The 57,557-nt window shown below is 37.2% G+C and overlaps 5 protein-coding genes across 9 annotated transcripts in view; 3 read left to right on the forward strand and 2 right to left on the reverse strand.

Moving 5' to 3' along the window:
• Positions 1–6,478, forward strand: part of LOC113052638 (leucine-rich repeat-containing protein 2-like) — an 8,821-nt gene extending 2,343 nt beyond the window's left edge. Inside the window, exons 4-10 of the mRNA XM_026217007.1 lie at positions 545–600; positions 685–841; positions 3,403–3,539; positions 3,624–3,769; positions 3,835–3,987; positions 4,324–4,448; positions 5,984–6,478. Of these exons, the coding sequence (XP_026072792.1) occupies positions 545–600; positions 685–841; positions 3,403–3,539; positions 3,624–3,769; positions 3,835–3,987; positions 4,324–4,448; positions 5,984–6,033 (824 nt within the window). The 3' untranslated portion in view covers positions 6,034–6,478. The remainder of the gene's footprint in view (positions 1–544; positions 601–684; positions 842–3,402; positions 3,540–3,623; positions 3,770–3,834; positions 3,988–4,323; positions 4,449–5,983) is intronic.
• A 1,397-nt stretch (positions 6,479–7,875) lies between these two features.
• LOC113052637 (hippocampus abundant transcript 1 protein-like) lies at positions 7,876–17,600 on the reverse strand. 2 transcript variants are annotated; one of them, XM_026217006.1, is made up of 12 exons: positions 17,371–17,600; positions 16,103–16,195; positions 15,364–15,426; positions 15,118–15,245; positions 14,325–14,439; positions 13,477–13,695; positions 11,778–11,891; positions 11,342–11,413; positions 11,145–11,257; positions 10,955–11,052; positions 8,765–8,913; positions 7,876–8,687 (listed from the first exon to the last, which is right to left on the reverse strand). In XM_026217006.1, the coding sequence occupies exons 1-12, from the start codon at positions 17,389–17,391 to the stop codon at positions 8,472–8,474; spliced, it is 1,401 nt and encodes a 466-aa protein (XP_026072791.1). In that variant the 5' UTR covers positions 17,392–17,600; the 3' UTR covers positions 7,876–8,471. The 2 variants fall into 2 exon arrangements, with proteins under 2 accessions (XP_026072791.1, XP_026072790.1); XM_026217005.1 differs by having other exon boundaries at positions 16,103–16,198; positions 17,371–17,594.
• A 7,845-nt stretch (positions 17,601–25,445) lies between these two features.
• On the forward strand, positions 25,446–29,531 carry LOC113052639 (phospholipid phosphatase 1-like). Its single transcript, XM_026217009.1, has 6 exons — positions 25,446–25,797; positions 27,094–27,245; positions 27,348–27,619; positions 27,773–27,830; positions 28,508–28,684; positions 28,765–29,531. Exons 1-6 carry the CDS (start codon positions 25,686–25,688, stop codon positions 28,882–28,884), a joined length of 891 nt encoding a protein of 296 aa, XP_026072794.1. The 5' UTR covers positions 25,446–25,685; the 3' UTR covers positions 28,885–29,531.
• A 386-nt stretch (positions 29,532–29,917) lies between these two features.
• LOC113052640 (E3 ubiquitin-protein ligase RNF165-like) lies at positions 29,918–40,271 on the forward strand. Of its 3 annotated transcripts, none has more exons than XM_026217012.1 (8): positions 29,918–31,666; positions 32,406–36,042; positions 37,262–37,396; positions 37,479–37,602; positions 37,723–37,827; positions 37,913–38,008; positions 38,416–38,519; positions 38,607–40,271. In XM_026217012.1, exons 2-8 carry the CDS (start codon positions 35,825–35,827, stop codon positions 38,722–38,724), a joined length of 900 nt encoding a protein of 299 aa, XP_026072797.1. In that variant the 5' UTR covers positions 29,918–31,666; positions 32,406–35,824; the 3' UTR covers positions 38,725–40,271. The 3 variants fall into 3 exon arrangements, with proteins under 3 accessions (XP_026072797.1, XP_026072795.1, XP_026072796.1); XM_026217010.1 differs by having other exon boundaries at positions 35,733–36,042; XM_026217011.1 differs by having other exon boundaries at positions 35,733–36,042; positions 37,265–37,396.
• A 6,130-nt stretch (positions 40,272–46,401) lies between these two features.
• On the reverse strand, positions 46,402–49,776 carry LOC113052641 (prostaglandin E2 receptor EP4 subtype-like). Of its 2 annotated transcripts, XM_026217014.1 has the most exons (3): positions 48,747–49,776; positions 47,393–47,903; positions 46,402–46,548 (listed from the first exon to the last, which is right to left on the reverse strand). In XM_026217014.1, exons 1-2 carry the CDS (start codon positions 49,521–49,523, stop codon positions 47,415–47,417), a joined length of 1,266 nt encoding a protein of 421 aa, XP_026072799.1. In that variant the 5' UTR covers positions 49,524–49,776; the 3' UTR covers positions 46,402–46,548; positions 47,393–47,414. The 2 variants fall into 2 exon arrangements, with proteins under 2 accessions (XP_026072799.1, XP_026072798.1); XM_026217013.1 differs by lacking the exon at positions 46,402–46,548 and having other exon boundaries at positions 47,215–47,903.
• Positions 49,777–57,557: the final 7,781 nt, after the last annotated feature.

The following is a 57,557-nucleotide window of genomic DNA, read 5'->3' on the forward strand; positions in this document are numbered from 1 at the left end:
TTTGATTTTAATAAAATATTTTCAGTTATTTTAATATCACATATTAAGTGTTGTTGTTGTTGTTGTTGTAAATATCGCGTTACAGGTAGGTAAACAAGTTATTTTAAGTAAATGTTTACATTTTTTATTCGTTTACTATTTTTGTTTTAATATTAAATACATTTTTAGTTCTTTAATCTTGGATAATGGTCACATAAATATACTTGTATACATACGTAGTTTCATTGATACAGATTTTGTATTATTTTATAATTATTATTGTTTTGAGTTAAAATTTTACTTTTTGTTTTATTTTAGAATTTTTAGTTCTGTGATGTCAGTTAAAGAATATTGTGATAATATTGTGGCATAAAATGTTTAAAATTTTTCTGCACATTTTGTTTTCTAGTGCACATTTTACTTGATGTTCTAGCACATGCCATACATTTCCTATTTCCTTGTTTTTAATGATTATTGTACAAATATGCATGTTGAATTTTAATTCGTCAAAATCTCCTGAAACAATATTCCTGTTGAATCTGACCTCTGTCTGTCTCTCATCCAGACAATGACGCAGACAACAAGAAGTTCATTTTTGAGTTGAACGGGAAAAAATGGATGGTAACCACCTGAAAAAGCTTCATCAAAGATGTTTTTCAAATGCATTTGTGCTGTCCGTAATCCAGCTGTGATTGTGATCTGCAGAAATTACCTGAAGATCTTCAGTACATGACTTATCTCAAGGAATGGCACATCCATGGGACCAGGATTCCCGAGATTCCCACTTACATCGAGGCATTTGTGGATCTGCAAGTGCTGGACGTCCCGAAAAACGGACTGACGAAGCTTCCTCGTGAAATAGGTCAGAGTCACCAAGCCTGAAATACCAAAATCATACCCGAGCGGCAACCTCGCGCTCTCTCTCGTGAAGCCAATAAGGGAGTGACTAAAACTGCAATTCATCGACTGGCCGTTTGAGGCTGGCTGCAGAAGAGAGTCAGTCCCATAGACTCCCCATGTTAAAGTTCCCAACTTTACAGCAGAAAAAAACGTTTACAGCCTGGTTCAAAAAATGATTTTGGTCTATATAGCTTTTTAAACTCATCCGGTTAAAGGGGGGGGGGGGGGGGGGGGGGAATGCTATTTCATGCATGCTGAGTTTTTTACACTGTTAACGAGTTGGATTCCCATGCTTAACATGGACAAAGTTTCAAAAATTAAGTTGTACGTTTGAAGGAGTATTTTTGTTCCCAAAATACTCCTTCCGGTTTGTCACAAGTTTCGGAAAGTTTTTTTCGAGTATGGCTCTGTGTGACGCTCCAGTATAGCAGAGTAGTGATGGGAAGTTCGATTCTTTTCCGCAAACCGGTTCTTTCGGACGGTTCGATTCAATAAACCGGTTGAAAAAACCGGTTCATCGGTTCTTTCACGCTCGACGTAATGACGTCATTGGCGATGACGTAATGGCGTCACGTCTATCAAACATTCAAATATATAAAGTCAGTAATCATAACTTTAGTCAGTTAAAACCTCATAATCATGAAAAGTTTACATTTGAGTTTTGCAACAACACCTAAATACAGTAACAGCAATAATGTGCATATGAGGATTTAAGTCTTCAAGATATAAAGTAAATAAATTAGGTGTCATCAGCGCAGAAGCCACGATCCACTTACTAAACATAATCCATTGCGATGTATTTGTTTTTAAATGAACTTACGTTTCGCCAGATTGCCCTTCATCCAAGCCCTCGAAATACCCGCGCTTATAACGTTACTAGTACAGAATCAGAATCAATCACCAAAAGAATCCCTTCGGTTCAGACATGCTGTGAGTCAGTTGGCTTCACGCTGAATCGCGCATGCGCAGTATCATCAGTTCATCGGTTCTCAATTCGGACGCGTCCGACAGAAACGATTCTCGGTTGAGTGTACTGATGATCCGAAAACCGAAGCAACCGGTTCTTGACACGAGAACTGCTCCAGCAGTGGGCGTGTTTGTTCATTATCTGGCTCGGCTGGGTGTTCATCTTCAGTTCGGTCTTCACAGCAGTTCATTCAGTGTACTGTTTGAGTAAATGGATTACCCCGGGATATTGGTTTATTCTGACTCAGAGAGAGTGTCAATCACGTTAAAAAAGTTAACAGCTTAAGTAATTTGTGGATTTATGCTTATTGGAGACGTGAACCGTTTCAAACGATTCAGTTCGATTTGGTGAACTGGTTCAACCGGTTCACTAAGAAGAACCAGTTAAATTGAACGATTCGTTCACGAATCGGCCATCACTATAGCAGAGCACTGAGAGCACAACAGACTTCACTGATCAGAGCGAGAGCGTCGTGAAAAGTCACAAAAGAAGTGTGTTTTTGGTTGCCAGGGCAAGACAACCCTGCACACACCCCCCCCCCCCCCCCAAAAAAAAAAAAACAGTATTAAGGGACCAGTGAATGGAGTTTATTTTTTACAGAGCATCAACGTAGTTGTGCAAGTGTTTGTGTTTGTTCCCTGCATTTCGAAGATGCTTGTTTTACAAACAAGGCCCAGTTTGACGCCGGATTTGCATATCGTTTATTTCTTAAGGATGATGCAATCCCAACGAAAAAGGGTCACGATCGTGTGTTGGATCCGCAGGCGATGAGTAAAACTGCTTCAAATATCTCTGCCTCCTTGTTAGTGCGTCCCCTCCCATGCCGGAGACCAGGGTTCGAGCCCCGCTCGGAGCGAGTCGTTGCTGCTGCTGCTCTCGTTCAGTTTCAGCCTCTGGATCTGATTCTGGATCATAAATAAACGGCTGAATCTGACTGTAAGCCATGGTTTGTTTTGGATGATGTTTTTTTCCTCACGGTAATATCACAGCTTCCACATCCTCTCAACGCAAAAGCCTACTGGCACTAGTGATTATTTAGCTCCGCCCACACATCACGCCTCCAGCCGGTCATGTTTTTCCGGGAATAATCGGTACAGACTATCTTTCTCTTATGAATATAATAAAACTAAAGACTTTTTGGAGTTATGAAGGATGCAGTACTACTCTAAAGGTACACAAGATTAACAGGATATTGAGTGAAAATGAGCATTTCACCCCCCCTTTAAATTATATTAAGCCTTAAAGTTCTGCATAATTAAGGGCGTGGCCACTTGAGTGACAGGTGGATTGCCGCTGCTGACAATGCCGTCGCGCTAGGTGGGCGTGGCTTCAGCAATCAGCTCCCGCCTTTTTGCCCATTTTCGATTATCCGGGAGAGTCGCGCGGTGACGCGCTGCCAAGATGGCGACGGCCCGCTCAGCACACTTTAGGCTTCAAAACCGCTATTGAGGAGTCTATGGGTGACGTCACGGACACTACTTCCATATTTTTTTACAGTCTCTGATCATAACCCCAATCTCAGAAATACAATGCAAACATAATATTGTCTTTCACAGGGAAACTGATCAACCTCAGGGAATTACGTGTGAATTATAATAAACTGTTAACCATTCCACCTGAACTCGGAGGATGTGAGAATCTGGAACGATTAGAGATGACCGCAAACAGAAACCTGGCCGAGCTTCCCTTCGAGGTGCGACGCCAGATATAAAATGTGTTCTCCTGCACGAATTCCTTTAGTTAACTCACCTTTTTGTGTGCATTATTCCTTTTCCAGCTGAGCAATCTCAAAAAACTGAAGCACTTGGACATAGCAGAAAATCAGTTTGCCAGTATTCCAGTCTGCGTGCTGCGCATGGAAAGCCTGAAGTGTTTGGATATCAGCAACAACAGACTCAAAGACCTGCCCGAGGACATTGACAGGTGTGTGTTTGCAGTATTGCTGTTCATAATCATCTGTTCGTACACTATGAACTGCTCCTCATCAGGCTCGAAGCGTTGGAGACGCTGTTCCTTCACAAAAACAAAGTGCGACACGTGCCGATGACTGTGACGAATCTGATGCATCTGAAGATGCTGGTCATCAGCGCAGACGAGCTGTACAGCATCCCGTCGCAGTTAATCGACAGCCCTAATATCAAGTAAGTGCCAACCCTACAAAAATGTTATTTGGATGCTTTTGCATTCTCTTGTAAAAGTAAAGCATTCCTCCAAAAAAAGTGTTTGCTCACGACTCTCTTCCAAATCTCCTGCGTTCTCTTTAGAAACCTTTGTGTCATCTTTAAAAACTATTGCATTCCCCCGTGAAACTCTTTTCATCAAACTTGACACACCAGACCGCGCACAGGGTCTTTTTAGGGGCTTGTTTTGAATAAATATTTACATTTTTTATATTCTAAGTGTAAAGCTCGAGCCTCTCTCCAAAATCCTGAGAGGACTTTTTAAAGCAGCACTGATCTCCTTTGTTTCTGTTCCAGATTAATCCGATTATACGACAATCCAATCAACCCTGAGAATGAAGACATGAGCATGGACTCAGAAGCTCAGGAGGGACGAGACAAAGAGTTCATGAAGACGTACATCCAAACCCTTCAAGACAGAGGTGTATATATAAATAATAATTTATATATTTTTTCTTAAATCTATAAATGCATGTGTATTAATATATATATACATCGTAAATATACACCGTACACGTGTTATGTAAACAAAACTTGTATTTTTATTAATCAAAATCAACCATCTGACAGCACTTATACACACACAGAAATAATAAATAGAGTTTTATATTTTATAAATTAAATTATACTTTATATGTTTATATATATATATACAGACCAAAAGTTTGGAAACATTACTATTTTTTATGTTTTTGAAACAAGTTTCTTCTGCTCATCAAGCCTGCATTTATTTGATCAAAATACAGAAAAAAACATTAATATTGTGATATATTATTACAATTTAAAATAATTGTTTTTAAATGTATTATACTTTAAATTATCTTTTATTTCTGTGATGCAAAGCTGAATTAAAAGAAAGCTGAAAGCTGCATTATCACATGATCCTTTAGAAATCATTCTAATATGATGATTCATTATCAAAGTTGGAAACAGTTCTGCTGCTTCATATTTTTCAGAACATGTAATACTTTTTTTGGGATACTTTGATGAATAAAAAGAAAAAAAAGAAAGAAAAAGGAAGAAGCTATGTTTTTAAAATATAAATATTTTGTAATAACAATATACACAACTGGTCAGGAATTTTTTTTCTTTCTTTTTAAAAAAAAATCAATTATTTTATTCAGCAAGGATGTGTTTAATTGATAAAAAGTGATAGTAAAGAAAATATATTATTAGAATTTTTTATTTAATTTTGAATAAATTAAGTTCTTTTTAACCTTTTATTGATCAAATATATCAGACAGCAGAACTGTTTCCAACACTCATAATAAATCAGAATATTAGAATGATTTCTAAATGATCATGTGATCGACTGATGTTACATGTGACACTGAAGGCTTGAGGAATGATGCTGAAAATAATTCAGCTTTGCATCACAGGAATAAATTATTTTTTAAAAGTATATTCAAATAGAAAACTATTATTTTAAGTTGTAATAATATTTCACAATATTACTGTTTTTTTCTGTATTTTTGATCAAATAAATGCAGGCTTGATGAGCAGAAGAAACTTCTTTCAAAAACATTAAAAATAGTAATGTTTCCAAACTTTTGGTCTGTACTGTATATATAATGAATTATAAAAAAAAAATGATTTTTTTTAATAGTATTTTTATTTTTATATAAAATCAGTTCAGTAAATTCCTCTACCTGTAATCATAATTAAAATTTCAGTTCAGCTTCTTGTTTGATGAAGCCAATTTTTTTTAAGTAGTCGTGTACTTGAAGTACTTTTTACAAGAACGTGGTCTTTCTTCTTGAAAACTGCATGTTTATTTTAATGTTACTAGTGAAATTTACTAGCAGTTTCAAAGTGAATGCAAACCAATTTTTTTCAGTGCATCAAATACACACTGATAGCATCATACAAAGCTGCTCAGTTCATTTGGAAGACGGTTTATGCATCATTTCCAGATATGAATCTGAAGCTAATTGTTCCTCAAATGACTGTTTTTCAGATGCTCAGCCGTTGTACACCACTAAAGTCTCTCTGAGCTGCCTGCTGTAGAACCAGATCAACGTCTGCTTCACGACTCGAAAGATGCCACAGATTGAAATCAGTGTGTTTGAAACACTTCCACGGGAGTCTGTTTATTCGTTTGTTCATTCCGAGTTCAGTTAGAACTAAGATGCAGGTTACACTGGAAGCTGTCAGTATCTGAAGGTTTCTTTTGTTGCAGCGTTTACTATTATTAAAGTTTTTTTTTTTTGACTGCATCCCGAACACATTTTGATTTGGTTTTCTGTGAAGATTTCCGTTGTTTAGTTTGTTTGACGTGACCAAAATGTTTCACAGCATGACGTTGAACCTTTTTCTGTCTGGAAGTCAATGTTTTATAAGAGTGCCGTTTTAATTTATTGCAGTTAATTTTCCTATTTTGCCTTCAGCCATAAATCAACATGCAAACGTGCATTTCTCTGTCAGAGTGTGAAACAATAAAAATGCAATCCTGGAATATGAAGTGGTTTATTGAAACATTAAATCAATGAATATCTCAACGAACACTTGTAGCAATGTGCATTAAATGCATCGATAAAATCTCGTCAGAAGGCATCTACAAACCAGTCTTCAAAGGAATGGCTGCATAGACATGAAGAATGGCACCGAGAGCTGAAATATCAGTAAAAAAACAAAGTGCAGTTCATCGGGAAACACGTAAAATAACTTTAGAAGGGTTAAGATCTTCTGGAGTCAGTGTGCATTGATCTACAGCACCGATTGCATAAAGAGAATCACAACACATCATTTTCAAGTATGCATCATATTCACGTCTCCAGAATTGGCAAATGAAACGTTTCCTTTGCTCAAAAACATCAAATGTGCATGATAAAGCAGAAATCCTCATTGATTTAGGCTGATATTGCTGCTGTTTGTTACATGATAAAATGCAGTCAATTATATAATCTGCTGCATACTGCGTAATGAACTTTGAGAATTGTTTTACTCCGATTTTAACATGCAAAAATAAAAAAATAAAATAAAACAAAATAAGGAAAGTCAGTGAGAGAAAGCAATGATAAATCAATAAAGCTAGTTTAAAAACATTTGATTCGGTCCTCTGGGAATTATTTCAGGACATCAGCAACACAGAAACATTAAATGTTACAGGAAGAGTTCAGGCCAAAAATGGAAATGTACTCACTCTCAGTTCATCAGAGATCAGGATGAGATGGTTTCTTCATCAGGTTTGGAGAAATGTAGCATTGCATCAGTGTCTCATCAATGGATGCTCTGCAGTGAATGGGTGCCGTCAGAATGAGAGTCTGATAAAAACATCACAATAATCCACAGCAGTCCAGTCCATCAGTTAACATCTGGAGAAGACAAAAGATGAAAAAAAAAAAAAAAACTATCTAGTGCACTTGACTACCTAGTGCACTATATTTTTTTTCACTTTCACTTTTTTATATAGTGCACATGACTACCTAGTGCACTATATATTTTTTTCACTTTCACTTTTTTATATAGTGCACTTGACTACCTTATGCACTTGACTATCTAGGATTATTGTGATGTTTTTACAATCTGTTTGGACTCTCATTCTGACGGCACCCATTCACTGCAGAGCATCCATTGATGAGACTCTGATGCAATGCAACATTTCTCCAAACCTGATGAAGAAACAAACTCATCCTGATCTCTGATGAACTGAGAGTGAGGATATTTTTCCAATTTCGTCCGAACTCTTCCTTTAAATCAAGTCTGTGTGTGATTGTGAGGTAGCAGCTCTTGTGTTGAGTAGCTGGTGCTCAGATATGAGTTACAGATTAAATACGATTTCGTCGTAATAATTAACCTATGACCTAAAGACAACGCTTATGTCTGTTTTGTGCCGTTTCTCTTTAAAAGAAAGACTGCGCTCTGGTTGTATGTGCACTGCGTGTTTAAATGCTCTTAACTAACTAACCACGAGGACATTATTATTATTGCAGTCTGTATAAGATAAAGTTCATCAGTAATATAGTAAAGAACTACAGTTTACATTCAGATACACGGCAGCACATCATTTTAGACGATTTCCAACAAATGTCTAAAGATTTTTAAATTAAGACACATGAGAAATAAAGTGAGTTTATGCTTGAAACAAGAACAGATAGCTGGCAAAAAATAAACTTAATCCAAAGGAAGAAACTAGATTGTTTTTTCGACCCATTAGCAGACATTTATTCTTGTTTGAAGCATAAATTGTTCAGAAAACAAGATCTTGTATAAACGGAAACATATATTGTAACGTTTCATTTGCATCATTAAAAGTGCTACAAATAAACCTGAACTGAACAATATTAATCTCAATTAAAAGGGTTTTGTTCTGCGGGAGAACTTGATGTTTTGCACTGTAAGCCGAAATATGGAGAAGGCACATTCGCTTTCAAAGACCGAAGGATAAAAACAAAAAAAAAGCTTTGTCAGACAACACCGCTGGAATAAAAGCCATCCTGTTGGGCTTATAAACTACTGTCCTGTAAAAGAGGCTCGTTGTCTTCGTCGCTCACAGGAACAGATCCGTTCTCCGTGACGCTGATCGCAGACTCCATCATCACACGCGTGTTACACGTCTGCACGGCCGGAGCGTGTTGAGAGGGAATGAACACCGCCACCAGCAGAGCCAGAAGAACCGTACACGCTCCGAACAGGAACGGAGGACCAGGAATCACACGCTTCTGGAAGACAGAAGACAAGCACTGTACAGAGAGACAGAAACAAAGACTTGATCCAGAGTGATTTCTGCCCGTCTGACCTCCTCAGTGTCCGGCGTAACGGGGTTCTGCTCCACGGGGCTCAGCTCCTTCAGCTCCACGTTGAAGAGGAAGAAGATGAATCCGAACAGAGCCGGACCGAGTCCATTACACAGACCTCGGATTCCTGTGATCATGCCCTGAACCGCTCCTGAACACACACACACACACACACACACACACAGAAACACACACACGCACAAACACACACACAAACAAACACACACACACACACAGACATAGACAGACACACATACACACACAGACAGACAGACAGACAACACACACACACAGAAACACACACACGCACAAACACACAGACAGACACACACAGACAGACAGACACACACACACACACACACACACAGACACACACAGACAGACAGACAGACAGACACACAGACAGACAGAGACACACACACACACACACAGACAGACAGAGACACACACACACACACAGACAGACATAGACAGACACACATACACACACACACACAGACAGACACACACACACACACACAGAAACACACAGACAGACACACACAGACAGACAGACAGACACACACAGACAGACAGACAGACAGACAGACACACACACAGACACACACACACACACACACAGACAGACAGAGACACACACACACACAGACAGACACACACAGACAGACAGACAGACACACACACACACACAGACAGACAGACAGACACACAGACACACACAGACAGACAGACAGACAGACAGACAGACAGACACACAGACACACACAAACACACACACAGACAGACAGAGACACACACACACACAGACAGACAGAGACACACACACACACACACAGACAGACACACACACAGACATAGACAGACAGACACACAGACAGACACACACACACACACACACACACACACAGACAGACAGACACACACACACACACACACACACACACACACAGACACTTATAATTATTGGTGTGCATGATTTATACATATATACCGGTAAACAGATATGGATAGATTAATTTGACATTAAAAAAAAAAAAACACTTCAAATTAAAAAATAATAAATCATGCATGCAAAATCCTTTTGTTACAGTACAAATATCTCAACATTTTTAAATCAAGATATAATTACTTGAGAAACAAGATGACTGAACACATTAAGAAATGCATCTAATTTAAGTGAGGTATCCTTTAAATGAGAAGATAAAAATAAAATAAATGAAAAATCTTGTTTTCTTGTTGGAATTACGATTAGATTTTTCCCCATTGGCAGATCTTTTCATATGCATTTTTCAATAAAACAGATTTAATATCTTACATATTTAAAAAGTAATTTTTTCAGTGCATGTTTTCCAAATCGAAAATCATCTTTAAAGTTGTTCAGAAGAAGTTCTTAGCCATGCGTATTACTAGTCACAAATTAAGTTTTGATATATTTACGGTAGGAAATGTACAAAATATCTTCATTGAATCTTTACTAATATCCTAATGAAATCTATAATTGACTCATACAATGTATTTTTGGCTAATGCTATAAATATACCCCAGAGACTTAAGTGCTCCAGGGTCACACATTTATCATATAAACGAACACACTCTTCACATTACAAGAAGCAGCTTCTCTCAAAAGCTGAACCTGTGAAATGACAAACAATAAATTGCATTTATTCAGCATCTTTGATTGCAATGTCTTTTTCTGACCCCACAGACAGATTTTTTACTTCCTTTAAACATACATTTTCATGCATTTTTCAAAAATGCTAAAGTTAATATCTTAAGTCACATTGCTTCTCGTGTAAATGCATCTTGATTTAAAAATCTTTCAACATTTGCATTGCAAAACAAGAGAAAAACCCCGGAGGAAGGTGATGATTTAGTGCAGTATGATGAGTTTGGTGTCTTGATTACCTAGTGCACTATCTAGATTTCACTACCTAGTGCACTATCTAGATTTCACTACCTAGTGCACTATCTAGATTTCACTACCTAGTGCACTATCTAGATTTCACTACCTAGTGCACTTGACTACCTAGTGCACTTGACTACCTAGTGCACTTGACTACCTAGTCAACAAAAACAGAAGTTAATATATTAAGTAAATGCATCTCGATTTAAGACATTTGCATCTCAAAACAAGACAAAACCCCGGAGGAAGGTGCTGATTTAGTGCAGTATGGATGAGTTTGGCGTCTCACCCTGCTGGTCGGGATCCGTGCATCGAGACACCAGCGCGCTCACAGAAGGAAAGGTGATGCTGGACAAGGCAGCGACGGCACCGGCCGCCCACATCATCCTGCGCTCAACAAACACAGAGTTATGTTAAAGCCCACGCCTCACAACAGAGCTCCCGTTCCTCTCCATCCTCCTCCTCCTCCTCCTCCTCACCATGGTTCAGAGCCGAAGCCGTACCAGGCCAGCTGGAGCAACTGAAACCCCAGTCCCAGCAGAACGGTGCTTTTATTCCCAATCTTCTTCATCAGAACGCTTAACAGTAACGTCTGCAAATGATAATCAAGCTCAATGATTCTTAAAGAAGCTGTATATCATCTCAGAAGCGAGTGTGTGTAGCTGAAGGTCTGTACCTGTGCTCCGATGGACAGGATTCCCACCATCGCAATAAACCCTGCAATCGCTTCGGACGAGAAGTTAATGACCTGAAACATGACGCAAAGTCAATGCAAGTTCTTTAGGACTTCATGCTTTAAAGAATGGGTCAGCTTCAGTGTTCAGAACAGCTGCGGAATGCATTAAATAAATGTTTTTGTGGCTCTTTAATGCATCTGATGCACTTGACGTCTCAATTGACTACTCACTTGACCTAGTGCACTTGACTACCGAGTGCACTACCTAGTGCACTTGACTACCAAGTGCACTACCTAGTGCACTTGACTATTGACTAAAATACATTAAATATGAAAGGAATTAAACTGTCAGTTTACACTGACTTCCTGTTAGATTCTCGGTTCTACTCTGACACACAGCGCACTGCAGAAGTGAAATGGGTTTCGTAACACGTACCTGTCCCAAATAGAGGAAGAAGCTGGAGTACTGCCCGGCCTCGGGGAGATACGACAGGAAGACGGTGACACAGATCAGCAGCACTGTGGAGTCTTTCCCCACCTTCCTCAGAGACTAACACACACACACACCACTTTCACAGCAACTGACAGCATCTGTACATCTTTGCATGTTGGATTACTGTGACAATATCTATATGTGGCTAATCACTGGCTATAAGGAATTATTTTATCATGAAATTTAAACAATAAATGTGTTTTTGTGGCTCTTTAATGTATCTAGTGTACCTGACTATTTAGTGCCAGTTTAGTGCACTTCACTACCTAGTGCACTACCTAGTGCACTTGACTATTACAAAAACACATTGTTGACATTTCATGATAACATTAACAGAATTTGAAAGTTGAGACTTCGTTTCATAGTAAAAGAAAACTATTTGCACTATATTACACATTCATCATATTTTTAACTAACCTGTCTTTCGATTTATTGTTTCTAAAACATCATTATTTCATGTAAACAATAAAAAACTGTTTTGTGCGCAATTTAAGTGTTTGTATACAGCTGAGTGTTGATAATTAAATGCATCTGATTAATTGATTGATTATCATCAAGTTAGGTGCACTAGATAGTCAAGTGCACTACTAAGGTATGTATATATAGTGCACCAGACTGTCAGCTGTATGTGTAGTGCACTAGACAGTCATGTGTTGATAATTAAATGCATTTGAATAATTAATTATTAAATAAATGTGAAGTTTTCAGGATAAAAGAAAATGTTAATTTCAGTGTAAAGCACTAATGTTGGTGCAGTTAGCATTCAAGAGAGTATATAAAACCCTAAAATATGTAACCCACAGCGAAAGGAACGGTCTTCTTCCAGGAAATGGGCAAAGCCCAATCTAGTTCCCCTAGTGCACTATCTAGTCTAGTGCTCTACACATACAGCTGACTATATAAACAGCAGAAACAACACTAGCTGGGCAAATGACAGATGATAAAGAACGATCCAGGTGTGTTTCAATCACTATCAAACTATCCTTAGAAGAGAAAGGTAAAGGGTTAAATACAAGCCATCACTTATATGAACCACCTGATAGTCTAGTGCACTACACATACAGCTGACAGTCTAGTGCACTATATATACATACCTTACTAGTGCACCTGACAGTCTAGTGCACTACACATACAGCTGACAGTCTAGTGCACTATATATACATACCTTACTAGTGCACCTGACAGTCTAGTGCACTACACATACAGCTGACAGTCTAGTGCACTATATATACATACCTTACTAGTGCACCTGACAGTCTACTGGACTACACATACAGCTGACAGTCTAGTGCACTATATATACATACATACCTTACTAGTGCACCTGACAGTCTAGTGGACTATACATACAGCTGACAGTCTTGTGCACTATAAATTAAATTTATTTATGATACTAACTGAATTTGAAAGCTGACAGTCTATTTAATGCACTAGATAGTCAAGTGCACTAGATTGTCAAGCGCACTCGTTAGTGCACTTGACTATCTAGCTAACTTCAAATACAGTTAGCTAGTGCAAATTCAGTTAGCTAGTGCACTAACAAGTGCACTTGACTAACTAGTGCACTTGACTATCTAGTGCACTTGACTTGACTATCTAGTGCTAGCTAGCGCTCAAGATAAAGCGTATATATAAAACTCACAGCGAAAGGATCGGCCTGCTCCCAGGAAATGGGTGAACCCCACGAGGGCAGTCTCATCTTGTCCGGCAGGGACTCGGGGACCACCAGCAGGACGAACAGAATATCAGCCAGAGCGATGACGGTGGCCAGAAGAACCACCACACTGTCTCCGTAGCGCAGGGACAGGAACGCTCCTATCGCCGGACTCGTCACTAAACTCGCCGCAAACGTCGCAGACACCTGAAACCCAAGACAATACTGTGAGCAGGACGAGATCCAGAGACAAAACCTCACCGACCTGCATCGTATCGCCTGAATGAAATCCAACCCAAAATAGTGTCAACTCACACTTTCTCACTAAATATGACGCATTTCAGAGTAGTCTTGTTTTTACAATAATTTGTGTGGTGAATTAGTCTTGTATTCTCAGCAGAAAAACACCACAAACACATGATTTCTGTCTGAATCTGAGCCAGATTATCACTATTGGACCAATCATCAGCCCATTTTCACATTTCATGCCTGATTCTGATTTCTTTGAGAGAATAAAATGCAAACGTGTTCCTAACGATCAAAGAATGGCAGAAAATAAATTCTGTGTAAAAAAAAAAGGCATAAAGTTTTTGCAAAAAAAAAAAATAATAAAAAAAAAAAAAAAAAAAAAAAAAAATTATATATATATATATATATATATATATATATATATAGCTTCTGCTAAATGCATATATATATATATATATTTTTTTTTTTTAGGCAAAAACTTTATCCTATCAATCACCAATGAACAATCATTTCTATTTTGGGTACAAAATCACGAGGAAATGTAACTCTATAAAACTGATAAATGTGTATTAATCAGGTGTTCTTACCAGTCCATACGCTGTGCTTCTTTCATGCTCTTCTGTAATATCAGCCACATACGCAAATATCACAGAGAATGTAACAGCGAAAAGCCCCGAGACAGACATCAGAGCAAAGAAACACCTGATGAAGAGAGACAGGAACACACAAACACATCACTTCTATGCTTTAGGTGCGGTGAATCAACCGAGATCAAACATGAACAAAGAGTCGCATCTTTAAACCAATGCATTGCACTTTAAAGGTACAGTTCACACAAATATTAAAGTGTGCTGAAAACTGCTACTGCTACTGAGTCTATCATCCATAATTAATAAAAAAGTCCATCTCCTGTTGTCTCTCACAGATTTGTTTAGATCTGTTTAAACGCTGCTTGATCTGTGCAGATTTCTCTCCTGATTCAGACCAGAACAGAGTTATTACGGATTATAGACTGAGTTAAAATAATCTTAATGCTGGATGTGTTTCATCTTTTCTCTTCTCCAGATGTTCACTGATGGACTGCTGTGGATTATTGTGATGTTTTTATCAGACTCTCATTCTGACGGCACCCATTCACTACAGAGCATCCACTGATGAGACACTGATGCAATGCTACATTTCTACAAACCTGATGAAGACACAAACTCATCCTGATCTCAGATGAACTAAAAGTGAAGATATTTTAAGAATTTTTTTGTCTCTCTTTTTTGTAGAATGAGCTGCAGACTTTTAAACATGGCCAAAGAGCTTTAGTCACTTGAGAGTCATGTGATAGCACACACACACACACACACACACACACAAAAGTGCGGGGCGTACCATGGGCTGAGCCTCATTAGTGGGATGGGGGCGCAGGTGAAAAACACTGTGAGCAGCAGGAAGCTCTTTCTGCCCCAAACATCAGACAAGGCACCGATCAGAGGAGCGCTCATGAACGACAGAAACCCCTGCAAACACACCACAGTTACCACACACACACACACACACTGCAACCCAGTAAGAATTACAGCAAACACTGAATTACAACACATCAAATGCATGCAGCATCAGATGACGTGGCTTCACCTTGATGCCCTGAATGAGTCCGTTCACGAGGAACGTGTGCTGCGGAAAAGTTATCTGCAGAACCTGGAACGAGGAAAACACAGCGCTAGAGATTCAGATCACATTCACTGTTTGCATTTAGCCATGAATGATCTCCTGAACACATCTGCAATGCATTATGGGAAGGCGCATTATCAAACCAGAAGACGTTTTTCTTTTCTCTGTTATGATAAAATCTAATGCAATAATGATGTTCAGATCGGGGTTGCTTTAGTCGACTAAAACTGAAACTTTACTTTGAAAAAACGTTAAAAAAATTAAACCAAATTAAAATAGTTTTTTATCTAAGTCCCAATGCAACATTTCTGATTTAGACACAAAAAAAAAATGCAAAAAAATGTCTAAACTACCTAAAATGAAAATATTAATAAAAACGATATTAGTATCGCAATAATACTTTGTATTAAAATAACACTTCTTCAACTGATGAGTAATTTTAGCTATGTAACAATGTATTATAGTGCAACTTACTTGTAATTGCATTATTATTTTTATTATAATTTCCAATGCATTTTAAACCATTAAGTTTAATGTGATGTTTTATGTATATTATTACGGTATATGCATATGCAATATGTTTTTTTTTCTTCCCACTGCTGATGAAGTTCATTTCTGTATTGTATTCTGAGGGCAGATAATACTCCCTGGAGATGAAACTATTAAAAACCATTCTGTGTTCAGAGGGGTGTTTAAAGCTCACGGTCAGCATTGGGGTGGTCAGGAGACCCCAGGCGAAAAACTCCAAGAAGATCACCACCACGGCATGAGCCACCTTCGGCCGGCCGACACTGCGCTGCTGCACAACAACACAATAAAAACAGCTGACAGTAGTGTTTCGACTTACTGTTTCTGAAACATCATATCATTTAAAAAATATACAGAATACAGTTGAGTGCAGATAATTAAATGCATTTGATTAATTCATTGACAGTCTAGTGCACTACATATACAGCTACCAGTCTAGTGCACTAGATACAGACACCTGACTAACTAGTGCAAGTGACTTACTAGTCAAGTGACTATCTAGTGCACTTGACTAACTAGTTGACTACCAACTAGTGCACTTGACCAACTGGTGCACCAACTAGTGCGCTTGACCAACTTGTGCGCTTGACTAACTAGTGCACCAACTAGTGCACTTGACTAATGATACTATTATATAAAAAAAAAACAATGTCCAATATTAGTGTTTGTGTACAGCTGAGTGTTGACACTGAAATGCATTTGATTATATTTAATTTAATAGACTAGACTAAACTAAACTAAAGTAGTTAGCTTTCAAGACAGCGTTGCTCCCAGGAAATTGGCAAACCCCTATCCAGTGCCCCTAACTATCTAGCACCTGACTATCTAGTATAGTCGAATGTACTATATATACACACACCTGAGTAGTGCACCTGTCTATCTAGCGCACCTGACTAGATAGATAGTCAGTATTTAGCACAGTAAAAACTATCTAGGTCACCTGACTAGTGCACGATCTATCACAAAAACGCATTTGTTTCAATTTCTTGATGACACTAACAGAATTTGAAGCTGGGAATTTGTTAGTTAATACTAACAGTGTTTGTGAGTTACATTTGTTATGGTTTTATATACTCTCATTTACTATGATTAAATACACGAACCCTCACTTATATGAACCGCCTGACAGTCTAGAGCACTACACATACAGCTGTCTAGTGCACTAACTAGTGCACTTGAATATCTAGTGAACTATCTAGGGCACTAGCTAGTGCACTTGAGTATCTATTACCATACTACACATACAGCTGACTTTATATAGACCATATACTACAAATAACTTATATGAACCACATGACAAACAAACGCACACAAAAAACCAAACACATCATAATAATCTTACAGATCATAAGAAACACTAAAACAAACACAAAAACCCTCGCATTATCACCCGCAGATTATAATCCGAAACAATAAAACCATTGATGAGATGACATCACTCACTCTGATGTGTTTGAACAGCATGATGTGTCCCACGCGACTCTCACATTCTGTTCGAGGTCTCAATCATCTTTATCGGATTTAATTAACAGGCTGTTTTTAATTCGAACAGCTCTTCTGTTTCACTTTCTAACACCCACATTCCTGAACACCTACTTCCTGCTTCCGTCTGCGGGAGTCCAGTCCACTTCAAAATAAAAGTCTTTTATAGCAGCGTTGCAATTTAACACTGCGGGTTAAAGTTACACCAATAACGTGATATTTAGACCATGGAATGCAAATTTAAAGGGAATAAATATCAATTGTGTATTTAGCTGTGCAGGTTTAACCCCGGGCTGCGATTTGACAAGTTTTGAGTAGCAAGTGGGAGGGTCTTGTTGTTAACACTTGGCAACCCTGAAACTTATCTGAAACACAGATGATGTATGCGTTTAAAAAACACAAATTAATTAATTCTCACTTGATTTCTGGATTATTTACAGTTATTTAAGGTGTAGAACACATGAAACGAGACAGCTATTCAGATTTCAGTTGCTCTGTATGTGTTGGATTTACGTTTGCATTTCGATATAAACGAACTGATCAGTCTAATCGAAGATCTATTCGAGCACATGGAATACAACCGGTCTAAATAATGTATTTGTTGAGAAAATGTTCCATTACAAACTCGAGTTTTGTTAAACCAGGTGTGTTTGTTTGTATTGAATGAGGCGCGCTCGCGTCAGTCTGCTCGTGCCCACGCTCTCGACGCACACTTTTGCCGAAATAGTTTGAATGTTTATATGTAGAAATCGTGCAGTGTTGATTAAAGTCAAAACAGCGTGAAAGCAACGAGACACAAGTTTGCAGTACGTTTGCATGTGCGTGCGCTCGTGTGTGTTTACATTGTGTTTTGCTGTAGTTCATTTCCGGTTTTCATGTTGATGTAATTCCTTATCCGCACTGATTCATCCAATTGCCGATTCTTATGATTCTAAAGATTCTGCACATGATTTAATGCAGCATTTTTAAGTTTTAATGTCGTACAGTTAAATGACAAAACAGCCTGGTTTTACCCCAAAGTACTTTTAAAAAATACTATTGTTCAATCAGGGTTTTCGGACATTTTAGTCCTTTTTTTTGTTAGTGCATGCTCAAAATGCTGTCTAGCTAGGGCACTCGGTTGTGTTTGTTCACCAGGAGGATCATCAGAGATTGATGTGGTTGGAGCAGATGGAGTGTGTGTACAGAAGCCGTGTGAATTAGCATCTCCTCAGAGACACCTGTGTGCTGTTTCAGTTACACCTGAACTAAAAGCATTGTCCGTGGTGTGTCTTCTGGCCGGTCCGACATGAAGAAAAAGAGCTCTCAGAAGTGAGATAGTGTTATTTTTTAGTACTGTTTATTTATTTATTTTTAATCAGATTTTATTTTTGTATTATTTTCCAATGTTTGGTATTTTTTTCCATTTATATATCCATTTTATATCATATATTTCACATTTTTGGTAGTTTTTATATTTAAAAACAAATATTTTTATAAAAATATATCTAGTAATAAACAATAATATTTATTAATTTATATTTTAGTTTTTATTTTGTATATTCTATAATTTTTATATATTTTATAAATATATATTTTATATATAGTTTATTTTGGTAGTTTGTATTACTTTTTATATTTAATAACAATTTCTCTTAATTACGTCTTATAAAAACCAATACTATTTATTTACATTTTCTTTTATATTTTGTATATTTTTTTTACATTTTTGGTAGTTTTTATATTTAATAGCAATTGTTTTAAATAAAAAAATATATTGAAAAAAAACAATACTATTCATTTATTTATATTTTAGTTTTTATTTTATATATTATATATATATATTTTATATTAAATAAATATATATATTATATATTGTTTATTATTGTCACATTTTTGGTTACTTTTTATATTTAATAAAAAATATAAAAACATTATCTTATTAAAAAAAAAGTTTATTTATTTACATTTTAGTGATTAACTTCTAAGAGCAACAGCTGGCTTACTGAACATCTAATGAAGTTCTGGCGGTATGCATTAAATTATTTCCTGACATAATGTAGAGCAAATTATTTGAACGCTCTGTTGTGTGTTTATCAGGCACAGACACGTGTATCACAGTTCTCTCAGTCAAAGCATTGTAATTTATTTGTTTTTAAATGACTCTCTAACTGATTCACTGTAATGAATCAGTCAAAAAGATTCACAAACGGTCTCAAACTCACTATTTAAATCACTGTTTTGTTGGTTCTCATGAGCTTCTGTCCTCAGACACAAAGATATATTTTTTACTTGTTCAGTTCAAGTGTCTTTTTGGTCGTTTGCTGTTTGAGAGTTTCATCTGTTATCTTGTAGTGCCTTTCTGACTTACTGTATGAAGCATTTATCTAGACTTTACCATAAGTGCTGCTTAATAAAGATTCCCTCTGCTTATCAATGTGTCCATCTTTTCTATGTTTGTCATCATTAAAGTGAACTAATTTATTTGTTTTACACTGAAAAAAAAAAACAGTGTATTAACAGTTTTAATTCAGAAATTCCTAGTAGATTTTACAAAGGAAGATGAAGATGAATTCGAATCTCGTATTGCGAATCATTTGATTCAAATCGTGATTTCATTGTGCTGTCGGAAGTTTTTTTATTTTTTATTTTTTATAACTACTTGTATTCACTATATGAACACGGTGCAAATAACTACAACTCAGTATAAATACTATTTGTAGTAAATGTAAGTGGTATTTGTAGCTGGTGGTAATATTGGGAATTCTATGACAATATTTACAAGCGCTCAGTGCTGATTGATAGTGACTTTTAAATAAAAGTGTTGTGTTAATTGTCACATGTAGCTTGGAGCTGATGTCTCTGTTACCAAATATGATTATATTTCATCATGTTTTATCAGACATTTCAGCTGCTGATCTTATATAAAATCAAACAGTTTTTTAGAGCCTTCAAATTTATTTTGCATTGACCTTGTTGAGGTCATATTGATTTCCATTATAGTTGTTTTATAACATCACAAAGACATTGGTGAATCGAATTCTGAGAATGTGATATTAACTACATAAAATTATATAGACAAATTTTCTAACCCCCATATCTTGAATTTTGTGATCATTCACATGTATTCATAAATGCATTTGAATACACCGAATAATGCAGTGAAAGAACACAATCAAAATGCACACACGCAAACTAGTATGACTTTATCATGTAACTTTACATTAGCCTAGATGCACGCACTTTTTAGGCACGATTTGTTTAGTTTTTGACTGGATACTGTTAAAAAGCACATCATTAAAAAAAAAAAAATACGAGTTCACATATCACACCTAAACACGCTTGGAAAACGTAATTAGAAATTGCTACTAAATTGCTGTTAAAAATGCCTATCCATATACAGCTATGATTCTGACTGACTCAAATGATTCGCGAACCCGCTACGCACTCCCGAACTGATTAATATTATCCGCGATCCCCAAAATGAATCAAATGATTCGCGATCCCGCTCCGAACTCCCGAACTGGTTCAAATGATTCGCGCTCCGAACTCTCGAACTGATGATCCGCGATCCCCAAAATGACTCAAATGATTCGCGATCCCGCTTCGAACTCCTGAACTGATTCAAATGATTCGCGACTCCGCTCCGAACTCACGAACTGGCTCAAATGATTCGCGCTCCGAACTCTCGAACTGGTTAAAATGATCCGCGATCCCCAAACTGACTCGAATGATTCGCGAACCCCCTACGAACTCTCGAACTGACTCAAATGATTCGCGAAACCGCTCCGAACTCTCGAACTGATTCAAATGATCCGCGATCACCAAACTGACTCAAATGATTCGCGAACCGGTTCTGAAATCCCGAACTGACTCGATTCGCTATCCCGCTGCGAACTCCCGAACTGACTCAAATGATCCGCGATCCCTGACTCAAATGATTCGCGATCCCACTCCGAACTCCCAAATTACTCAAATGCGCTCCGAACTCTCGAACTGATTAAAATGTTCCAAGATCCCCAAACTGACTCAAATGATTCGCAAACCCTACAAACTCCCGAACTGATTCAAATGATTCGCGAACCCTTCCGAACTTTTGAACTGATTAAAATGATCCGCAATCCCCGAATTGATTCAAATAATTCGCGAACCTGTCCGAACTCCCGAACAAAGGTTATTTAGGCTATTATTCATTCATATATTACATTATTCTGCTTTACTACATTTTTAGAAAATTATCTGAACTTGAGTTCCAAACTGTATGACATATGAGATGCCATCATTTTAAAGAATTGACAGCCATGATCACTTGATTGCATGTAGCTCTGTGAATGTGATAACAAAATTAAATAAAAATGTATGCTCTTGTAGAATAATGTTCTAATGAAGAATGTTTTACTCTTATTGACAGTTGTTTTGTAATATCAGGAGAAATACAAAGATGTTAAAATTGAGAGAGGGCTGCTCATGTTCTCACAAAAACATTTGCACAATTTAAATGAAAGATGTGGAGGCCAAGAAATCACTGATGCATTTTTTTTTTAGCAACCGCCCTTTAGATCTAGCATTCTGCATGCTTTAAATCAGATACAGAAATGATGTAGCTTGAACGAATAGCATTTTTATTTACATTAACAACAGAGAGAAAGTGAGAAACTGCATGAATAATGTTTGTGTAGTGTCTCTTTAGTAATCAAGCTGCAAGTTTAGTTCAAACTAAAACAGATACATTGTTGCTTTTTAGTTTTTCAGTATGCTATCCAAGCTATTTTATTAATGAATATTGCATTGATCACGAAGTTTCTGTGGTCATGATTGTCTGTGTGTTGCGTGTGCAACCTAGCCAGTGAATTGGCCCTTTCCACTGTAGTCAGTCACATCCCTAATTGTTTGGAAAGTATGCAAGATTCTAAGTTATTTCACAAATAATTTTTATGTTGCAGAAATTAGTAAAGCCAACTCCGACTATAGTTTTTCATGAAGCTTCAAACCCCCTCCATGCAAAAAGAGCCAGCATCAATATGGAGGGTTTCAACATTGTGAGCGCAGAAATGGATGTGATGGAGGCAATATTTCATATTCAGTGTGGAATACCCCAAGCACATCACTCACATGATGAATTTTGTTGAGCAATACCTGTTTAAACTCTCCAGAAGCCACAAAAAAAAAAAAAAAAAAACTGTAGGTTTGTAAATATGAAGCGATTGATGTTATTCTGAAATGCTGATTTGAATTTGAATCTGTAATTACAATTCTTTATGAGTGATATTAATATAAATTTGTAGTTTTGAGGTACTTGATATTATTCTAACCCTGATGGGAAATTGTATTAATCTGTATATTTGCATTATTTATCAGTGATATATAATTGACTTTTATAATGGACTTATTTTGTAGTATGTAGATGTAGGTGAAACTCTATTTTCATTATTTATGAGATGTTTTAAATGGTTGGTGTTTTAATGTTGATTTGTACATTTAAAGCCTTGAATATTTGAAATTACAGTAGCATTCTTTCAGTAATAGTAATTATTTTTGTTAATATAAATAAATGCACTTTGGGTGTGCTTTTTTCAGTATTCATGGGTGACTTTTTTATGTGAATTACATTTTTACATTTTAGGGTCTTGATGTTTGTCAGTTATATTAAATATTTAATCCGGAAAGGACAAAAGAAATAAGGTTCCATACAGAACTATAGCCTATGTTGAAAGGGTTCTATATAGAACCTTTTAGGGGTTCCAAATACGTAGCGCCTGATAGAACCTTTTCTTCTAAGAGTGTAAGTTTATGCATATCATAATCTTTGCAAACCTCCTCTGCAGCCATACAATAATACAAAGCTTATGCTGTATGCCTTTAACATCAATCATGACAATGTTTTGCATATACATACAGTTTGAAGTGTCTTGTGGAATTATCTTTCACATTTATTATAGTAATGTAGTTTAAGATATCTTGTAACTTTAGAATGATTATTTCCAGCTGTTTGTTTTACAGTTTAACATGTGATGATAAAATGTATATGAAATGTATTTCTAACTGCGTATCCAACTGGGCCTGGTATTGCTACAAGTGTGATTGCATCATGTAATAATTGCTGCTGTTTTACAGATCTGCGTGTTTGATCTCGTTTCCTTTAAGATGGCTTTGATGTGTCTGTGAAAGGCGGAGCTACAGAAGATGTTCATCTTGGTTCAAGCTCTGTCTCGTGGCCTGTTTCACGTGTGGCATCCATCTGTCATGCGCAGTTATCCAGCGAGTTTAAACTGTGTTCTCATTTAAAGCACTTGAACAAAGCATCTCACAATCAGCTGGGACAAATCATCTTCCACTAGCATATCAACAATCATCTGCACAAATATCATAATATAAAATCATGAGAACAGATCTGACAGTTATTCAAAGACAAGTATGAAATATGAACTTCTATTGATAAATAAATAACTTTTTGTGTTAGAACTGAAGAGCTGCTTTACGCAGAAATTCAGTTTGTTTCATACATTTTTAATCTAACTAGAACGAAACACAAATTACATTTCAATCCAACCGTCAATCACTTACAAGAACAAAACTGACCAACATATAAATCTCTATGCTCAATCTAGATCAAAGCTGACCGACATTTATACCATTTAATCGAACAAAACCAAATGATATTTGAATCTTTTAATCAAACAAAACGGACCGGTAATTAAATCTCTTTAAAAAAACAACAACCGATATTGAAATCTTTTAATTGAACAAAACCAAATTAATATTTAATGTAATACTAGAACAAAACAATCAATATTTAAATATCTTAATTTAACATACCTGGCTGATATTGAAATCTCTTTAAAAACCACGACCGATATTGAAATCTCTTTAAAAAAAACGAACGATATTGAAATCTCTTAATCATACAAAGCCAAATTAATTTTCAGTATGTAATACTAGAACAAAACAACCAATGTTTAAATCTCTTTACCAAACAAAACTGACTGATGTTTAAGTCTCTTAATCAAACAAAACCAAATTATATTTTAATCTCTTACTACAAAGAAACCCAATGAAATTTCAATCACTTACAAGAAAAAAGACCAAAATTTAATCTTTAATATTTAAATCTATTACTATATCAAAATGACAGATATTTAAATCCCTTAATCGGACAAAACTGACCAATATTTCAATTTATAGCTAGAACAAAATTACCTATATTTAAAACTCTTAATAAAACAAAAACTGACTTATATTTAAATCTCTTACTAGAACAAAACTGACCAACTTTTATACCTTTTAATCGAACAAAACCAAATTATATTTAAATCTCTTAATCGAAACAAAACTGACCTATTACATCTCTTAAACAAAACAAACCGATATTTAAATCTCTTAAACAAAACTGACAGACATTTAAGTATTTTTATAGAACAAAACCGGCTGATATTTCAGTCTGAAACTAGAAAAAAAAACAAAAAAAAAACTGACTGATATTTAAGTATTTTCATCGAACAAAACTGGCCGATATTTCAAACTAGAACAAAACAACCAATATTTAAATTGCTAATTAAACAAAATAGACCGATATTTACATTTATTTATCGAATAAAACCAAATGAAATTTAAATTTATTAAATGAACAAAACAACCAATATTTAAATCTCTTAATCAAACAAAATTGAGTGATATTTAAGTCTCTATTTTTTCTACAACTATATTTAAATCTCTTAATTAAAACACCACCGACCATTATTTAAATCTATTATTGGGATAAAAGGACCAATATTTAAATCTCTTAATCAAACCAAACCAACCGATATTTCAATCTTGTAATAGAAAAAAATCGAATGAAATTTAAATCTATAAACCATTTAACTACTGTTATTTTCCCGTTTATTATGCTGCTTTAAAATAATCTGCCTTGTGTAAATGGCTATAAATAAATATGACTTGTGAATTTAGTATTTTAAACTGTATTTTGAATGTTATGAAATAGAAATGAGAATGCTCTTTTTGAGGCATCAGTGACTCTAGTGAGGAAGAGGAAACGGTGGGCGGAGCCTGTAGATGATTGACAGACGGAGGGATTGACCTCACCATCATGCTATATATGCAGTAACCGGAGATCTAACGGTGACGAACGTCGGACCATCGCCTTAAAACTCATACGATTCGCGTTCGTCCATAACGAAGATAACATAAAGGTGTCTGGAGAAGCAGCCGGGTGTTTCTTCGCTCGATGACTAGATTATCGGCAGTTTAACTAATGCGTTCTACTTAATAAACCGCGTTGTTTTATCATATGTTAATAAATGCTCAACTGTAAGTTGTCCAAAGACTCCAGAAGTGTGTTTTCGGAACTGAGAATGTTCGAGACTCAAGGAATCTTCAGGGTTTGTGTGGATGTGAGCTGTTTGCTGCTCGGTAAGACTAAATTCACATTCACAGTCTGGCCTCTGTGCAGCTGGTGGTTTGATTGATTAAATCTGCGTTATTATTGTTACTGCTTGAGATTCTTATGGATCTGAATGTCACAATGTAGCGCGCATCGATGAAACATTCATATCCGTTACAGACGCACATCCATACTCAACACTGCACATTTCATTATTGCTCAGGAAAACAAAAGTACGAGCTTGTATCGAGATAAAGTTATTTAGTTTCTCTTAAGAGGTGAGATAAAACTAAGTAATTTTTCACAGATAAGTTGTGTTTACACATTCAGAACAAAAGCGTTCTGAGAACGTTTTGCATACAATTATGAAAACGTCATTTTTGAATGTTCTCAGAAAAGTTTTCACTTGGAAGAAAAAAAATTGGTTATGCGAACGTTAGAAAGAACATTAAGGGAACGTTTCATTTTATAATTTGTGGAAACATTATGAGAACATGAAAGTTCTTTCAATGTAATGAAAAACAAAATAATTGTTCCACGAATGAAGTATAGCTAAATTATATTTTTGCAGGCGTTAAGGGTTTCTACATAAAATTTATTAATTCACCATTCCAGAAATGAAGGCCTTAAAAGGTAAAATTCATAAAGTCATGGCATTAAAATTTTGCATGCACTGCAAATAAATAAATAAATAAAATAACACAAAACATTTAAGACTGTTGAAGACTTCTTATATTGTTTTCTTCACACAATCATAAATGTTCAAAGTACTTATAATAAGCCTACTATACATGAAACATATTCCAGATGCTCAAGCTCTCTGTAAGCTCTATATTATGTGCATTATAGAAAAATGCGTGTAATGTTTTTAGTATGAGGACGTTCTTCAGCGGAGAGACTGTGATTGCTAATTGATTTAAAGGTCACAGTAAGGAATTCTCTGGAATAATGCGATGTATATGAATGACAGAATAACGCTATTGTTGAACAGTTGATTTAATTAAATAGTGATTTGATTATTTACCTTCAGCAGAATGTGCACATCTCCAACAACATACTGCACACAACTAACAAAACGTACACATCACCATCTGTTCCTAAAGCGCTGAAACACTACCCTCAGGTCTTCAACAACTGACCAAAAGACATTAAGTAACATCATCAGTTTAACCGCATTGACACTATCAGATGAGAACAAAACTTTAAAGATTCATTTGTTCTCTTTTGAGACCGATCAGAGCAGAAAACACTTCTTATAAACCCCATGTCAGTGATATAAACAGGCTTGTGAATCTTCATTTGTGTGGTTTCTGTCTTTGTCGCAGCTGGACTTCCATTTGCGATACTGAATATTCAGCACACGCCGTTCAAAAGAGGCTTTTTTTGCAGCGATGACTCCATCAGGTACCCCTTTAAAGAAGATACCATATCCTACCAGTTACTGATGGGGATAATGATTCCATTCGCGCTTTTGACAGTAAGTGTTCGCTTGCTTTCTTAACCAGTACTCTTCTCTAGAGCTTGGTTTCCTGTTTGAGTTGGTCAAAATGTCATGCATTTTGTTTTCTCTTCACCACAGATAGTCTTTGGAGAGTGTTTTTCGATATATCTGCGGTCCAGAGCTTCTTTCAGTTATGAGTATATTGCATGTGTGTACAAGGCCGTAGGATCATTCGTGTTTGGAGCGGCGTTGAGTCAGTCTCTGACTGATATCGCCAAATACACCATCGGCCGTCTGCGACCGCACTTTCTGACCGTGTGTAAACCAGACTGGAGCCTCATTGACTGTAAATCGGGTTATATTGAGAACTTCACATGCACAGGAGATCCAGTCATCATCAATGAAGGCCGGTGAGAGTGCAAAACAATGCAACGCATGCATTCCTAAACTCAGATGACCTCGAGTCATGCACTAACACTTTTGCATTGAATCTGCAAATGCATTGTTTGATTTAGAAAAGAACACTGATTTGCTAATTATGACAGACAATCTTTTTCTGCCAGACTTTCCTTTTATTCTGGTCACTCATCATTCTCCATGTACTGTATGCTGTTCCTCGCGGTAAGTGTTTTTATGAATATGTTTCATGTGTTTCATTCAATTTAAGGTGAGATACTACAGGCAAAATCATTGTATTTTTATGCACTAATGTCACAAACTTAAGAAATAAATCTAGCTAAAAGTCCATTGTAATGAAACCAACAACTAACATGTCTTATTTCAAGCAAGTGAAACAACAGAAAACATCCAAAACACACATTTAAGTCTTTATTTTATTGCACTTTATCAATTTATGACTTTAGATTTCGATACTTAAGGATTACAAACACCAAATTTTACAGTTTTATTCCTTTCTGTATTCTAAAGGGTTGTTTATATTTCACTCACACTGATTTATACAACATTTTATCTCATGAAAACGTGAAAATGTGTTTGTTTTCACTCTAATATGACGATAAAATCAAACTATTATTTTAAACTGGACTAATTATCCAATTTTCAGTGCTGGTAATGAATTCAAAATGATGCATATTTAATTAGATGATGCCTCATTTGAATATTAATGAACTGGAGAGGAATAGTGATATCTATTATTTAATATTTTTACCCTATTCGCCTGTAGTGTCTTGCCTTCATCATATGCATTTAGATAAACCTTATCAATGCTGAGTACATTCAAAACACACTATGTACAGACTGTACATAGATATTCCATGCTAATATGTTTTTCTTTACAGCTGTATATTCACTCTAGAATGAGAGCAAGTTGGGCTCGACTGGTTCGTCCGACTCTGCAGTTCTCTTTCATCGCCGTGTCTCTTTACGTGGGTCTGTCGCGCGTCTCTGATTATAAACACCACTGGAGTGACGTTCTCACTGGATTCGTTCAGGGAGCCGCTGTGGCACTGTTTACTGTAAGTGAGGCTCTTTAATATATGCGTTGCATGCTGTAACCAACACACTTCTCTCTCTTGCTCTCTCTCTCTCAACGCAGGTGTTCTTTGTATCGGATCTAATCAGCGCCAAACGCACGTCAGATAAAGACGATGAGATCTCACACACGAGTCAGCAGGAGACGTCAGATCCGCCGAACCACTACGGCAGCACAGACTAACACAGAACGCACTGGATTTGGAAGGAATCGCTGTGGATTTTTCATTTTTACAGTAACATGCAATCCTTTCCACAACTGATTCACTTAAATTTTATAATATTACTGCGCAAAAGATCATTTTTCATAATGCACAGCAGTAGAGAAGATTAAAATGTCATCATGATAAATACAGCGGCAGTGCAACAATATTCACACTGCAGTGGCTGCATATACATTACATTTATATTTAGTCGTTTAGCGGATGCTTTATCCAAAGCAACTTACAAATGAGGACAATAGAAGCAATCAAAATAAATAGAGCAATGATATACTAGTGCTATAACAAGTCTCGGTTAGCGTAATTGAGTCATATTATAAATAAAAAGAAAACTAAAAAATAAATAAAAGGATAGAATAGGTAAATAATAGATCGAGTTAGTGTTAGAGGCCTTTTTTACTTTTATTAATTGTATAAAAAAATAAAACCGATAGAATGCAAAAAGCTATTTAAGAAAACAAGGTGTTGGTGAATAAATAGGAGGATTAGAATAGAGAGTGCTGAAGTTAGAGGGTCAAAAACAGGTGGAAGAGATGTGTTTTTTTAAGATTCTTCAAACATTAATGCCTTGAATTTAATGCGAGCAGCTATTGGTAGCCAGTGCAAATTGATAAACAGAGGTGTGACGTGTATTTCTTTTCAGCTCATTAAAAATTAATCTTGCTGCCGCGTTCTGGATTAATTGTAAAGGTTTGATAGAACTGGCTGGAAGACCTGCCACGAGAGCATTGCAATAGTCCAGCCTGGACAGAACAAGAGCTAGAACAAGGAGTTCTGCAGCATGTTCCGAAAGAAAGGGCTTGATCTTCTTGATGTTGAATAAAGCAAATCTGCAGGATCGGACAGTTTTAGCAATGTGGTCTGAGAAAGTCCAGCTGACTTCAATCATAACTCCAAGGCTTCTAGCTGTTTTTGAAGGAGTTATGGTTGATGTGCCTAACTTGATGGTGAAATTGTGATGAAACGATGGGTTTGCTGGAATCACAAGCAGTTCTGTCTTGGCAAGGTTGAGTTGAAGGTGATGGTCCATCATCCAGGAAGAAATGTCTGTTAGACAAGCTGAGATGCGAATAGCTACCGTCGGATCATCAGGATGGAATGAGAGGTAGAGTTGAGTGTCATGAGCATAACAGAGATATGAAAAGCAATGTTTCTGAATGACAGAACCTAATGATGCCATGTAAACCGAGAAGAGAAGTGGTCCAAGAACTGAGCCCTGAGGCACCCCAGTAGTTAGATGTTGCGACTTGGACACATCACCACTCCAAGGTACTTTGAAGGACCTATCTGATAGGTAAGACTCAAACCACTGGAGTGCGGTTCCTGAGATGTCCTTTGTCAGTAGGGTTGACAGGAACAAGTTAAGTATTGAAGATTTGGATCCCGCTCTTGTCAGTCTTAGGGCTTCAGATTCTCAGTTGAATGTCCACTTCTGAAGCCAGATTGGTTGCTGTCAAGGAGGTTGTTCTGTGTGAGAAAGGCAGAGACTTGGTTGACGTTATATTAGTTATTGCTCTGAATGTGGCAGTGTAAAAAAATTGTCTTTCCTTACAGAACTTGTGGGGTTATTTACAACTAAATGTTCCTACTCTGTGTTTATTAGATTCTGAGCAACCTTTAACTTCCATGGGACCCTTTCCATTACATTATAGTATAAAGAGGTTCTTTAGATTATTAAAAGTTTTTCAGAGTAAGAAAAGATGGTCCACTGACAAAATAATGGTTCTTCTATGGCATTGCTGTGAAAACACCCTCCTGTAAGTTTTATTTTTAAGAGCGTATGCAACCCTAGCCATCAAGCAATCCAACATTTCTATATGATAATATTAATGCAGTAACCAAGTACACGTCTTATTTCAGCTAGGTTGTTTTTAAATGTTAAAGAAGACTATATCAACCAATGTATCGTACACTTGACTGTAAACACTTTATTTCTATGGTTTACAGTTGGTTGCTTTTGTGTGTGTGTGTCAAATTGTCATAATAAAAAGGAAAGTAGTTGTGGACCGAAATATGAACATCCAAAGTGTTTCAAATGCATTGAATTCAATTCATTTTGTGTATATTTCAATAATTTTTATTTTTATTGTTTTAATGCAAATAGTTTTTTTTATTAAAATAGACTTCAAAGTGTTACTTTTTTTCATTTTTATTATTTTTAATGCAAATGGTAAGACCTCAAGCTGTAAATGTCCAAGCACTTGAATAATTTTTATGTTTTTAATAGCTTTATATTGCTAATTTTTTTTTTTTTTATGTGCTGTTTTATTTTTATTTCACTGGCAGCTGTGCTAGTGTGAACCAATAAAACATGGTACTGTAAAATATTTTTGCAATTAAAGCTCTGCCAGACCAACTGTGGTGTAGTTATTGATATATAACTAATCATAATCATTTTGTTCGCTTTGGCGACTCTAGTGGTCAGAATATGTCTGCTGGTTTCAAGCATTGTCAGTTTGATTCATTCGGTTCGCTCGGACGGATCGTTCGAATCGAACCTAGGTCCTCCCTCACAGGTACACATGCTTGACGACTCGGTTCGAACGAATCATGAAGAAGAATCGATTCAATGGAGCGCCGCTGTTCTTTGTCCTCGCGGTGACTGACTGCATATGATCCCGCTGAATGTACATTATTTATTCCTCCGTTTACAATCTGTATTCATCAAGCAGAAGATTTGAAGGATGGTGTTAGTTCATGTCGGATATCTGGTTCTTCCTGTCTTTGGCTCTGTGAGAAATAGAGGTATTTATATCGTATTATTACACGATCAGATCACATCTTAAGGGCCTTTGCGTGTTTAATGCATGATCGATAAACCACACGACTGATCTATATGCTGCTGTAGGTCCTTACTTAGGAGATATTAAACAAAAACATGCTATTTAGATTTTTTTAAGCGAATCGGTGAGGTTTGACTCGGATCTGATGTTAGTCTGTTTGCTAGCCATTCGAAGGACGCTTTCTGCGTCAGATTTCATTTTCAAATCAATAATTTTCTTATATAATGTACATTTGGATTATTTGATAGATTGTCGATTCGTTTAATCGTGTATTTGATCGCTGAATGTGATTTTAAAGGTTTGTGAAGTTTGGTTTTACCTTTAGAAAGCTAAATATGCTAATTCAGGCCTGAGCTTAACGGACAACAAATAAAACAAAAATACATAGTTTCAGTTATTAACTACAGTCTTTTAATGCTCTTGTAGTACATTTACGAATAAAATAAGTGTTTTGGGTAGGTTTGTGTCAGCCTCAGAATCTGCAGTTCATCAAACAAAAGCTAATGTGTTATTTTTGAAACTCCGCTTAATCATCCACACCTGCGTGTTGTTCGTCTAATGAGGAAACTAGTTTTAAGTTGAGCTGCTAACTTTACCTCCATCACTGATTCCATGAAGCTTTTTTGATTTCTGTTTCTGATCTCCTGTCTCATAGTTTGATTTCATGTGCTTTATTTCTGTTCTTATCTCCTGTCTCATAGTCTATGGAGGCTGAATCTACATTCTGCATTATCAGATCATTGTGTTTTAATGATCATCTGTGTTCTGATCCCTCCTCATTTCCTATTTCCATCAGAAGACGACAAACATCTCAGATCTGCTCCCTTCCTGAGAACAAACACACACTAAAACCAGAGCTAACACATTTAGAGCTGTCTGTATGTCAAGTGCTGTAGTTTAACACACATCAGTAGCTCTAGAAGAGTGATTTATGTATGTCCCATCCAGCTTTTGTAGTCAACATGAATGTAAATTCCTGTAAAATGGATGCATTTTGTGCTCGGATGATTCCAAAAAAGCTTTAGCTGTCACCTACATAACGTGTGCTTCATTCATTGCCCTTCTGATTTTACACGATCATTCACAATCATGTTTTGAGCAAAAGCCAAAAAAAAAAAAAAAAAACACCCAATGAAGCAACTCGCCAACTAACCAACGATTGGCTACTATTGCATTGAATCCAAATTGCGTCCAAAATGCCATCCATTTGGCAGGGATGTTGATTTCCTGCACTGCTACTGAGATCCTCTATTAGAGCAATGCAAATGTCTATTGTTTGGTTGTGGTTTCTTTACCTTTTGTTCTGGTAATAGACGTCAATGCATGAATCACATTATTCATATTATTTTAATTCTACATTGAATAGACTCCAATGTAATCTTTCTGTAGTAAAGATGTACCCTGCTGTACTGTAACGTGCTGTAGCCGATGCATCTGCTCATTGGATGTTGCTTTTGTTCTGTTAACCCTGTACTGAGCATGGTGGGCCTTGCTATCGGTCAATGTTGTTTTATTTGTTGCATGGACTTATTATTATGACACAAATCCACATATACTAATATTTTTCAATAAAGAATATAGTATTTTTCCTAACCTCCAGTGTGCTTCTTGCTGATTTCCATTTATTGTCTCCCCCACCACCCACCTCCCTCTGCTGTGACCGGATTTCCTCGCTTTTTTCATCATGAGATCTCAATGAGTTGATCTGTGGTCATTTACGCTCATCACTGAGGCACTTAAAGGTGCAGGGTGCGTTCAAGATAACCGTAGACGTCCATAATTTGAATGAGATTCTACTAGATCCATTGCCAATCATGGTTTTAACGCTGCACCTTTAAGTCTTCTCAAAGTAAATGATCCGGATGCAATGTAAACGTGGCCTTTCTCTGTGGTGTGTCCAGATAGATCCACACATTTCATCTCTGTGATTGAATCTTTTCTCACTAACGAGCAATAGCCACGTCCCATTTCTCTGTGATGATGACACATTATACATGATTTCATCTGGTGATTTAGGTTTTAAGTGTTTTCGATTCCTTCATTCTAGAGTGGAGAGATGGATAATTCTGCTTTTGTGTGTCTCATTTTCTCCCCATTTCTATTGACATAACTTTGATATTTCCTTCTCATAATGAATAATATAAACCCATAAAATGGTGCATTGATTCATTTCCTCATTTATTTGTCATATTGTGAGTAGCCAGCCGATAACTCCATCACAACTGGACAAACTCGGTCTCAAAATCTTATGTTATTAATCCAGTGAAATATAAGTAGCGCTTCTGAAATAAGGACATTTAATTCTATGTAGCCTGTTTAATATAAAAGTAGTCTGGTGCAATACAAAATTACATTCATTCCAGAAATGCCAGGACTTTTTATGGAGTGTAATTGTTGCTCTATACATTAATGTTCACATGTCAGCTTTACATGTCTTGCCCCGGCCCCAGCAAAAGCCTTGGGTTCCTGTGATGTCTGACGCTTCTGATGTCATTTTGCTTCTATGAAGGCTTAGAGTTGAAGAGATAATAATCCCACTTGGATAAGTCACAATAACATGTTCCCAAGGATCAAGAGTCAGTCCTAGAAAAACATTCCTATCAGCCAATCATATTTCAGAATTATATGCTTTGACAGTATTCTTAACCCTTAAGTCATTTCAGGAGTGGGCGACGGATGAGGTTTGGAATATGATTGTTGTTCTAGAACCAACAGAGGATGTTGATTCAGGAAGATGTCCTACTTCACGTCCGTTGAGATGTCATTGACTTTGAGATTTTGTTTTGCCAGCACATGGATATTGCTTTGGAAAATAGTTCCCACAGACGTATCCAAAATCCTGTCATTAGAAAACGCAAATCCCTTTCTTGATAAGGTGTGACAGGCTAACAGCTCACAAAAAATAAAATAAAACAGCATCTTTGGTCTAAACCCAGACCTTTACTACTCATTTGGCTGAGAATCTAAAGCAGCTGTGGATTCCTTCAGCTATCCAGGAACGCATCACGCAGTCTGCTTTCAGTAGTCGCTAAATTAATGTACAGCTTTCACATCTGTTGTGCCGAGGTGAGGAGACACTTCTGCTGATATATGCATGATTATTTCCCCAACAGCTAATTGCATTGGACGACTCACTCACAAAGTAGCCTGACAAGAAAAGTTGGTGATGGTTCTGATCATTAGAAACATGTCATGTTATCCATCAGGATGTTCTACCATCTCTACGTTTAGGTCTATATTTGTTTAAGCGCTTCGTAACATTACCAATGTAATCTTTGTTTTTAGGTTTGTGCTTTATTGATTCGGGAACCAGTTGGAAACCAAGTACCGTATTCTGCAATGAACCGACCACCTAAAAAGTTCAGTGTCCTGTTGCATAAACATTTAAGATTAGTTTTACAAGATGTTTCTCCAATATCTTTTTTGATCATCTGATGACCGAAAATGGACTAAAACTATACTAAATCTAGACTTGTCAAATTTGAACCCGAAATGTAAAACTGGCCTGACTAAATGCTAGTTGGTTGTTAAGACTAGTTAAATATTTATGCAACTGGCCAAATGATTCAAAGCCAGTTGATGTATGCCTTGCCAACTAGACTTGCGCATCATGCTATTGGAAATATGACTGTTTAAGATTAAAAAATAGGGGAATTGTATTGTAGAGAGACAAAGTGTTTGGATAGAAGTATAAGAAAAATAAACTAAATTGGACAAAACTGAACCACAAAATGTGAGAGACTTGAGCTAGTTGCAAGTCTGAGATAATTTACCTGTTCATACTGTCTGTCCTATATATCCAATAGTAAATTTGGTTCTCAATCCTAAACACTTAACTGCGAAAATAGCGTCCCAAACCAAAATATTAACTGTTCAAGCACAACTCGCTCACCTTCACCCTTTATTTGCCATCACACCCCACTGCTGATTGATTGATTTCTTCTGGAAGTTCAGGAGAGGAGGAAGGCCAGCCTCCAGCAGCGGTTTAATCCCATTCATAATTCACTTTGATGTCATTGTTGTTGCAGGATCTCATTTTAACAGGCATCAGCACAGTCATGCTACCTCTTGCCGGCATTTCCACGTAGGGCCCCAGGCCCAGATCCCTGTTGATTTCCCAATGCCCCATCCAGGACAATCTCAGACAGGAATGAGCCATCATCTCGGCCCTGCGCACCAGCCAGCCGCGGCGTTACATCCACCCATCAACCACATACCAGCTCCACCGTTCCAGGACATCCCACCCCCGCCCTTCCTACCTCAGGCTTTACACCAGCAATACCTCATCCAGCAGCAGATCCTGGAGGCCCAGCACAGGAGGATACTTCCACAGCCCAGGTATGACGCTGTGTTAAACTCATAATCAATCATATTTCAAGAGGGAGCGTAGAGGGAGAATAACAGAAAAAGAGGTGGAGATGGGGAGGTGGAGGGATGCAGGAAAAATTGTTGTTCATAAAGATGAAGATTTACAGAACTTAATGTTTAGGTTCCTTACAAATTTACATCATTATGGCAAGATATGAGAATTTGGGTTATTTGGCTTTTCATAATGTTTTTGTTTTTTTATAAACATTATTTGAGTGTTCATTTTCTTGCACTCTTCAAAGAATGTGAGTTTGTTTTCGTCCTCTTCAGTAGCACTTACATAGACTCAATTTTACAGTTTTATTCCTATCCTGTGTTTCCAGATTTGAGGCTTTCCCACAGAATCGGGTTAATTTAAAATTGATGCTTCTGGTTATTTATGTCCACTGGTTTAAATGACACCAATAACGTAATATTTAGCCCCTGGAATGCAAATTTTACCAAGGGAACCCTACCAAAAACATGTTTTACCCCTCCGTAACGCCATTGGAATGGTTTCGAGTAGCATTTGGGTGGGGTTTTTTCTTGTGAAAACCTGGCAACCCTGCTCCCATCTAGATACTATTTAAATATATTATTTAAACTGAACTGAGCTGGATGATGGCATCACTGAATCCAAAGATGAACTGCCTTTAACCGTCATCCTAATTAATGTTGTTCAGTTGCTTTGACACAATTTGGTTTGTATAAAGCGCTATATAAATAAAGGTGATTTGACTTGAACTGACTCTATTGACTCAGTTGTCATTCACCTTATTTATTTCAATCTGAAATTTGACCTTGACTGTTTTATGATTGATTTTATGAAAATCCAAAATCCCCTCTTTAAAAATTTGAACTCTAATGTGTCAACAAAAAAAATCAAACAAGCCTTTTGAGCCAGACTTTATCAAATGTTCAGACTTCTGTTCTGGAAACGTTTGCAAATTCATGCATTTTTAAAGATAAAACTTGCAATTCAAAAAATATTTGCAATTCTTAAGGAAATCAATCAACTGGGGAAATACGCTGATACTGTTAGTTAAATTTTTAACCCTATTCACCTGTAGTGTCTTGCTTAACTCATCTTCCATGTCTTATTGAGACATCTCGTAATCCAGTAATCAATATTTGTTTTTTCCGATATATTTTATAATCAGGTTTATCCAACTGACTCAGGCTCTAACCATTATGTGTATATTAACCATAGCAGGCATGCTCCAGACCGAACCCTTCCCCATCCGCAGACATTGCGGCCGCCATATGAATACCCACCATCCATCCACATATCCCCCCCACCGCCTGTGCCCCAGCAGCCACGCTACCTTGCTGAAGGAACAGACTGGTACGTCTGTATTCAGTGACTTCATAAACTAGTACTCAGTTTGGCTTTGATTAGCTGATGCCATTCCTCTTTGTCCATCCAGGGATCTGAGTGTGGATCCAGGCCTGCCTCAGTACCACGTCTCTCCCCTCACTCAACATTATCAGCATTACCTGACCTCTCCACGACTGCATCACTTCCCCAGGAACACCACCTCGGCACAAGTGGTCAGTATGAGCCTTTCGAACGCACTTTATCCTTACTCCAAAGTAACTGACCAGTGCTTGCCTTCCATTGGTTGCCACTTATCTCTTTATGTGCTTCTTCATTGGTGCTGTCTTGCACAGGTTGTCCATGAGATCCGAAACTACCCTTATCCTCAGTTACATCTGCTGGCTCTCCAAAGCCTCAGTCCGTCTCGCCATGCATCTGCTGTGCGGGAGAGTTACGAGGTACCATCGCACTAGTTGTTCTGATCAAACATCTTCTTAATCAGTCATTTAATGTGATGTGTTAACATGTGGTTTTGAATCCAAGGAGCTCCTGCAGTTGGAGGACAGACTGGGAAATGTTAACAGAGGGGCTCTGCCAACCACCATCGAGAGGTTTACCTTTCCTTATAAGTATAAAAAGGTAAAACCACAACTGTATGATGACATTTAAAAGTTCCTGTCAAGACTGTTATGTGTCATCTTTGAATAATTATGTTCCTTATCCTCCGTTGCTGGGTAATACTAACTACTTCTTGGTATTTTGTAAGCTTTTCCTCAATGATCATGAATTTTCTCTTTGGTCGTGAGTTTGCATGCAAAGATTCACTCATAGTTGTGATTTGGAAAGGCTGTGCCAATTTTGGTTACACTGATGTGTTGGAGTCAAACTGAGCCTCAATGGGTTTCCATGCATTTCACCAAAATTCAAGAGTGCTGGAGAATAACTAGACCTTTTATTAGTTCATTGTTTATTTATGTAGTGTACAGGGTTTTTTTGGATTGAAAAGCATGTGCTGAAAGGCTAATAATTGATTGTGTGATTCGTAGAGAAGACCTCTAGAGCTAAAGATTGGCATGGATGAAGAGGAGCTCGACACGGATGAGAAATGCACAATATGCCTCTCGATGCTTGAAGACGGAGAGGACGTCAGGTAGTTTGAGGCTCTACTCAAAACATGTTCACTGGTGAAAATGGTGCCGGTTTTCAGTCATCAAATGTTTTGTTTTTCTCTCTCCAGGAGATTACCCTGCATGCACCTCTTCCATCAAGCTTGTGTTGACCAGTGGCTGGCAACCAATAAGAAGTGTCCCATCTGCAGGGTAGACATTGAGACGCAGTTGTCCCCCGAAAGCTGATGTCTCGTGTAGCATTAGCTAAAAGTCCTGTCATCTTTCTTAGTCCCCTTGTGGGCACTTTGCCAAATGTGTGTCATCTCCATCACCTCTCACCTCTAACCTTTGCCTTCTGAGCCAACTGACGATGTAGAATGGGGAAGACGGATAGCCCTGAAGACAGAGTCCAGCACATGGAGAAGAACAAGTCTTTCGATGAAGCTGATTTCAGTCAAAGTGCTGTGAATGTGTGTGTGTTTGGGACGTGAACGCTGTTCGTAACGTCTCCGAATGATCTCGGATGAAGACCGACCAAATGTTCTCAGTGTTCAGTAGGTCACAGATGAAGCATAACAGCATGAACACAACAAAGTCCAACATATTACATGTGGTTGGTCATGAACAATTCATTTGTGAAAAAATTAATTGGCGAATGAGAAGCGCGCAAGAGCAGTACAATGACCCTGTGTTTAAAAAAGCTCCGTCGTCGTGTCTGTAATCATCGGAGGTGATGCTTGACATTCTTGAGCTGTTTGAAATGTGTCCGCGTTTTGTGCTCGTGACGCCTCCAACGCTTAGAAACGTATCCACCAAATGCATGTTGAAGCGAGAGGTTGTTCTGACGAGAGGTCAACATGCATGAGGACGTTTCCTGCGTGATACTCTACTAATCCTGAAGACACTGTGTTCTTGATGCGTCTCCGAAGTCACCACGAGTGAAATATGTACCTTAATGCCTGTAGCACAAGCACACGTTGAATAGTAACGCCATAACTCCGTGTTTCCATTCTCTCTGTGACTCGTGGTCTCGCTTGGTCGTAAAGCAGCATCTGTAGAGTCATAATGTGCATGAAACATGTTTGCTGCCATTTCTAGAGGACATGACAAGGGAGTAAAGCCATTTGTTTTATAAAAACCAAACATAAGTTTTCTAAGCTCTTCTTCGTGATCATGATTTCTTCTTTTTCCTACTGTTGCCAACCTGTGTGCAGGGCTGGTTCAAGCTTCTTCACATAAGTAGCTGCAATGCTGGAAAAAATGAACAAACTAGTTATTTATTGTCGTCTTAATGTAGTAAGTGGTTATTTTTGTAAATGCACTCGGGGGTCGTGTGATTGTTTCTCTTTCCCTGCTTTTGCATTTGCACTCAGTTTCCTTGCATATCGTGCACTTCATCCAGAAAACTAAAAAACAAGGGAACAGACTTTTTAACAGCACAGTTTATTTGCGTAATGATAGTTGTTGCCGCACCGACCACTTTCAATGTAAGTGACTGTTTATCCGTAGCATTTGAGATGTCTCTGTAGTACATTTGATTAAATAACCTGCTTGGCTTTGCTTTCGCACCTTTTCCAGAATTCAAGTGTTCAGCTTCTTGGAAGCATTTCCTTGTTTTCAATCACTGTTTTGTAGCATTTAGTGAGCGTACGGAAGCATGTTTCCACCACTGAATAAAAAATAAAAAGCTTGTGACTTTCTGTCTCATAATTGCGACTTTATTTCTCGTAATTCTTACTTTTTTTTCTCTGAATTGTGAGATATAAACTCCAAATTGCGAGTTGTGAAGTCCAATTTTAAAGGGGAGGGGGGGGTTAGGGGGGTATGGGGGATGGATATATTCTCAGAATTGCAAGTTTGAAAAAATAGCATTGCGAGATAAAAATTCAACATTGGGAGAAAAAAGTCAGAATTGCAAGATGTAAACTTGAAATTGCAAGAAGAAAAGTTGCGAAAAACTCTCAGTTGCGAAGCCTAAATGTCAGTATATCTAAATGTAACCTCCAACTGAGAGATGTAAACTCTCAGTTGCAAGAAAGTCAGAATTGCAAGAAGTAAACTCATAATTGCGAAATGTAAACTCTCTATTGTGAGAAAAATGTTGAATTGCGAGATGCAACCTCTCATTTATGAGAAGTAAACTCTCAATTGCGAGGAAAAAATGTCAGAATTGCGAAATGTAAACTCTAAAAATTGCAAGACAAAAGTCCAAATTGCGAGATGTAACCTAAATTGTGAGACAAAAATCAGATTTTCGCATTTGAGAGATAAAATAGAATTGCGAGATTTAAACTTAAAATTATGAGATAAAATTAAATCGCAAGATTTAAATTCGCAATTATGAGATGTAAACTTGCGAGACAAATTCAGTGGTGGAAATGGGCATAGTGAGCGTCTGCTGTGTGGAGCGTGATATTTTCTCATCGTCCGTCTGCGTTTTATAGTTTACACATGATATTGTTCGTAGAAATGCCTTAAGTATTTAACAATCATAATTTATGACAAACTTTACCTACTATGGGTGCGCATTTAAGTTCTGAACTAGTATCGCAATGTTATAGATTGGTTTATTTATTTGCGTCAGCGTAACGTGTGTATAAATACCTCATTGTGCTATACTTTTAATGGGAGTGCTTTGCATGTGGTTGTACTTTAGGGGGCATAAGTGTCAAAACAAACTCAAATTCCCCCGAAGGCGTGCTAGTATTTAGTGCTGTCGTTTTTTTGGTTACATTCCATTAATGCAATTACAAAGAGTCGTTCAGCTTTGAGCTTGTAGACAAACTGTTCAATGGACTGGAATTGTTTTGCATGTCTCTTGTTTTTGCACTCTTGGCTTTGCTGCCCTCCTGCGAACATTGTCCGCTCGTCTCGTCGCTCTGAAAAGAGCCAGCGATTCCAGGCCGTGAATCTGTTTTCAGTGTTTTCAGTAGTGAGGGGTGAGTTCAGCGCTTACTGTGATTGATTATAGCTGCCTGTCTTGTGCCCATCTTCAATTACAGCCAGCCATTGTTTGCTGTATTTTTATTGGGATTTAAAGTGATGCTTCCTTTTGCCATGAGTAGCAGATTTCCTTTCCCTTTCTTTTTGTATCGGTACTTCATAAAAGGGGCTTTAAATGTCTGAAAGCAGGTCATGTTGTGGTACATTCTAGCGTAGCTGGCGTATGTTTTTCATATTTCACATTTTAGCGCGTCAGGTTATTTAGCTTCAATCCCCTAAATAATAATCTGCCAATACAGCGTTGTGTTCCACAGTAGACAACACTAATATCAACCGATAAGGCAGATTATCTCTTATTTCTGATAAATTAAGTGTTTTCCTGCCATGCCAACGATCTGTACTAATACTTGTTATCTTCTACACACATAGATATTGTTATGCCGAAATAGACAAAAAACAAACAAAACAATGGCTTTATATTGTATGATTTGTGTTTCTAGCCTGTGTAGCCTTAAAGTCTCTTGATTTGATCCATCTCTCCAGCAGATTTTGGACATAAGCAATAGTAGTATCATGTTTCGCTAACAGACTGAACCGTAGATCCTAAAGCACAAGCTCTGTAATGCATGTCTTTCTCAGGTTTTAATATGCGTATGAGAATGGATACATATGTTCAAATATTTTACCATAAATATTTCTGATGTTTTTCTGCTGCTGAACTAAAAAGAAAACAAAATAGTTGAATAACCTGCCAGTGAAAGGGAAGTGGCTCTTTGTATAAGACACTGCTGTGTGCTGTTACTGCGCAATGTTTTCTGACATGAATATTTTATAGCTCAAGTAGAACAATATGTATTGACAATATTTAAGCAATATAGCTTGGTGATTATAATGTATGATAACTAGATACGTGTATATTGCGTAAAAAAAAAAAAAAGATTCACTTTTGGTTGATTTTGTACTGTATTTATTACTAATGATGATGCAAAAAGTTGCATAGCTTAACCCAAATTTTCTTTCTTTTTTAATTTCTCGTCTTGTATATGACCCTTTTTGTATGTGTTTTTTTCAAATAAAATGTTGAAAATGCCTCAGAATGTTTTTCATTGTCATTCCATGCACAGTTTCATGTCAACTACAGACTCTAATAGTCGCTCATAATCAGACTTGTTTATGCTGTGGTCAAAAGCCATTAAATCAGGAACTGAAATGTGATTGTGTAAGGACCTGTGCCAATGCTTGTGGTCTTGGCCGCTTGAGAATGTGTGCACACAACGCGTGCAAGAGGTTAAGCTTGAGGTCAAAGGTGAGTGCCCCACACTAAAGTCACACAGTCTCTTATACTGCTTTTGAGTGACATTGTATTGAATCCCATGACTGATCAAGTCTAGGAACTCATGTGACCCGTGATCAAGAGTTTGAGGAAAGCATTCCAGTGCTTGATAGCTGAACTACTGTATATGACACAATACACAGTGTAATGAATATTAAAAGACCACGACAGCTCAAGAATAACTGGTGTAGAGTATTGGGGCTCAAAGAAAATAAAAAGAAACGACTCACATTTCACCCATTTTGCACCACAATAATTCAAATTGTACCATATTATAATCTATTAAAGCCAGCACTTTCTTCATTCAGGAAATTTAAAATAAGAGGAAATTAAGAGATGTTTCAAAACAAACTGGTTTCTTCATAGAAACCACACGAAACTCCTACCAAACTCAAACTGATAGAAAACGTTGACCAACACAGAAAACGTGAACGAGAAGAAAATAATAACCATCTTTTTTGACTGAAAGAAAGAAAAACAGACAGTATTGAGAAAGGAGTTTTGTGAAAGGGGTTTGTGAGTTGAATAAAAAGCTAATGTTAACAACCAAAATGAAACGTATTTTGTTTTCTGGGTGTCGTGTCCATTAACCGACATTAGAACATGCTAATGTGTTATTAAATTATTGGAACATTAACTTTAAATCTCAGAGAACCTTCAAAACACTTTGTAATCATAACACTTTATATTCAATTCCCAGGGAACCCACATACTGGTAAAAATAAAAGAATTTCTATAGCCTGAATGCACTGTACATTGCTTTGGATTAAAGCATCTGCTAAATGCATAAATGTAAATGTATAAGTGGTTTGACAAAAAAAGTTTGTGAAACCCTGATCTACATTATGAAGATGTCTTCCAAAGCACCGATAACATTTCTGATGATTTCAAACAAGCTCAAGGAAATTGGGTTTCAGAGAATCGATCACATAAGGGAAATAAATGGAAAAGGTTTTCCAAACATGCTGAAAATTTTCACATACAACTTTGTCAAAAAGTTAACCCATTCACGGATTCACAAAAAAAGACTAAAAGTGGTGTCTTATGCATGCCAGGCCAGTAGATGGCGACATCACTTTGTAAAGAAACTCGCGGACTATATATATATTTATATAATGTCACTTTTTTCACAAATTCAAGATGATAATAGTATAGTTTTCAAACATTTTATTTTTAAATGTTCAGGGCCCCACATTTCCTGTAATTGAAAAGCCAAAACGAATAGAAAAGTTTAGTTTTTTTTTTCACTGTTAAAAGCACGTTTATTTATCAGTAGAAATGAAGTCATAAATAAATAAAATAAAACAACATTTACTTGTCATTGCTCCAACACATAATTTGGGAGTTTGATTAAAAAACTAATCTGGGGAAGTTGTGGCTTAGTGGTTAACCTTGAGGTTATGGGTTCGAGTCTTGGGCTGACAATACCACGACAATACCACGTGCCCTTGAGCAAGGCACCGAACCTCCAATTAAATACAGAGCATGAATTCTGAGTATGGGTCACCATACTTGGCTGTATATCACGTCACTAATGATTATTTGAATAATAAATATAAAAAAATAACAAATATAAAATGCTTCCAAAACAGATGTTATTTGTTTTTCTGCATCTCATGATTTTAGACCGATAATATATTAACCGATAACCGATATTAACTGATATTAGAGAACTGTGAGCATTTGAAAGTGTTGATAAAGTATTGAAATATTAACTTAAAATTTCAGTATCATTTTTATGATGACAGATTTTGATGCATCATCAGTTCAGTATTTAATCATTTATATCTTTAGCACGGGAGCTTAAAAATAGTCTAAACAGTGTCTAAATTATCTCATGTTCATTAATTTTTTATGTTTGTCAATCCAAATTTATTATTATTATTTTTTTTTAATTGCTGGATATTTAGAGAGTTCTAAATTCTGCAGAAAATCCTCATGTTTTATCATTTATTTTATTCGAGCAGTTCTTGTTTGTCGCCAGATGATGGAGACTCACACACAGGTAAGATCCAGATGTTTGTTTAGAGTTTATATCTTATGAATAAAGTTTAGCTTTGGTTTATCTGGTAACATGTGAAGGACAAGAACATCAAATAAATGTGATCATAAACAACAGCATCTGCAGCTGATGGGAACGTTTTGTCCATCTACACTTGTGATTATTTATCATATTAATCCATCGAGATAATCATATAAACAGTGCTGCTGATGAAGAGACTTTACAAACAAACACAGAGCATCAGGACCGTTGTAAGGAAATGATGGAAAGTCTTCACTAATGAGAACAACTGCACATATGCAAACTGAAAAACAGAAAACAGTTATTAAAATGAACATTTCACTCTTTTGAAGAAAAAGTCGAGTATGTAATGCTCCATCAATGGAGAAAAGGTTCAGTTTATTACACGATTAGACTGAAACAGTTAGGCTTTAATTGAAGTAAATAATTAATTATCTTTAGCACCATTGATCTTTTGATTAATATTCTTTTACTAAAGATTGGAAATTATGCAAGTGGAAATTCTCAAATAAATAAATAATAATAATTAAAAAAAATAAAAAAATGAATAATAATAATAATAATAATAATAATAAACTTAAATAAAATATTCTTTGCATATTTTTTAACACTAAATACATCATGTCCAATTCACATATGCTTCAAGGAATAAAACATCTAGACATTTCAATTAGAATTAATTTTAAAAGGGGAGTTTTTATTTTTCAACATTGTATTTTTATAAATCTTTTGCTCATCTGACTCAGAAAGCAAAAATATTGATATGAACACAGATGCATTACAAGAGCAATTTAATATGGTAATTAATAAAAATAAAAGTGCAATTTATAAAATCTGACAAATAAATACGCAGTAAAAAAATATTTGTGTTTTGTTTTCCAGTACAAATATCCAAACATGATTAAATGAAGACACATTTACTGGAAATAAAATAACTAGAGATATTAAATCTTATGGAAAAACTGATGCAAATGTATACTTAAAACAAGAAAAATAAAATAATCTTGATTCCATTTGAACTGATATATATGGCAGATATAATATATAATATATAATTTTAAGCATATCTTTAATTAATTTAAAAAAAACAAAACTTTGTTTTCCTTCCCAAGTAAATAGTGATTTCAGGATGTTTAGATATTTGTACTGAAAAACAAGTCTGAAATACTGAGGAAGAAAGTTATTCTGGCCGTTTCTATTTTTTCTTTCTGATTTGTGATAATTTTTTAATGAAGAGCTGATCTACAGTATCTACAGTAGTTTGATGAGAGCGGGAGAGCAGCAGTCATATTTACTTTGGTCTGTGATTGTAAACAAAGATTAAGTATAATTAGCAAACATTTCATGGGAATGATTTCATCTCAAGCCTGTAAACGCATCCGTATCCTGAACATAAGGACTGTTTATTAAAGCATTAGAGAGACGCAGAGGTTGGCAGATTCCTCGCCTGAAGCTCTGGGTTTAATCGTGTGTATATGAGACAGACGTCTGCTGATTCTCACATTAAACACAATCACATATTAATCTGAGCCTAAAAAACCATTCCCGGGATTCCCGTCGACCGGAATGACCAAAAACAACAAATCACTGCAGATTTATAGATCCAAAAAGCCTGAAACTTTCTCAGAGGAATCGTTTCATTCGATGATGATCCCGAACATTTGATTAGATATTAAACCTGCGTCTGTTCTGGAAGGATCCTGGCTGTGTATTATCAGGTGATGAAGTGTCCCTTTCATTACGAGAGCTGCAACGTTTATTTATTTATCTGCTGTTTGGGAAAAGCAGGACACAGTGAGAAACTGGAAAAGTTTTTTTTTTTTTAGGCAAACATCTCAACTAGGTTATTTCCTGCGGGGCTTTTTTGTTGATCTTGATGTGACTGATTTGAACTCTTCTGGAAAAACAAACAACCATTTTTTACGGACCTTTGACGGACGACCAAACTGATCGAAAGTTTATGGCTGAAAAGCTGATGGTTCACTCCAATAAATAATCTGGTTTAAAGCAAGAAATGTAGGGATCATCTGAGATCAGGATGAGTTTGTGTCTTCATCAGGTTTGGAGAAATGTAGCACTGCATCAGAGTCTCATCAATGGATGCTCTAAAGTGAATGGGTGCCGTCAGAATGAGAGTCTGATAAAAACATCACAATAATCCACAACAGTCCATCAGTGAACATCTGGAGAAGACAAAAGCTGACACAAATCCAACATTAAGACGTTTTTAACTCATAATAACTCTTCCTCCAGTGAAAAAGTGTTCTGGTCTGAATCAGGAGAGAAATCTGCACAGATCAAACATCGTTTAAACAGCTCTAAACTTTAACTCCTTTCTCTTCTCCAGATGTTAACTGATGGACTGCTGTGGATTATTGTGATGTTTTTATCAGACTCTCATTCTGACGGCACCCATTCACCGCAGAGCATCCATTGATGAGACACTGATGCAATGCTACAAACCTGATGAAGAAACAAACTCATCCTGATCTTGAATAACCCTAGAGAGCACATTTACAGCAACATTTCCACAAGTGAACTATTTCTTTAATAACATTTACATTTCACTCCACTGATCTGAAATCAACTCTCGCTCAAAGTGCAGAAGGTTTTACCGGAGAAGCGTGTCCTTGCGTGTTAAATGCTCTTCTCTTGAAACGTCTCATTGGTTATAGTCACTTGTAAGGGTTGATCTTTCGACCGACTGTCTAAACTGTTCCGATTGGAGGATTCAGAAGAAGCGTCCGATAAGCTCCGCCCACACTGGTTTGATTGACAGGTGTCCAGGCAGCTCTCAGGTGGATATAGAAACGTGTGCGAGGTATTCATCGCCTCCAGCTCTCGAGACACGGCGGACGGAGAGTCTCTGGAGATGATGGAGGACACCTGTGCTCCGTCCATGCAGTGGAAACTGTTCTGTCCCTGCGGCATCTGAGAGCCAATCTTACAGAAGAGACACTTGATGTTCTCGACTATCTTTGAGAGAACCGCTTTACGCAGCAGGATGTAGATCCAGGGATCTAGAATGGGGTTGGTCGAGGCAAACCGGATCGCCAGCAGATCTGGATTTTTATCCAGACGTTTTTCGACAGGCGTCTTATAAAGTTGGTTGAGAAACACCTGGACCTTGAAAAGAAGACATGATTTAGTTTCCAAAGTTTCATGCATTTGACAAAATAGCGTGTGTGATAATATAATAAAACATATTAAATGTTCACAACTTTTGGAGATTTTCACTTCATAGAAAAACTGTTGGATTTGAACAGAGTAAATTTCACAAATAATTACAAAGAAACAAAAAGTAACACGTTGAATTAAATATAAAAGTATAAGCAGAAAGACTGAATTTCATAAGATATTTTTATGTTATAGCGGGGAAAAAAATTGTGTTTTGTTTTGTTTATAATGAAATGTTGTATAGAAGAAAAAAGATCATGAATACTGACTTTAAAAAGAAGAGTAATACAGTATGTGTTTTCATTAACAACTGTAACCACTAATAATATATGACTTACACCTTAATGCATTAAAACATGACAAACGACCAATTTCAGAATCTGCAAATATTATAATGCATTATGAGTACTTTTATACTGTATTATATTTTCTGGTAATTAACATTAATTTAGCTAATGATTCATGCTTTCTGATTAGTGATCAGATTCAGCAACTGCTAAACAGTTACTATTTATTGATCTAGACTATTTATGCTTTACTGTATCTACTGTACTTTAGTATGTGAGGTGACACTGTGACCCTGCGATATTTTAGCATGTCTGTCCCTTTAAACACTTATCATCATCATCTTCTTCTTCCTCCGTGATTTATTCTGTTCTGCTGCACAATGCGAGGCAGATCTGAAGGCGCTGACCGTGAGAAAGTTCTTGTTTTGCAGATTTGACAGACATATCTGAGGCAGCAGAGTGATTGGACAGATAAAGTTGACACAATAGTATCACAAGAACTTACAACGAGCGGAATGGAGCAGATGAGGACGACGGCGGAGGTGGCGATGAGCAGAATGACCATCTGGATCTCCGCGCCAGCGAGGCGGCTGAAGCTGCGGCTCCTGCCGGGATCAGACGCTCTGCCCGGGTCTGTGCCGAGCGACGTGCGCCTGATGAACCCCCGGTGCATCCGGATGAGCGCGGCGCACACCAGCACGTTACAGACCACCGTCACCAGGATCAGCAGCGAGCTGCAGCCCGCGTACATGAAGGAAAACGCGGCGTGCGCGCTCACGTTGGTCCGCCAGTCGATGAAGCACCAGGTTTGAGGGTACTGCATCTTCACCTCTCCAAACCCCGCGCTCGGGAGCGCGCAGAACAGTATGTTAGACGCGTAAATAGCCAGCAACGTGACTCCCGCGAGCTTCTGATCCACGTGGTCGTTGTAGAAGTACGCGTGATTGATGGCCATGTATCTCTCGACGGACATGGCGCAGATGATGCTCAGTCCCGCGAGGGAGAAGAAGAGCAGAACGAAGCCGAAGTATTGGCACAGGGGGTCTCCATCCGGCCACGCGCCTTTCACATAAGTGGCGATGGTCACCGGACTGGCGAGGACGGTTCCCAGGAGATCCGTGACCGCCAGACCGCAGACCAGCGTGTAGAAGGTAGTCTCCTTCTGCTCCCTCCTGGACTTGCAGAGCACCACGATGGCGATCAGGTTGCTGATGACTCCAAAGATGAACATGATGGCCGGGATGGTGGGCTCCATCCTGCGCGCCGCGGTGCTGTTGTCCATCTTCTGCTCCGTTAAACGTCTCCAAGAGTCATTTTGCAGGAGTTGATCAGTACATCCTGCTGTGGAGCGAACAGAGTCATGACTGAGAGAACAGCCCGCCCCTCCTGCCTCACATCACGCACTCATGACGGGACGCCCTTACCGAAAAACCACCGCGTCCCGTCAAATCCCCGCTGCTTCCGATGCTACTGAAGAGTCATAACACACTGCGATCCGCTGGAAACAAGAAGCGCGCATTTCCTTTAACAATACACAGATGCAAACACTGTCTAGAAGAGTTTAACAGTTTAAAGAGCACTTTTATTTCCCTCTAGTCGAAAATCAAACAGGTTGAAACACGTTTTTTTTTTTTGTCTACAAGTAAAAAACTTTCCCCATTTAAAAAAACTCAGTTTTTTGTTTTTGTTACGAATATGATGCTTTTTTTTTTTAACAAAAACATCTAAACTAATTAAAGAGTTAATGTTTTAGATATACTTTAATATTAGGCCTGTTGCTGATTTAGCTTTTGTTCATGCTGAAACTGTTGTTGTTAAAAAAAAGTTGTTAAAAGGCCAAATATGAAAGGCTTATGGTATAGAAAATGTATAATTTATAGTATAACAATCTTTTTTATTTTGTATGAATGTTTTTGTCTTTAATAAAATAACACATATTATATATATAAAATAAGATATTTTGAAAAATAGCTGGAGAGCAAACGACATTGGACCCCATTCACTTTCATTAGAGAAAATAATAAATAAATAAAGCACTGGGACATTTTTCATTTGTTGCTGATCCCTCTCCTAAGTATTAACGTTCATGAACTTAATTTGCTATAATCACCGTGTCTGGGACTGATTGCTAGCACTAGCACAGGTGTTTCCCCTTAGCTCCCCTTTTCAAACTGCTTCTGGACTCTTAAAGCTGCAGTCTGTAACTTATGACGCTCTAGAGGTTAATAAACAGAACTGCTTGCGTCTTGCGGAAGAACATCGTAGCCGGAACTACTTCTCTCTGTTTACGTCTATGAAGAATCACAAAGGTACTGGGTTACTAAAATAGTCCGAATATAAACACTTATTATAGGTGCACCCTAGTGATTCAGGACAAGCCAAAAACACGGTTTGGAAAATGGATTCATGGTGTACTCGCTTATTATATATCTTTTTCTACATTTTGAACACAAACAAAGTCACAGACCGCAGCTCTGATTGGTTATTTTTTACCGGGAGCGATGGAGTTTCTGCAAATGGCAATAGGACACTGGGAGGAGCCAGAGGAGCTTGGTTTTTTTCACAGATTATCAGTCTCATATTCTACTGTCAGGACATAATGACAGGTTTAACAAACATGTAAAAAATATATTTTTACAAAAGTTACCTACTGCAGCTTTAAATGTCTTTGTAACAGATTACAAACTTCATAATCATCGGGAAGAAGGAGGCGGGAACCGGTGGACAATCAAATCAAGACTTTAATGACAAAAATAAAAACAAAACACAACTAAAAACCCAGGCCTGGTCCTCTCTCGTCCATCACTGTCGTCACTTTTATTCCACACCCTCACATCACAATCAGGATGGGAGGATGAACCACCCAAATTGCTTTACTGCAAGAGACTCACAGCTGAATTGCAGTCTGAGCTCACCTGTCGTGATGAGGGGAGAGACCTTGAATGGTTTATTGATCTCTCCATCCACATTGCCAATCTGATGCGAGGACGATGTGCCCCTCAAAACATTCCCGTGCACCTTCAAACAACCACAGGTTCCACAGAGTCAGAACCAATTGCAGATTGGTTTCACTCATCTCACTGATGAAGAAAGAAAGAGGAGGATTCACAATCATTTTGCCTCTACTGTGGTTTGTCCGGCCATCTGAGGGCTTTCTGCCCTTTTCGTCCTTCCACTCCAAGCTTCTCTGCGGTGAGTTCCAATCTCAAATCTACAAACTGCCTAGAAGCTCCAGTAACCCTTAAATGTAATGGAAGATGTACTAATACTGGAGCACTGATAGATTCAGGGGCTGCAGGAAATTTAATCGACAAAGTTTGCCAATACTCATAATCTTCCTCTTCCGTGTGAATCACGGGTGGCAGTGGTAGCCTTAGATGGACGTCTTTTGGGTTGCATGACAAGCCAAATTTGTCACCAAGGATCTGTTGTCACAGTGTCTGGGTGGTGTCCCCTGGGGTTCCACTAGGTGTCCTCCTTCCCACGGTGTCTGACACCTTATCAACTTCCTGTTCCCTTATTTGGTCACCTTCCTCCTTGTTTGAGTTAATTGATTGTTCCCCACCTGTCTCCAGTTCCCTCATCACCTTCTGTGTATTTATACCCGGTCTGTTTGAGTCTGTGTTACGGAGTCCATGTTTAATGTCTAATGATTATTCATGTCTGTCAAATCAGTCTTGCCCTTGCCTTGCCTTGCCTTGCCTTGCCTTGCCTTGCCTTGCCTTGCCTTGCCTTGCCTTGCCTTGCCTTCTTGTCTTGTTTTCATGTTTGGATTGTGTTTGGTTTTGACCCTGCCTGGACTGTTTACCCCTTTGGATTACCCTTCAATAAATGTCATACCTGCAGTTGGTTCTCTCTCCGTGTTTCCTGTATCACCGAACGTGACATCTGTATCTTAAAACTGGCATACTTCATACTCAAACCATTTGTCTATTCGCCATCAAATCTCCTTAGAATCCCATCATACTGGGTCTGCCCTGGCTAAAGAGACACAATCCTCGGATTTCATGGACAACTAAACAAATTATCCAATGGTCGTATTCCTGCCAATATAACTGTCTACTTACCACTCAATCTCAGCCTTCTTCATGTACAGTCCAATCTACAGCGAACTAACCTGTGCCGGGATTACCCCCTGAATATAACAACCTTAAATGTTGGGTCTTTGCCTACATACATGATGACTTAATTTATTTGGATACTCTGTATGGGCAACATGTATGTGCAGTACTTCAGAGACTCACTGATAATCATCTATACGCTAAAATTGAGAAATGTGAGTTCCACCAGACAGAAACATCCTTCCTTGGTTACATCATCAGTGAAGAGAGGGTAGCAATGGATGATGAAAAGATACAGTCTGTGCTCAACTGGCCTCAACCCACGACACCAAAGGAACTAAAACGCTTCTTGGGCATCGCAAATTTCTACAGATGGTTTATTCTTGACTTCGGCACCATCGGAACACCTCTCACCTCCATGATAAAAGGAAACAGACATTGTCTGCGCTGGTCTTCGTCTGCTACCATGGCATTTCAACAGTTGAAGGAACGTTTCTCCACTGCACCCATTCTTCATCATCCTGACCCCTTTCATGTTTCTCTGCTAAAGCCCGCCGGTGGTCCGAGAGGAGAGAAGTACCAGGAGGAGGCCGTGAACAAGAGTCCCCCTCCCATCACCATGGATGGCGACCCTTCATTACAGTCGTGTTCCGCAGAAGAAAGAACCACACACAGCTTTGAGTCGCTATGAGGCTGAGTAAAGTATGACAGATTGTTCATATTAGGTTTAACTATGCCTTAAATCATGCATTGAGAAGAGTTCAGACCTGCCAAAACCAGTAAGCCATGTTAGTCTGGTTTAAGATGTTTCAGAGTCTGCTATTTGTAATACACATATATTTTGGTGTGCACAGCACAGAATTGAAATTTTATTTCCTTTTTTAAAATTCTTTTATTCATTACATTTGCTACCAAATTCCCTTGATATACACGACCATATACAGATTTTTTTTTTTTATCTAGAAATGTTTCTTGAGCAGTAAATCATCATATTTTCATGATTTCTGAAGATCATGTGACACTGAAGACTGGAGGAATGATGCTGAAAATACAGTGGAGCATCACAGAAATAAATTACACTTTAACACAGATTCACACAGAAAACAGCTGTTTTACATTAGAATAATATTTCACAATATTTACAGTTTTTTTATCAAATAAATGCAGGCTTGGTGAACAGAAGAGACTTCTTTAAAAAAAACTAAAAATAAATAAATAAATAGGTCAACAGAAATAACATGACATCATATCTCTTTATGTAAACCGGACTGACAGGTCAAACATCCCGTCTCTTGGTTTCTCCAGTGTCATTCAGAGACAAAGTGCTGAAAAACAAACTCTAGTCAATGTCTTTCAAAGAAACTGAACAGCTTCAGAAGAAAACTGATTTGCATTTAGATGAATTATGGACATTTTGACTCGGTACTGCTATTTCAGTTGGTTGTTTTGCTATGCACGCTTTGAATTAAACATGCATATGTAAAAACGACAACAATAATAGCTAAATGTATGACAACTGCTTGTCTATCAGTTTTACAAGCTGTTTAAGACGGACTTAGTCAGAAAGAACAGCAGGAATGCATTACACAAACACATGCTTAGTGTTCAAGTTTATACTTGTGTCATCCCAAAGACACTGTTCAAATCAATAAATTACTGCTACAACTATGTGTTGAGTTCAGATAAGAGTATGTAAATATAAGTTGATCTCAGCTGCATGCTGGGGTTTTGGCTCATTTTTTAAAATTCTTGTATTTATTTCTAAACAACGTCTATCTTACAGTTAAATCATAATTACCTGTACTGCAGGAGCAAGCAGAGACACGCGTGTTTGTCAGGGAACCCAGTGGAAAATCACTGTTTCATTGCACGTGATTTATTTTGAGAGACGGATACATTTTAACAGATGCTGCAAAATAAATAAATAAAGTTAGAAATCGGCTTGGACTGAAATAAGCATCACTTTTTTCTACACGAAAACAGAAAATGTAAAAACTAATTTTAAATAATGTAAACAATAAGAGTATCGCAATAATGGTAAAATGCTACTTGAAATAAAATAAACATAAATAAATTAAAAAACATATATTTTTATATTTTATTTAATCTAGTTGCAACATTTCTCACTTTTATTAACTTTATGTACTTAAATTGACTAAAACCGAAATAAAAATTCATACAAGTACAAACATGAAACAAACAAAAAAAAAATTTAGAAACTACACAACAAAATTACTACAACACTTACCATAATTCAAATAATAGCAAAATAATAAAATATAAAATTTTAAAAAGATTTTAAAAAGCTCTGATTTGAAGACAGAATTTAATTTTTGTTTTGGTCCTGGAAACAATTTAAACACTTTTTTAAAAGTCCTGATTCATGCAGATCGATGAGAGGAAAGGCTTTAATCAGAATGAAAATATGATTCGAATCAGTCTCAGATTTGTATCAGTTTGAGGGTTTTGGGTTACATGCCAGAAAAAAACCGAACCAATCATTTTAACATGAAAACCTAGACAGAGCTTGAAGCCAGAAACGCAATCCAATTAAAGCTCACTCTGATGCTGCATCATAATACGATTACTGCATAAAAAGGCCCAGAATACATTTGATTCGTTTAGTAGCTGTCACAGACTCACAAACGGGACATTTATTATGAAATGACACATTAAATCACTTCCTATGCTATCTCTATGATATCAAATCTGACATGTCAAATTTGGTGGAAAAATAGCCTTTTGATTAACGTCAACTACAGGCATGAAATATGATTGATGATTCATATTCCCGATTCCAAAATCAGCAGTCTGGGATTTCAGTTCAAAACAAGAACAATCCTAAAAAACTATTCTGGCAGAATGACAAAAATGCATGAAAATAAAGACAAAATGACCCAATCAGACCAATAAGAATGATTCAATAGTAGTAACTAGCAATATAATTCTTATATATAAGACTCATATAATTACTAATTAAATGAGGTCTCCAGTCTTCAGTGTCACGTGATCTTCAGAAATCATTCTAATATGATGATATGATGATTTGCTGCTCAAGAAACATTTCTGATTATTAGCAATGTTGAAAACATTAATATTTTTATGGTAACTGTCAGGGCTGTGGCTGGGGTTTGCGGGGCCCCGCTGAAGGTTGTACCAGTGGGCCCTGTTTGAAATTGTTTAATTTGTATGTTCGTTCATTTTTTTTGTGCTATTTACACAATGTTTAAGTTTTTAGGTGTCAAGGTACAGAAACCGAATACTTAAATGTAACACTAGTTTTCTCTGAGGTGGTTGGATCACATCAGATTGTTTACCAAACAGAAACCGAATAATTAAATGTAAAATAGCACTGGATACTCTTCAATGTAAAAATAAAATATACAATCGGTTCGAGAGTTCGAAGCGGGTTCGCGAATCATTTGAGTCAGTTTGGGAGTTCGGAGCGGGATCACGAATCATTTGAGTCAGTTCGGAGCGGGATCGCGAATCATTTGAGTCAGTTTGGGGATCTCACATCATTGAATCAGTTCGGGAGTTAGGAGATGGTTCGCGAATCATTTGAGTCAGTTCGGGAGTTCAAAGTGGGTTCGTGAATCATTTGACTCAGTTCGGGAGTTCGTAGCGGCATCGCGAATCATTTGAGTCAGTTTGGGGATCGCGAATCATTTGAATCAATTCGACAGTTCGGAGCGGGATCGCAAATTATTTGAATCAGTTCTGGAGTTCAAAGCGGGTTTGTGAATCATTTGAGTCAGTTTGGGGATCGCGAATCATTTGACTTAGTTCGGGAGTTCGTAGCGGGATCGCGAATCATTTGAGTCAGTTTGGGGATCAAGAATCATTTGAATCAATTCGAGAGTTCGGAGCGGGATCGCGAATTATTTGAATCAGTTCGGGAGTTCAAAGCGGTTTCGTGAATCATTTGGATAAGTTTGGGGATCGCGAATCATTTGACTTAGTTCGGGAGTTCGTAGCGGGATCGCGAATCATTTGAGTCAGTTTGAGGATCGCAAATCATTTGAATCAATTCGAGAGTTCGGAGCGGGATCACAAATTATTTGAATCAGTTCGGGAGTTCGTAGCGGGATCGCGAATCATTGGAGTCAGTTTGGGGATCGCGAATCATTTGAATCAATTCGAGAGTTCGTAGCAGGTACATCTTTGTGTATTGATTTAAACACTCTCTGTACTGTCAGGTATTTTGTCTGACTTGGGGCGCTTAAAAGTCATTTAAGGTTGAACTGGAGTGAGTGTCTTTCTCTGCTCTTGGTCTAAGCTCAACCTGAATAAACTAATTATGAACTAATTAACAATTTCTAAATGGGTTCAAATTAACAAATTAATTTTAAATATAGAAAAAACTAAATGCATAATTTTTAGCCAAAAATACAATATTTCTAGGGCTGCAGATTTGAATTTATTTATTGATGGGACGCCAGTGGAACAAGTAACAGATGTTACTTTGTTGGGCGTGATACTTGACAATACATTGTCCTGGTCCAAACATATAGATCATATAGTAAGCAGCATGGGTAAAGGTATAGCAGTAGCCAGGAAATGTTCTGCATTTATTTCGTCTTTGGTTTTAAAAGATGTGGTGCAGTCAATAGTTTTATCGCATCTTGAGTACTGCCCTATAATATGGTCAAGTGCATCAGAAAAGCACTTAAAAAAACTTCAGATTGTTCAGAATAGAGCAGCTAGGTTGGTGCTCCATTATCAATTTCAGGCCAGTGTTGCTGATATGCATAGAAAATTATCATGGCTTTTAGTGAAGGACAAATTACATTTACGAGTGTTGGTATATTTTTATAAGGTAATCAAGTATCACACACCATGTTTTTTCTTTGAAAAGCTTGTATATGTTGGTTTTAGACACGATCATAAAACACGTCAAGTGAGTAAGTCTCAACTGTTTTTACCATGTCCACAATCAAATTTGCTGAAAAAGACTGTATTTTATCGTGGCTCTGCTGCTTGGAATGTTGTTCCTATAAATATACGTAAAAGTAATTCAACACATGTGTTTAAAAGAAATTGTGTAAACATGTTGTTAAAGGTATAGACGTACTTCTGCTTGTGCTGCTACTATTAATATGTATGGGTATAGTTTTGTGATGTGACTGGATTAGCAATTGTATTTTTGTTATTATTTTATTTGTTTGAATGATTTTTTTGTATTGTGCAACTCTGTGGACCCCAGGAAGATTAGCAACCACTTTGTGGAAGCTAATGGGGATCCAAATTAACAA

This window comes from Carassius auratus, chromosome 33, assembly GCF_003368295.1.
Source record: "Carassius auratus strain Wakin chromosome 33, ASM336829v1, whole genome shotgun sequence".
Classification (NCBI taxonomy): domain Eukaryota; kingdom Metazoa; phylum Chordata; class Actinopteri; order Cypriniformes; family Cyprinidae; genus Carassius; species Carassius auratus.

Bases quoted from the DNA above. Each gene is read 5' to 3' on its own strand.
- LOC113052639 (XM_026217009.1), top strand. From the start codon at position 25,686: ATGCTCAACTGTAAGTTGTCCAAAGACTCCAGAAGTGTGTTTTCGGAA. The intron at 25,798-27,093 runs GTAAGACTAAAT...TCTTTGTCGCAG, and splicing joins TGTGAGCTGTTTGCTGCTCG to CTGGACTTCCATTTGCGATA. The intron at 27,620-27,772 runs GTGAGAGTGCAA...TTTTTCTGCCAG, and splicing joins GTCATCATCAATGAAGGCCG to ACTTTCCTTTTATTCTGGTC.
- LOC113052637 (XM_026217005.1), bottom strand. From the start codon at position 17,391: ATGCTGTTCAAACACATCAGA. The intron at 13,696-14,324 runs GTAAGAACACCT...CTTGGGTTTCAG, and splicing joins GAAGCACAGCGTATGGACTG to GTGTCTGCGACGTTTGCGGC. The intron at 11,892-13,476 runs GTGAGTTTTATA...TGTGTGTGTTAG, and splicing joins AGCAGGCCGATCCTTTCGCT to TCTCTGAGGAAGGTGGGGAA.
- LOC113052640 (XM_026217010.1), top strand. From the start codon at position 31,606: ATGGTGTTAGTTCATGTCGGATATCTGGTTCTTCCTGTCTTTGGCTCT. The intron at 37,397-37,478 runs GTACGTCTGTAT...TTGTCCATCCAG, and splicing joins CTTGCTGAAGGAACAGACTG to GGATCTGAGTGTGGATCCAG. The intron at 38,520-38,606 runs GTAGTTTGAGGC...TTCTCTCTCCAG, and splicing joins GAAGACGGAGAGGACGTCAG to GAGATTACCCTGCATGCACC.
- LOC113052641 (XM_026217014.1), bottom strand. From the start codon at position 49,523: ATGGACAACAGCACCGCGGCGCGCAGGATGGAGCCCACCATCCCGGCC. The intron at 47,904-48,746 runs GTAAGTTCTTGT...CTTCTTTTCAAG, and splicing joins TCTGCTCCATTCCGCTCGTT to GTCCAGGTGTTTCTCAACCA.